At 44.3% G+C, this 72,089-nt stretch overlaps 1 protein-coding gene across 2 annotated transcripts; it reads left to right on the plus strand.

The window, feature by feature from the left end:
* The first annotated feature begins 16,767 nt into the window (after positions 1 to 16,767).
* On the plus strand, positions 16,768 to 33,517 carry ATF3 (activating transcription factor 3). Of its 2 annotated transcripts, none has more exons than XM_086927856.1 (4): positions 16,768 to 17,032; positions 26,683 to 26,926; positions 29,607 to 29,714; positions 31,202 to 33,517. In XM_086927856.1, the coding sequence occupies exons 1-4, from the start codon at positions 16,815 to 16,817 to the stop codon at positions 31,397 to 31,399; spliced, it is 768 nt and encodes a 255-aa protein (XP_086783982.1). In that variant the 5' UTR covers positions 16,768 to 16,814; the 3' UTR covers positions 31,400 to 33,517. The 2 variants fall into 2 exon arrangements, with proteins under 2 accessions (XP_086783982.1, XP_086783983.1); XM_086927857.1 differs by having other exon boundaries at positions 16,835 to 17,032; positions 26,683 to 26,806.
* Positions 33,518 to 72,089: the final 38,572 nt, after the last annotated feature.

The raw sequence follows: 72,089 nt of genomic DNA on the forward strand, positions 1-72,089 counted from the left end.
AATGTGCTTTTTTAGCATTGCGGCGGCCAGGTGCATCCTAATGGCCCCCACGGGACCGCCGCCCTTATGGCAGGCGGTCCCGTTTTATGTTGGGTGGCGGGCGGACAAAGTCCGCCCACCATTCTAATGGGCCCCTAAGGCCCTGATTATGACCTTGGCGGTCGACCGCCAGGCGTTAACTTACTCGGCCGGGAAAATGTCACCAACCCAGTGCCGTCCCAACTGCCACATTTGGTGTTGACCGTCGGGCACCAGCTGGAGTTTTGGGGCAGTGGCATATTTCGGCTCACAGCGAGAGCCTGAAGGCAATGCCACCGCACTGCAGCACCAGCACTGTCGTGCACGCACTGTTGTCATGCACCATATCATGTAAGGCACACAGTGCTCTCACGACAGTGCAGGCATGGGGGGCACAACATGTGTCCCCAGCCACAATGCCCAATGGGCTAAAATACCCTGTTTGGGACCCCTTCCTTGCCTTTCTGCCGACCTTTAAATGGTGGGGTCCCCACCATAAAATGGTTGGCAGACAGGCAGGTCGTAATCAGCACTGGGGTGCCGGCATCGGCACCAACTCCATGGCCCGCCGCTTTCACCACTGCCAGTCTCGTGGCGGTCCAGAACCGCCATACTCCTTAACAGGCCTTAAGTATCCCCCCGAAGACATTTTGTTCTGAAAATAAATACAATTAATCTAGATGTCAGTAGAAAAGACTTTACAGCATAGAGGCAAACCCCTGAAACTGAGACATTTGCTAGTTATGGTGAGCAACACGACCATAGCTCCCCGATTTCATTGCTCATAACTAGGGCTCCCAGTTTTATGGTATTTATTTTTTTAACATTTCCGTCTGTATTTATCTGTATTTCTTTTTGGGCCATTTAATCTGTATTTATCCATATTTATTTTGGAGTTTGTGGATAAATGAAGTTGTAAAACTGTACATTTCCATATTCATTTAACTGATAGAAACGCAGTCATACTTTGATGTCTGTCGTGTTGTAACTATTTAAGCTGCCAAATATTACATAACAGTACATCCACTGTTAAATGTTAGCATTATACTACAAATGTATGTTGACATATGCCGTTATTCAAAGAAATGTCATCATGTTTTTTAACTTCCCATGCTCAGCTATTGAGCTATAATTCATGAAAGACAGCACGGAGACTCACTTAAAAGAAGCCCTGTTTTTTGTATTGATCCACTTTTAAAAATAAATGTAGACAGAAACCATATTGCTTTCTGTCTGTATTTATCTGTAAAAATCAGTAAAAACTGAAAACCTGGAGCCTTACTCATAACTAGGTCTCCCGGTTTTCCGTTTTTACGGATTTATACATATAAATACAGACGGAAAACTATATTTCCTCTGTCTGTATTTATATTTAGAAACGGCAAACTACTAGAAAATTTTGTGGTGCTGCCGTGCTTCAGTGCACAAGACCGTGTACATTTTGTGTGATGCCAGACACAGGAAATGCGAGCAATGCTGTGATGACGAAATTTAACAGAATCATCCTGGAGCATGCTGCGAAGGAAAGTTTGAGGGCAGTGGAGATGCAGGAGCTCTAAGAAAGGGTGGAAAAAAAGAACAAAGCCTTGTTAAAAAGTGAATGGTCTTTTTAAAGACCTGTGAAGTACTTGGGTGTGGCTGATAACTCAAACACTGTCTGTGTGTGTGTGCCCGGAAAGCTGTCTCAGCCCTGGCTGACACACAACACAGGGGGCAGGCCTATTAGTTATCTAGTACATGTCTGTAATGGCTGTCTTGTCACCTTAAGTTCGGACGTGGATGAGGGAGCATGTTTTTAACCTGCATTAGGGCCCAAGGTACCGCTGCTATACTACTGGCTGTGTGATCTTGCGCCAATTATTCAATAGTCATGTCCTTGCTTTCATTGTGATTCTACTAGGCAGTGCAACTTTATTATCCACTCAGAACAGATTCCAGATTTTTAATCATATCAATTATCTCTGACTTCAGTTGCATATTATTACTTTCAGCGTCTCACAGCTTTTGAATACTTTCAGGGCTATTGTTAAGAAAATAGCTACCATTAAGTGAGTAGTAGTTAGCAGAATCATCCCAGAGCGTGCTGTGGCCAAGGGGCTGTGAAGGAAAGTTTGAGGGCAGTGGAGATGCAGGAGCTCTGAGAAGGGGTGAAAAAAACAACAAAGCCTTGTTAACAAGTGAATGGTCTTTTTAAAGACCTGTGAAGTACTACGGTGTGGCTGCAAGAAGATGGATGCCAGCCCGGGCTGACACACGAGTGGGGAAGGGGGTGGGGGGTTGGGGGTTGGAGCCCTTTGAGCCAAATTGGTGTTGAGCACCCGGTGGGAGGGAAGGCCCCACTGTGCAATCCGGGAACCTGTACAATCCATGCTAATGTGGTCTGGTTTGTGAAACAATGCAGGGGAGACCGCTACCTACAGATCTGTACATTCATCCTTACAGTTCGACCAAATAGAACATTAATCCCCTCCAGCAGAGCCCTAGCCAAGTAATTGATTGAAATTCCTCAAAATGGATTCCCTCATCCATGCAAGCAGCTGTTGCCCTCCAAGGTCTCTCGTCTCGTACATTGACAGTGGCAGTGCCCACACATAACAACTGAACGCATGTGTGCATTGTCAATTTAAATTAATGAGGAAAAATACTAGCTGTAGCGCCGTCTTTTGCTTGTAGCAAAAATATATGTGGATAAATACAGAAAAAATACCCAAAAAATAAATATGGATAAATGCAGACGGAAATGGCAAAAAAATAAATACCATAAAACCGGGAGCCCTACTCATAACCTCACACATTTCACAGAATCTCAACACATTGTATCATCATTGAATCATCCTCAATATTTCAGCTGTTATCCGTGCACTTCCAGTGGGATTGAGCTGTAACGGCCCTTCGTTATTATTATCTCCCAGGATATACTCTTAATAAATGTTCAAGGATAGCATTACCCCCTTTATGGATTAGTGGTGAAGAAAAGCTTTGAAAGTATATTACTAAGATCTAATGCTGAGATAGATGCATGGCTGTCAAAAACGCTTTGAAAAAACATGGGGTGTATTCCACACATATCTAGTGCAACTGAATAGGAGGAGTTATGTTTATTTGCCACTTGTAAAGGGTAGGAGAATACTTTAGCCTGATGTGCCTGTATAAAGTAAGTCAGATGCTGATGACTGTATTGTAACTAAACATACCCTCCTTATTGGTATAATGATGAACCAATCTAAAATAAAGATTACAAAAATACTTTCTCAGTGTTTCAGCACCTTGGTTTTTCAGAGGCAAGTGAGGCTGGACTTTAGTAACCTGTATGAGTTTTCAAGATTTACCATTACTAGCAGGACAATTTCTGAGATGTGCTTCGAACTTCATAGAGCTCAGAAGTGGTATATGGCCAGGAAAGCATTTTTTAGGAAACATGGCCCTGTTTTTATAGTTTTACAATTAATGCTCTTTTATTAACGATATCTCTTTAAAGCATGTTTTATAATTTGTTATGTATTTCATTAATATATGTAAGTGTGTTGTTTGAAGTGAGTTATTATATCCGTTTTTAGATGTTATATTACAATATTGATTTATGTGGGTGTGGAATTTTGTGTATCTAGTTTAAAACACGTCCATCACCATCCCCTTTTGTACCGCTTTTGGCCGCCATAAGTGTGGCAGGGTATGCTCAGACGTGAGTCCCTTGCTCACTTTGCGACTGGATTCAAGCAAGCCGGGCTGAAGACGGCTGGAATGCCAGAAACCGGTCCTCGGAAGCTTGTTTCCGGTCCAGGGAAGACATGGCTTGGCAGTTCGGGCTGGACTGTTCCCATGAGGCACAGGGTCAGACTGATTTGCATGTAGCCATGTCTGAACTGAGTTGGCAGAGTGGGCTAAAGAACTGTGATGGATTAAACCCAGATCTTTTGACTGGGTGTGAGTGTTTGTTTGATTCAGATGCTTCGTCCATCACCACCCCCTTTTGTACCGCTTTTGGCCGCCATAAGTGTGGCAGGGTATGCTCAGACGTGAGTCCCTTGCTCACTTTGCCACTGGATTCAAGCAAGCCGGGCTAAAGAACTGTGATGGATTAAACCCAGATATTTTGACTGGGTATGAGTGTTTGATTGATTCAAATGCTCCGTCCATCACCACCCCCTTTTGTACCGCTAGTTAAAAACACACACACACATATAATATATATATATATATCATGTCATGTGATCAAGGCAGGGATCTGCCGAAACGCGTCGTGATGGCTGGTGGTGTTTCTGAATAAAGAATTTGCACTGAATCTGGGTCTACCTCGTTTACTTCACAAGTCCTACGAGGAAGTTGTGCTTGGAGCGGGCTTTGCAGCATAAAAATATATATATACGTCATGTGATCAAGGTCCGAGAGGGACCGAAACGCGTCATGGCGGTGGTGTTGGGGGCGAGTAACAGAAAAATAAAGAAATATTCAGCACGATTTGGGTCTGCATCGTCTCTTGGGATTCGATTCCTGTGTGCTTGAGGCGAAAATCAGGATATATATATATATATATATATATATATATATATATATATATATATATATATATATATATATATGTATGTATATATATATATATATATATATATATATATATTCACTGAAAAAACCATAGGTTTCACACCAGTTATAGTTAGCTGGAAATTTTACTCGCATAAAACCATTGAAATTCCCACGTTATAGTTAGTTGGACTCACTATAACTTGCGCATGCAATGCACTGCTGATGACGTCACATATTACATCACTCATGACATGGTCAGTGACATCACTCATGACATCACTGATGACACCATCCAGTGAATGTGTGTCTTTCTGAAAAATAAATATTAGTGAGTAATGTTTAAATATTTAAATATATGTATTAGTGTTTCACTTTGTGTATAAGTGGCTGCATGGGTTGGTGAGTAGCTACATGTGTATGTATATGGGTTATTAGATATTTTTCTTAGTATCAGTATGAGTGTCTATATGGTTTGGTGGGGGTATTACTTAGCACATAGATGCATGAGTGACTGACTCTCTGTTTGTATGTGTTTTGAAGACAGCATATGTGCAGGACTGTATGGATGGATGAGTGTGTATATGTGTATGTTACTGAGTGAATGACTGTCTCACTAGTGTCTTTATCAGTAACTACATATGTTTTAATCTAGTATATGTGAATATTGATGTATATAAGTGAGTATATGTGAGAGTAAGAGATTGTAAGAGTTCCTGTTTAAATAAGTATGTGTTTCTATAAGTGATTGTTTAAGAGAATAAATATGTGTAAATGTCAATAGAAGTAAGGTGGTAGTGTGTGTATAGCTCTATATGCAAATAAATGGATGTTCAATAATTTATTTGCATGTGTGAGTATGTGTGTGAGTAACTTTTGGATGACTGTCGGTGTGTAACAGGATGTATAGTTGTATCACTTCATCTGATGAGTGAGTATATGTATGTGTGACTATATAGAACTGTTTGTGAATGAGTAGATGTGTATATAGATGGTGGAATTACTGAATTGGTTGTTGTAACTGATATGGGTATCTCCATTTAAAAAAAAATGTTAGTTCTATTTTTGAATATGTGTTTCAAGGGTTACATTACAGTGAAAGGAGGTCTGTCACTCTGTCACAAGGAAGGTGTCATCAGTGATGTCATGAGTGATGTCACTGACCATGTCATGAGTGATGTAATATGTGACGTCATCAGCAGTGCATTGCATGCGCAAGTTATAGTGAGTCCAACTAACTATAACGTGGGAATTTCAATGGTTTTATGCGAGTAAAATTTCCAGCTAACTATAACTGGTGTGAAACCTATGGTTTTTTCAGTGAATTTAATAGGTTTTTTAAATGCTAATTCCTAACTATAACTGGTGTGAAACCTATGGTTTTTTCAGTGAATTTCATAGGTTTTTTAAATGCTAATTCCTAACTATAACTGGTGTGAAACCTAAGTTTTTTTCAGTGAATTTCATAGGTTTTTTTAAATGCTAATTCCTAACTATATATAGGGCCTCAAACCTCTGAAATGTAATATTTTTTATAATGAATCCTATATTGTATATTTATATAATACTATTTTTTTTTTTGCCCTGGAGCGCTCCCGGTGCGCGCCCCGGTGTGCGCACCGGAAAGCGCAGTTTTTTGGCGCGCAACGGTTAGCGTCCCATTAGCGCTATTGCCGCGAACGAAAACATCATCGTGACGTATCGCTTTGCCGCGTCCGCGTGATACGCACGGCGTAAGGGCACCCAGAAGCACTCGAGTGAATACGATCGCGCAACATAAACATCCGACGCGCTCACGCGACGCGCGCGTAAGCGCGTCGGGTCATGTGACCTTAAAATAACACTTTTTATTGGTGCAGAACAGTTTTGGTTTCCAAATGATGAAAGCCCGGGTCATGTGACCGGAAAATAACACTTTTCATTGGTTCAGGACAGTTTTTTTTCTCCAAATGATGAAAGACCCCACCTTTTTTCCTTATTCTGACTTTGTCCCTTGACTGTGGAAGACCTGTTTCAACATCTTTGAGAAATATTTTGTACTTTAAAATGGCTACAGTAGCAGCAGCAGCTGGAGCATCTGCACCACCACCACCACCAAGAGGACCACCACAACATTACATTGGTGGTCAAGAAGAGGAGGAGGAGGAAGAGGAGGAGGAGGAGGGGAGAAGGTGGCTGCAAGAAGACAATACCCCATACAAGCCAAGGCCGCACATTGTATGGGAGTTTTTTTCTATCCCAGAGGGCAAGAAGAAAGTCATGGCGGCCAAGGTGACTTGCCTAATCTGTGGCATGGAACTTTCAAGGGGGATCCCGAACAAAAAATATTCTTTTGGTAACAATACCATGATTAGACACATGCAGCGCAAGCATCCAAACAACTATTCTGCTGCAGAGATGAGAGAACTGGCCAGTAACCCTCCCCAATCTTCAACCACCACCTCCAAAAGAAAGCAACCCACTCCATCGGGACCAGAGACAAGGGAGACGATCCCTTGCATACAACCACGGTTTGGGGAATTCAGAATTACATGTATTTTTTGTGGTAAGACCATCTCCTATGGTGAACAGAGCATAAAGCTCATCCTCCTTGCTGGTGAACACCACAATTGCCCCAAAAAACCCTAATTTTTTCCTTTTTTTGTTGCTCCTTTTGAGCCATTCTCAATTCCCTGTTTTTTGTTTCTCCCCATAAAAATAACAAAAAATAAATAAAATAGTTCATAAAAGCCAAAAAAGTACAAAATGTTCAAAAAACATTAAAAAAATATAAAACAACAAAAAGAAGAAAAAAAAACAGTTTTTTATAACTACCTCCAATTTATGAAAAAAAGGCTAAATTTTTTTAAAACTCTGTCATTCTTTTTTCCCCATGGTACGCTCCCCGGTCCGCTCCCCGGTGCGCGTACCTGGCGCTCCCCCCGCGGGGCCCTTTTATAGCCCCAACATCAAACCTAGGGGGTCAGGGGGGTCTACTCTGCCCCCTTATGGTCATTTCCCCCTTTGTTTTTGCCACCTCTTGTGTCTCGATCCTACCGTGACACAAGATGGCGGCCACTCTGGACTGTTTGGAATGTTGAAAGACACCCGAGAGCCAATCAGCTTTCCGCGCGCGAACTCGCGTAGCGCGCTGGTTAGCGCCCCGGTGCGCGTACCGGGGCGCGGCCATGGATATATATATTTTTTTGAACCTAAATTACTCAAAATCCACTGGAGCACATATCTTGAGACATAGCAAAGGCACTTCGGGCTACCAGTCCCTACAATTTTGCCAAGTTTTGTGGAAATCCATCCAGCCGTTCGGGCTAAAAGTGAGGTCGACCGCCCTATGGAAATTAACATGGGGAAAACACGTTTTGGGCAAATTTGAGGAAATTTTCAGGCAGATTCCTCAACCGGCGCCAAAGTTATTCACAATAGAATGTTTAGATTTTGCATTGAAAATAATCCTAACTATAACTACCTACTGGCGACCGCCAGTAGGTAATACATATATATATATATATATATACACACACACACATATATGTGTGTGTCTATATATATATTCGCAACAAATCAAAGGTTACAGGGTCGTTATAGTTAGGTTCAGAATTTACACACACAAAACCATAGAAATTCAGCAGGTATAGTTAGAGTTATCTCAAGAAACTATAACTTGTGCCTTAAGGTTACTAACTATAACTCACAATCCCCACCATGCACAGTTTTCTCATCAATAATTGTACTGCAAAAGTTGCAGTGGTATTATTAATTATTTTGTAGAGGATGTCATAAATTATATAATATTCGGGGTAATTGGGAATGCATGGCTTGAAGAGGGGGGCTGCTCTGCCCCCCTCCAATTTTTATGCACTGCCGGGGGTTAGGGTCCCAGGGAGGCGAAAATGGTACAGGGAGAGGGGCCGCACAACCCGCCCCCTTAATTATTACAGCTAGGCCCCAGGGGTGGTAGCCCATAGGGATGAATTTGGCATGGGAGGGGGGCTGCACGCCCCTTCCCAGTATTTTATTAGGGTGGAACCTGGGGGATTGGGTTTCTTTTGCAGAAAACAGCCTGAGGAGGAGGGCCACACGTTCCCCCTCCCCCTTTATTTTTAAGGTTCCCAGTGCCAAAAGCAGGCCAGGGAGGTGGTCATGTGCGCCCCATCTCCAATATGTAACTAATTCCACCTCCCATCGGAACCTGTCCCACCCGGAGGTCTTTACAAAAAACAAGCACGAGAGACCGTGCTTGGGTTTTGTTTTTAATTTTTGCTGCAGATTTGGTGCTCCACTGCAAATTAGTGGCAAAAAAAATGTTGTAAATGATTTTGGCCCCTGCCAGTGTACCTGTGGGACCCCACCACCAGGTTTAGGGGGTCAGGGTATTACAACCCTGCCCCCTTTTGTTATTTTTTGTGTTTTTGCGGGGGCAAGGGCTCAGTTCAAGGTGGCTGCCAACACTTTCTGGTTGAAGTGTTGGCAGCCAATCAGATCTCCCCAAGAGATCGGATGGATCCGCGGAGGATTTGTATCCCTCGATTTATATACTCATTTTTCCTTTAATAACTCTAAAACTACTGAATGGATTTGCAGTACATTACAAAAACCACTCTTTCTGGAGCAAGAACTAGCTTTCTCCCAAATTTGATACAATTCCATTCAGCAGTTAGGCCAGTATGGGAAATTGCATGGGGAAAATGAGTTTTGGGGCCCCCCTTTTCCTCGTCCCCCGCTTGAAGAATCAACCTGAAACTTTCAAGACAGCAGCTAAAGTGAATGGCAGACTAGTTTTGAAAATTTCTATAACATTTGTTAAACAATGCCAAGCTTATTCGCTAAACAAAAGCACTTCATCTATGAAAACTTGGGGGCTCATTACAATGGCGGCCAGGCCGCTACTGTCAGCCTGCCGGTGGTGGTCCCACCGCCATCAGAGCCAGCATTACCGTCTGCCACATTAAGATGGAGGGGAGATGCTTGCTGATCGGAGAGACGACAGCCACGGATCCGACGGGCTCAAGGAGTTCATTGAACAGTCGGAGGGAATTGTATCCCTACAACGATGGTGGTGCCTGCTCAGGCATCGCCGTAGCGGTTCTGACCCCGCAACCGTAGGGATTACAATGTCCGTTTCCGCCAGCCATTTCATGGTGGTTAACCACCCATTAAAAGGCAGGTAGAAAGGGACTCTGGGGGGCCCTAGCAGGTCCCCCTTCCCCTATTACCCTCATCCTTGTATACAGGGGTACCTATGGTGCCCCCCAACATATGGAAAAACCAAAAATGTCCCCTGGTTCAAGATACATAGAAGAGTGCTGGGATGTCCCTTTCTAAGGACGGTTCCCCTAACCCACCCGTAGGTGGCATGCTTCATCATCAGGCATCCTCCTCTCACTACGAACCTAGTCATAGTGGGCTACAACCCGCTCACTGAGAGGGAGGAGCTCAGGGATGTTTTATTTGTGAAGAAGAGAGGTATCCCTAACATCTAGATGAGCAGGGTGTGGTAAAAGATAAAGTAAAAAAGTGTGAGTGAACTAAAACTAACTCTATGGTATGACAAACAATTTTTTATAGGGCAGCCAAAGGTCAGGATTAAAAGGTGTGGCTATGACAGAGGGAGATTCAATCTGACACAGAACTCTAAAGGTCGACATGTTTCAGCCTATCACTCTCCATAGAGATGTATCTCATTTCTTCAGGACCAATATGTGAAAAATGAACTATCCACTCATTCCAAATTAAGTTAGTGGCAGCTATATACAACCAGTAGTTGGAGTGGATGACCACTCGAGCGTTATTTGTACTGGTCAACATGCTCCCGGGAAAGAGACAAAAGGGCCTATTAGGAAGGCGGGCGGATCGCCCCGCCAGGCTGGCAGTAGCCACCGCTGGCCCGGCGGGGAAAATCTGCCCGCCATCCATACCTAAAAGACCCCCCGCCATATTAGTATGGCTGGGGGTCTGCGGTGGACGGAAAGACCGTCCGTCGCTTTTCTGCCGGTTGACTCGTCGACCGGGCGGAAAGGGGGCATGATATGATGGCAGTGTCTGCAAGACAGCGCCATCCATATCACGATGCAGATGGAAAGCAGCCTTACCATGGAAAGGCATGCAGGTTTTGCTGTTGGGGGCCCGTTGCGGGCCCCCATGGTGTTGGGGCTTGGGGGGTGCACATGGGGTATACTTATGGAACCCCCCTGCATTTGCATGCACAAGGTGTTATAGAGATAACTATAACTGTCGAAACAAAAAAACCCAGCTTGCGAGCGGAATTCCGCTAGCGCGCATGCGGTTAAAATGACACCTACGTATCATGTTACTTTAACCTTTGTTTTTTTTTCAGTGACTAGGATAGATAGATAGATAGTAGCACATTAAGGGTCACATTGTAATACTCAAGAGGTTTTGGTGACATCATAAACTGTGGAAAAAGGTAGGGCTAGGACCTTTCTTCAAGATTTGCCCGGCGCTAACCGCCCTTGTACCATTCAAGTTTACCAAGCAATGAGGCAGGCGCCGGAGACCAGAAGGCAGGAAACAGAAGTTTATTCCGACGGAGCAGAACACATCAGATCAGACAACAAGGTATCGTCTCGAGGTGCTCTAACAGCCTCTCGGAGGCCTGGCCTCTTATACACAGGTTTATGGCATGTGACCTTTCTTTATTACAATCAGAACATTGTGACATAAAGGAAAAGAAATCCCTGTAATCCTCGTGTCAATCCCACCCCCCATATATCCCCACCATAGAGGTCCTCAACCTGCTGATAAGAGGAGGGGGTCATCACGCAGCTGAGTGTTCCGTCGAGTCTTAGGATGTGTGCGCCTGATCATATCACAGGGGGTGGGGAGGCCTGGATCAATAGAGGGTCCTTTGAAGGAGGGCGACCTCATACAATAAGGGGCAGTAAATGATATCTTCCGGCTTAGGCGATGGCCTCGGACCTGTGTGGACAGCTGGACACGGGGGAAGGGGTCATCAAAGGAGTGGTATTCATGCCGCGTGGACAATCGAGCTGAGGGAAGGTTTATCAACAGAGGGGCATTCATAGGAAGAGAGGAGGTGCTGGTCAGGCGCTGGTGTGACTCCCAAGGACAGGGTCATGCAGAAGGGTTATGCTCATAAGGAGGAGGGAGGGGGAGCCAGGGTGCGCGGAGGATGCTTGCTGGGTCAGAGGGGCGCGCTGGCGATCGATCGTGGACAGGGAGACCATGATACCTAAAATGGCTGCCGTGCACGTCGTACGTGGATGACAAGCTGGCACAGATGATGTTTAGATTGCAAACTAAAATTCCACAAAACCATGAGGCCCAAAGCCGGGTGGATTTTAAATGTCACTAGAACCCTGAAATGATAATATCTGACTATGTTACACAGTTTACTCGTTATGCGCTACATGTTTATTAGCTGAAAGGGGTGTTTTTTTCCAAACAGGAAAATGCATTTAAAATAGCAAGTGAATTACATATCTGTACAGTTTGAATGTTGTTTGTAAAAAGAAGAAACAAATACTTACACAGTTAAGCATATAGACTCTTAGCTAACATATTCTTAGCACATTATGTCTGTAAAAGTGATTGTTGAAGCTGTTCTTTGTAAGGTGCCGATAAAATTGGGCACTGATTGGACTTAGAACTTTTAGGTTGTGTTTACCTTTTAAGAATAGAAAGTATATTAAAAATGCACAATGAAAAACCTCTGCAGACTAATTAGGTGCAGGGAAGCAAATCAGGCTGGGTCTAGGCGTCCCATTAGATTAAATCTGTAGTTCACAGGAATTATTTATTTCACGGATAATTAAAATTTTTCATGGGTATGAAATCATCATTTTGAAATATAGGTTTTATACCAATTTGTTATGTACAATAAGAGCAACCAAACAAAGAAGATATAAAGTTTAACTAATAGGTCACCATGCGATATGTTCCTATATTGCCATTGAGAGGTTCTGGTGACATCATACACCACATGGCTGAATGCCAAGTGGTATGCATATGTCACCAGGACCCCAATATGATAATGCATGACCTTATTACACATATTACCCATTATGTATTTTTATATTACATGTTTATGTTGTGCCACCTAGAAGGGAAAGTAAAAAAAAAGTTACATGTTGATTGAAAATAGTTTGTAAAATATTAGGTGTTTAGACAGAATATCGGAAACAAAAATATTGTGGGTTAAAATATTATGTCAAGAATATTGTGGACAAAAATATTATGAAGGTAATTTTCAATAGGTGAGCAAAGTTTTACTACATATAACTCCAAATATATGTACCTTTACGATATATATATCTTCATGTGGAGTTAAGAATAGTAAATCTACACTTACCTTCTCAGTATTTTGGTCCTTAATATTTTTAACGCGATAATCCGTCCACATGATATATTCGTCTTTCTGATATTCTGTCAGCGATCCGAAATATTAGACTATATCTACCTGGATGTCCATATTAACAAGAAGAGCATATGTACTTATGTAGTTAAGAATGTAGATTTTTAGAAACATCTCACTAAACGCATTGTCTATAAAAGTAAGAAATTGTACACGTTTTTCACTGTAAGGTGCTGATAACAATGGACACTGATTGGAATTAGAATGTTCAGTTTTTGTTTACCTTTCATCAATGCAAAGTTGATTATAACTTAACAAAATGTAAAGCTCTGAACTGTGTTTTGGGGTCTGCCATTATCTAAATGCATGGTTTTGTGTAAAATCTAATTAACTGCAGGGAAGGAAATCAGAGTAAGACTAGACCTCCTATCCGAAAAAATCTATATTTCACAGGAAACATGTCATTTGGGGGACATATGAAAATAGTTCACAGGTATGACATCATCTGTGAGAAATACTAAGTTGTATACCACTGCATTTTGTGCAATAAAAGCAAGTTTTGGGCTGATGAATCTAATGATGACATCCATACTTCAGACGGACCTGAGACATCAGCAGCACAAACCTAAATATTACTTCACTTTGACTATAGTTTTTCACAGTATATATATATATATATATATATATATATATATATATATATATACACGCACAATGGCAGTAAAAAATAAAATGTGGCCCACTAACTCCTTTTTTAGAGCAACTGCAGTAATACAAACACATACATACATTTATCGTTACAGTGCAAAAATCTAGTTTCAATTTCTTTATAGTACAGCAAACTGATCATCCTTATCCAAGATGGCACCTCCCAGAGAAACTCCCAGCTCTGTAGGCCCTTCTCCCTTTCAACGTTCCTTATCCAAAATGGCGACTACACTCGCACGGATAAAACCACGACAGTCCCGCTACCCGATGTTCTTGCCATTGTGCCTTGGACCGGAGACGCACATCGCTGCAATCTCCCCATGAGACTCCTTAGAGGTAAGCCTATCGTCACCGCACTGAGCATACCCCTGTGCTCTCACCCCTTCCTCTTTTTTACAGGTAGAGGAAAACACCGCTTCTGAGCAAACCACTCACGAGCTACACCTTTTCTCTCCCCCCTCCCCAGAGCTCCTTCAGCAAGGAACCGTCAACCAACGCGGTCACGCTGAACATCCCCTTGGCCCTAAAGGCACACTGCTACACGCAACAACGGACCATGGAATAACTTCCAAGGGCCGCACTCAAAGAAGAAAAGGTAATTGTTATCCTTGGCTTAGCCCCCTTCCTTCTGACTCCACGTGTCCGCCAGCAAGCCCTGACACTAATCCTTTTTCTTTCAGAAGGATTGACCCCCTGCTTGGACCTTTTAATTTTACGGATTCATGAAACACCTCCCATGAATCATGGTAAGGCTGCTTAACCATCTGGCCTTGCTCATCCCCTCACCCCAACCCGTTGCCGTGCAATTACCACGTTTGTATTCACCTTATCATTCAGACCGTCTTCATCCTTTCGCCACCGTTAACTCGACCCCTTCATTACGTACTCACTCGGTCACCCCGAAATTCCCTTACCACCGGTATCACTCTCTCGAACACATGCAAAACCTGTTCTCTTAAGTAATCACTGTACATATCGCATATAAACACCACGCCTCACAAAGCACAACGATAGAACCTTCTAGGCACGTACCAGTCGGGTCTAGGAGCGCACACCTCACTTGGTGCACTAGTACCCCACTCAAACGTTGTTCTATTTATGTTCGTTCACATTCATGGTGGCACTTGATTCTTGCACGAGTTGTTGACATGCTGAAACCAAACCATTACAGTGATTCTGATGGGTCGCTGTCTTCTGTTTTTCCCTCTCTCCCTGTTCTTTATTCCAACAGGCTTCAATGATACACACCAGGCAATTGTATTAATATTAGTCCTGATGATGATCCCTCTAAATTAGGAGCTTGGGATCGACACGTCGACTGTCCTAAACAGTGCCACAAATTGACCATTGTGTGTAATTATTGTGGATATTGTTTAGCAGAGCTTGCTTTACTATAGATTTTGAGTGCAAGCCATCATCGCTCCAAAGTTATTGCCTGATAATTTGTTTGTTTTACACTACTAATTCGTTTTCTTCCCTCACTTCCTTCCTAATGTTGGGTACAGGATTTTGTCCTATTGTAATTGTTTGTGCGTCCATTCTTGCTTCTATTTAAACATTGACTTAAATAAAATTCCTTGTCCGGCTGGGCATTGGATATATATATAGTACTCATCAAAGTCTATATGAATTCTTCCTAAAATCCCTTATTTGCTCAGGACCATTGTTCTCTGGAATAATAATCCATACTTCACACAGACCTGAGACATCAGCAGCACAAACCTAAATATTATTTCACTTTAACCCCTTGCATGCTGATGACGGCCCCCATCCGTCATGCAGAACGGCGCTCGTGTACTGATGACGGCTGGGGGCCATCATACACCCGCCCACTCACGATTTTGCCGCACAGGCACAGAATCGCGGCAGCATGCAAGGGGTTAGCTATAGTTTTTCACAGTATATATATATATATATATATATATATATATATATATATATATATATATATATACGCACAATGGCAGTAAAAAATAAAATGTGGCCCACTAACTCTTTTTTAGAGCAACTGCAGTAATACAAACACATACATACATTTATTGCTACGGTGCAAAAATCTAGTTAGAATGTCTTTATAATACAGCAAACTGAACATGAGAAAAACACTTTTACTGATTCAACGATTGCATATAAAAATTACTTTACGCAAGGAAACAAATTACAAGATTTCTTCCGTGTGATTTTACAATACTGGGATGTACCCCTTGCATCCTAGTTTTGGTTATAGACAGTTTGTTAAAAACAAGTACACATGAAAAATACCACAGAAAATCCATGTGCTGCAGATGAGCAGAATATGAAACGTTATTCCTTACCATTTTTGAGCGAGGGGAAGGACATAATGACTCACTTTGGTGAATCATGGCCCTTCGCACACTGAACAATTATAGTACTTAATGGCTTTATTTTAGCTTTCTCTCACCTGAAATTGCCTCTCTTTCAATAGTAGTCAATGGGGAAAAATATTCCCCCGATTTCTTTTTCAAAATCTCCCACTTTCCTGTTCTAAAATGTTGCCACGTATGATTTTTGCAGGTCACCATTATAGCAAAAATATATATTAATGATTAAAACGAGTTGATATTCGCGATCAGTGGCTTCAGGTGGTATTCTTAGAATGTGGTTTTAAATTTCCTTGGTTTTTCCAGAGAACATTTTACATTGTTCGATGTGCAATGCCCGGCATGCTGCAACTGCAGCCGGTAGAGCCTGTTTGAAACTTCCACTTCATTACAAGTAACAGATATTCAGTGGTAGTGTTTATTGCTTGCCTGCTAGGTATTAAGTGGAACAATGGATTTTGTGAGGGAAAGTTGTTTCAGACTCGGGCAGTAGGGGTTGTGGTGGACCAGGATATATTTTTAAGAGGATGAGTTATAGAGGAAGACTCGGGGGCTGCATCAGCCCGTCTGGTGCCCCAGCAGTCCATGCAGCGCGCGCTCCCCAGCGGTCAGCGGGCGCCCCGGCAGCCTCTCGTGCCAGCGCTAATACGGTCATAGTCCCGACCGTCAGCGCTGCTGCCTCAGAGCGTGGCCACGCAGGCCCCGCCCCCTCAGCCGTGCCCTCGTGCTCCTGTTATGGGGCGGGAGGCGGCGCGCGGCGGGGCGGGGCGGCCTTGCATCATCACCAGCAGCGGCCCCGCCCACGCCAGCTATTAATAGAATTACGTCAATGTTGAAAGCCTCATAGCGATCATTCCAGCAGTGGCCGCTCGCCTCCGCCCGGTATAAAAGGGGTGATGCAACCCGGGCAGGAAGCAAGTACGGCACAGACAGCCGGGGCAGCGCAGGGCACGGAGCACAGAGCCGGCAGCACAGAGCCCGCCGACAGCCGGGGAGGGAGAGCAGGGCACAGGCGGCAGAGCCCGGACGGCACACAGACGTCCCCCGCTTCCCAAGAGTTACTTCTCACTTTCACGTCGGTTTCAGCCCGGAGTCCGCATTCCAGCGGCAGGAGGTGAGTGTCACGCGGCGCTGTACATTATCAAAGGTGGAGGGTGATGATTAGGAGTGAGGATGCGCTGGTCTCAGGGACAGGGGGACTCGACACGTGAGCGAGGGGCAGGGAGGGATGGCTCTGCTGTCACAGGGAGTTGCGGTGCACACTGGCATGCTCCGAGGAAGCTCTGGCCATTCATTACTTTTTGAACGCCAGAGTATTCCCGCGCCCAGCGTCGCTGCGATGTCTATCATGCGAGCGCATCAGCAGTTCTCAGCAACAAACTCGTAGCAGTCGGACTTCGTGTGTACTAACACTTTCTCATCATATAGTGATGTGATCGGAGTTGACAGGACACACACCCTCCGATGTAGGGACATGTCCTTAAGGGAAGTAATGTACGAAGAGACGCTGACTATCTTGTAGGGTTTGGAAGGTCTGATGAGGCTTTGGGGTACTAATTGCTATTAACAAAGTCTGATCGTCTTAGGGGGCACCGCGCTGTAACTGCCAGGCTCTCTCGTATGGATGTGGGGTTTTTATTTTTTTATTTTTTATTTTATACGTTTTTATATAGCACGGACTTTACCCGAAAGTGTCAGAGCGCTCCACAATAGGAACAGTAACGTTACATGAGTAGAAAATTACAAGTGGGCATGTTACAAAAGCAAACAAAATACAATAAGAGGTTTACACACTGGTACTTCGCGCCGCGATGGGGGCTGTCAGCGGTCCTGTTTTGAAGGGTCCTGGAGATGGGTCGGGGGCGGGGCACCCCAGCATTTGTTAGCAGTAAGTACTCCGGGCAGACGAGCGATCCCCAACATCCTCCATCCCCCGGGACACCTCAGGAAGTCAGGGAGGGCTCGGAGGCCAGGGAGGGCTGGGAGACCCGTGGTGCTGCTGTCAGCCGCCCCCGCTCCAGCGCCGGTCTGTAGGCGGCGGGGGCGGCTGATGAAACTGCTTAGTAACACTTCCTTCGAACTATTCCTCCTTATCCCGGGTGGGGGCGCAGAGAGGAGTCCTGACCCCTCCCGGAGATGGGCTCCATCGGCGTACATGACAGCAGCTTGCCTTTTATTTACTTCTTTCTACTGCAGTTTTTGACACTTCGTAACTTTAGAAATAACACGTGCTACGCTCGCATGCCCAGCGTTGTGGTAGGCACATATCCGCCTTGGAAGGATGAAAAGCGGAGTCTCGCGACCCAGCAGCGAGCACCTAACTCACCGAGATAGCTTATGCCTCTTCCCTTTCCTACTTTTAACCGTTCTTATTTTTGTATTGGGGTATTTGGGGGAAGGGGCACTATTTATTGCGGAGATTGTATTGTTGGAACCCCCAGTCTAGAAGTAGTCTCCTCTGGTGACGCCACCGGCACCGCCTCATCATTTCCTTTATCCAACGAATGCCGCGTGCATCTCAGAGGGTGCACGGCATGTTTTGTTTTCAAAAGCTCTTAGCGCTGAGAGCCCAGGGGTAGGGTTCGACACTACTCCCAGCTCTCGGCCAGTGCTTCCCTCTCCTTATTGTCCCGTCACGCAGTTTTCCCTTCTGTGCCAAGCTCTGCGAGCGCTGTTGCTAAATCATTGCCCAACGGAGCTGCGAGCCGCTGACAGGAGCTGCGAGCCGCTGACGCCAGAGTTAGTTCGCCCGCTGCACTTCCTGGAGGGGTCCGGGGGACTCGTCCCAGAGAAGCAGGGCTCTGAACTCTCACCACGCAGGGATAGAGAGTCCATGTTTAACTGAAGCAGGGCTCTAAAACACGCTGCAGGTCATGAACTGAAACAGGGCTCTGTGACCTCTCACCCGAGGGTCATGAACCTACAAACCAGTGTCAGTTGGGCTTTGTCACCCCACACAAGCAGGTATGAAAGGGTGGAAGGAGGGCACTCTCCACCCAGGGCTTATGAAATCATTGACACTCCGGGGTCATGAATACACAATCCAGAGTGAGACGGACTTTGTGTCCTCTTACCTCTCCCCTCATGCACTTTTGCACCAATGTAAAGTAGGGCACTGTGACCTCTTCTCTGGGGTCCATGAACTTGTTGAGCAGTGTGAAGTGGGCAGGGCTTTAGGTGGGATGAAAAAACTGGGGGGGTCTCTCAAGGGGGCGTGGCTAATGTAATTAAGGGCGTGGCTTGAAAACACGTAAGCTAAAAGTTTGTGCTTAGCATAGTGTGCCGCCCCACTGGTATTTTGTTGTTTCTGTCATTGAATCCAGATATATGATACAACAAGACAGCAGACAATTCTGGGCTGTAATAAATCACCCTTATTTCTCAGATTCTCCAAATTTAGATACCGATTGTGTAATACCCGATGAGAAGTGGCTGGCCCACTTTAGCTCTGTGTATGGTGAGTCTGGTGCCTGCTCGCCTCCACAAAAGGGTGTAGGCTCTGTGGCCACTCCTATACAATTCAACAGCGGGGAAGTGGAAAAAGCAATCTGTGCCACATCAAAAAATAAAGCCCCCGGCCCTGACGGGGTTCCAGCTGATTTTTATTTACACTCTCCCAAACTCTGGGCTGGTATCCTGGCTAAAGTGTTTTCAGCCGCAAACACCGCCCCCCCCCCAAATACATGGGCTACGTCCACCATAGTGCCTATATTTAAAAAGGGTAGAAGGGATGACCCAGGGTGCTACCGGCCCATTTCTCTCCTGGACTCTGCTATTAAGATCCTGGGCAGAGTCCTTTTAGTGAGATTAAGAGATAGCTTGGAGGACTGCGGTGGCCTGGCTGACATACAGTATGGCTTCAGGGAAAAAAGGGGCACGCTAGAGCAGTGCTCAAACCTGCACCTTCTGATTTCCAAGTATACGGTGGCCAAGGAGGGGACCCTGTATTTAGCATTTATGGACCTCTCCTCGGCCTTCGACTTGGTCAACAGAACGAAACTCTGGGAAATCCTAATTAATATGGGAATTGACGCCGACTTGGTGGCTTTTATAGCTTCTTTGCATCAGGACTTATTCGCTGCTGTAAGAGTAACCAAAGAGGGAAGATGCACGTCGAGATTTAGATCACTACGGGGCGTTAGGCAGGGATGCATATTGGCCCCCCTGTTGTTTACCATCTATATAAATGACCTAGACAAGTATTTACTTGAGGCAGCATGTGACGTACCGCGTGTAGGAGAAGTCAAGATCCCTGCTCTCTTATACGCGGACGATGCTGTACTCATTGCACGCACAGGGGTATGTCTCCAAAAATTGTTGGATGCGTTTGGGTCCTTTATGGACCGACTGGATCTGAAGGTTAATGCATCCAAATCGCACACCATGGTTGTAGGGTTACAAGGGAAAAGCGGCAAGAGAGGAACTAAAACCTTCTTCTGTAGAGGGGAGATTGTGTCAGGAGTCCCCGTGTTTCCATACCTGGGCGTGCTTTTCGATAGCAGGGGTACCTGGGGCCCACAGATACGTGCAAAAAGCCTAGCGGTTACAAGAACATCCAGGGCCATCTTAAGTTTTGCCAAAAGGCTGGGACATAGACCCATGAAGGCAATCATCCAGGTTTACAACAGTAAATCCCTTCCCGTGGCTCTGTATGGCGCCTCCCTATGGGGCTACGCACGACTAGAAGAAATCCAGGTAGCCGAAAATAGCTTTTTACGTTCAGTCCTGTCCCTCCCCCAATCCTCCCCGGTTTTTTCCATTCACACAGAACTTGGTTTGGAATACATCCAGGACAAACTGAGATTGGCCCCATTAATATACTGGCTAAAGTCTTGGTCAAACCCTGAACTTCTGTTAAATCACATGATTATGAGGGATGTGATGAGTTTAGAGCACAGTCAAAAGATACCATGGATGGCGTATTTGTTCAAATCTTTTAATGAATTAGGACGACCAGATCTATTCACCTCTCCCTCGTGTATCACAAAGCAGGATGTGACCGCTATAAAAAAACAGTTTTTGTCTAGGGCATACATGTTGCGAGAAGAAGTCGAATTATCAAAACCATCTGTTCGAATGCATTATTTGTCACTCCAGTCACCTGCAATTGAACCCTATTTATGTTTTGTCACTAACCCGTTCCATAGATTTTTGTTAACAAAATTCAGATTCAACACTATTCATTTTTATTTAGGCCATTTTAATACTTGGATGAAACCTGAGTTAGCTCCCCCATGCACCTGTGACAATTTTTCTGTTCAGGACAGTTTACATTTTGTTATGTTTTGCGACTTCTTCTCCGACCAAAGGAAAAAATACCTGCTACCAGTCTTAAGAGATGCGGGCTTCTCCCAGGTGAGACCAGCCATGTTATATTTGAAATCAATGGGTAACATCTGTATCACTTTCGCCATGGCCAATTTCCTTGTGGCAGCAACCAGAGCTAGAAGGGGTATGATTTTGGAAATTTGACGTACATAACGTGTTTCTTAAAATATTTTAACGTACTGATTTTTCGTCTAATTAACTTGCTCATAAATGAAATTGTTTAATTCCTTTTTAAATTGTAAATAATACTGTTTTTATGTACTTTGTATGATTTTAACAAATCGAATAAAGTTAATTTGACTGACTGACTGACTGATACAACAAGTGACATCATACTTACAGCAAGTCAGGACTATTGGCTTTGTCAATGGTTGTTAGTTGCGTAAGAAAAATAAGCAGCAACTGTGGCATGTATATAATATTGAAACAGCTTCCACATAAAGCCCAGGTGACACTACGACAATGCTGCTGCTCCTTAGTTCTGAAAAGAGAAGAGAAATCCAGAGAGCAACTGACTCTCTTTAAAGGATTTCCCTTTCCCTATAACGCTAGAAAAAAACGCCCCCCATGCCACGGCACAAAACAGAGCCCGATAGAGACCCGTTTTGAGGCCTCCTTAAAAAAACTGCTGGTGCTCAGACCCAGTGAGACCCGGCCCACTTAAAGCCCTGGAAGTGGGACACTACCACTTCTTGCTCAGGGTCATGAACTAATTGACCCGAATAAAGCTCAGCTCCCTGTCCTCTTAACTCAGGATCATTAGTTCACAGACCCGGTTGAAGCTCAGTTCTTGTACCGCTGGCCCCAGGGTCCATGAACTCACTGCCAGAGTGAAGTAGTGTTCTGTGACTCTCGCCCGGGGGCCATGGACCCGTAAACCAGTGTGAGGAGGGCTCTGTGACCTTTCACCCTTAAAACCATGATCGATTGAACCAGAGTGAAGTAGGGCTCTGTGACCTCTGTCTAGGGCCCGCCAACTGGGTCACCACTGTGAAGTAGAGTGCAGTCACCTCTTAACTCAGGGTAACAAAATCATTGACCTGAAAGTAGCAGACCAGTGTCCGCTCAACTCGTTGTCATGAATTCATAAACCAGGTTGAAGCAGGGTCCCCATTCCTCTGCTTCATAGTCAATGGGGTCACTGGCTAGACCGAAACAGGGCTCTGTAATCTCTCGGCCTGGGGTCATTATGACCCTGGAGGTAATGTGTTCCGGCCCCCCCACCCTCCGGCACGAGACTAGTTAGGTGACAGACAACTTACAGGACTGCATGGTAGGAGTTGGCTTAGAGTTGAGGTGCATCACTTGCAGGGGTCTTTGTCGGCCAGAGCATCCTTCGGTACTCTGTATGGCCAAACACTGGGCATGTTGCTGTTTTTATGTCTTGTCCTAGCCACTCCCCCATTCTAACTGTTGACTGATGTTTCAGCTACACGGGCGGTCTCTGTCAAACCTGACCAGGAACTCCTCACTGACAAGTTCTGGCAAGAAACCCATCACTTCTCCATCCTCTAGTGCCGTCTGTCTAGACAAATAGCCTATCTCCATCTTTTGGTTCGGCCAGCTGTCCATCTCTGGCTTTCACTTGTTTGTATCAAACACAGACAAAAGGCGATGAGAGGAATGCTTGCAATACGTCTGACTACTGGCAATCACTTGGGGTAGCATTCAACCCCATCGTTCTTTTGCCCACTATGCCACCTTAGTGTGGGCCCAGCCATATTCGAATCAGTTCTTGACCCTGCTCCAATAGGGGCACTTCAGCTCGAAGTGTCAGGTCAGACATGTGTCCAATGCTCACTGTGCCACCGGTCCCAAGCTACACCCAACTGAAGAGCCCCAGTGAGGGTGAAACCGATTTTGGGGTGTGCTTGGTCTGACAGTTTAGGCTCGACCGTTCCTTTTGGAGCAAGGTCGAGGCTGTTTGCAAATGGCTGGATCCAAACTAAGGTGACTTGGTGGGCAAATGAATGATGTGGAAGAGTTTTACCTCAAGCTATTGCCAGTGATTAGACTTATCGCAAGCATTCTTCCCATTGCCTTTTGATGTATTGCTTCGTGGACTGAAACACATGCCATGGTCGGCCTTAAACACTGTAGAACCACTCTAAAGGTCTCCCCAGTTACAACATGCACAGTGTCCCAGAGTACTGCGCTTGAAAGTCGTCGGTGCAGCAGTGAGGTTGCAAACAGAAGCACGGTCGAGGTTGGGAGAAGGGATCAGTCTTTAGGTTTGAAGGTGGCTCAAATGGGCTTACGGGCATTCCTAAATGCTTGAGGGATGCACTGAGTCTGTGATGTAGAGAGTTGTTGGCCAGTCTTGGAAAAGGTTAGATTTCCTCTACTCTCTTCGTGATGCTTGGGAAGCCTGACCTAGAGGAGCTGCAAGTTGCACAGACACACACTGATAATACATAGTTGCTCTCTGAGATCCGGCTCTAAAGTCCCGTTGGTGGTTGCTCTTAAACTTGCTAAAGGGGGAAGAGCTTTCGGCGTAATTTTATCCCACTTGAGACCAGGGCGTCCCTCTACTGTTAAAGTTCAGTAAAGTGCTCACAATGTGGCTGTTCAAGGGATAAGTTAACCTGCACCTTGAACATTACCATGTCTCTACTGTAGCACCAAGAGGCTCCTTTGGAGTGATAGCTGCACTCTAGAAATGCCCTAGAAGAATGCAATTTTGTTGACGAGGTAATATAGCTTGTGTGAGGGTGGGTTCTTTTTCTGATATATGGACTACTAGACTCCTTGGCATGTGTTTTATTATTTAAATTGATCAGTGACCCTGTCGCCCTAAACTATAAGGCTTCCTAGCCCTGTGAAAAGGCATCAGTTAATAAGCGGGTAGAAGGAAATTGCTTTCTCTGTCCGCCTAGAACCTTGTTCACTCGCTAGGAAGTGCTTTATGATTCATTCATACACTCCACACCCATCCTTAACCAGCAGTAATCCTGTCAGACGGGGTACAAAAGAATATCATATGCTGTTAGTTTTGGACTAACATTACAAGACACTGCAATCAAATCATCCAGATTAGAGTCTTAACATGAGAAGGTTGGCTGTCCAAGCCCCAGAAAGAGTTAAAGAGGTCATGCTTACCTTGTGTGTGATTCATGTTGAATCCCTCACTGATACGACAGAAAGGTGGGGATTCTCTCACACCAGAGTCAATCTCTTTCCAGACTTGCACGGTGATGGGCAACGTTCCTCACACCACAGTGGAATTGGCCTATCTGCGACTTCTACACCTGAGTAACGTGAACTTTACTGTGTGGTTTAGTGTTATTGCAGAGAAAGTGGCATAGAAAACGTCCACCTGCCCCTAGCAATATTTGTAAGCCTTGGTGGAGTTCGCGGAGTTCCGCGTAAAAACCTCCGCCGCGCTACGAGGAGCCCCGCAAGCAGTGCAGTGCGTTAGATATATGCCGTTTGCAGTGATTTTCAGTAACTGGTGTTTGCCCGCACTGTCCAATCATCATGAACGGCACCATGCATAGCACAAGCAGGCGCTGCTTCCTTTCTGCTACTCAAGTAGATGGTTTACTCACGTGGCAGGTTTCTCAACGCGAACAGACGGTTTCTCAACACGAGTGGTTGCGACCACTTGCAATGAGAAATCTGACCACCTGCATTGAAAAATCTCGCCGTGAGGTGTATTTTCCTCGCTCGCTAACTTGACGATGACGACCGCGCGCAAGTTCAAAAACTCAGCTCCGTGTTGCTGAGTTTTCTGGAACACCGCGTAACACGGAGTGCATAAAACTCTGCAAACTCTGTGAGTGGAGTTCACAGCCCAGGCTTACATTTTTGGTTAGAGTCCATGGCAGCTAAACGTGTGCTGTTGAGTCCAGGAAGGTTTTTTGGTAGAAGCTAATGATTCCCTGGCGAGCTATTGTGCAAGCTTCCAACAAAGCCTGAATGGGAAGTTGTGCTTGTGATATTACACGCCTATGTTGGTTTTATTGATGTACACTGTTAAGGTGGCTTGCCTGTGGTTTTTATGTCATTGAACTTGTCAAATCTAATTTCGAACGGTAATGAATGATTCGCTGTGAATGCAACCTGTGTATGTGCACCTCAGTAACTACATGCCATGCTTCAGGGCCGCCCTTAGCTAGCACTCCCCCCCCCCCCCCCCCCTACTGTAAAGGTAGAGTCCAGAAAGGTAGAGTCCAGATTGAACTAGCACGCAACCAGCAACAAAGTACGGGTCATTCCTGGGGCAGAGTATACATCAGAAGTTCAGAGCAGCATTTCGACATGTAAAAGCATGTCCTGCCTGTGAGTGCGGCAAGTCATGATGAAACCGACCGTCAAGCTCCGGTGAGTCACCGCCACGTGCGCACCCTTTCTGCTGACTCACTCGCGGGGTAAACATGCAGAGTCACCGGCGCCGTCTCCTGCAGCTGACCGAGGCCCGCACCTTTCAGAGGGAAACTCCGCGCTGTCTGGGGCAGGGGAACGGGTGATTCCAGGGCTGGGTGAGTCACAGCACGGCTGCGAGGTGCCCACAGAAACACTACCTGTCTACAGGCATGGCAGGCTGTAGTGTGAGCTCTGCTTGCCCCTACGCTACCACAGTGGTTGTTATCTTTCCGTGGTGTTGCCCCGAGGCTCCGAGCTGCCTCACAGTGCGATGCCACCGCAGATAAAAGCTGAGCGCATCTTTCACGGCCCTACATTAACGATTAGCAGTACTCCTAACTCCAACCATAGCACCAAGCCAGACCCATTCCCTAAGTCATAACTATCTCTCACCTTACTCCTGCCTTTAGCCCCAGAACAAGCCCTTTGCAGCACCATGGACCTAATTATTTGTTTCTTTTTTTAAACTAATTTCGAAATAAAAACTTTGTGTAATGTGTTTTGGTTTTCGTTGCCGCTAACATTTATTTATTTGTAAATTGTAGCAAAATAAAAAACGTTTCTAGTTTAAATGGAGCAAAGGTTAACTGGTCCCCATTCAGCTACAGGTTGCTTTATTCAAGTGTTTAACTGGTACTATTTTTTTTAACAGAATAATATTGACGTCTGTTAAAATGACATAAGTGTGAAATTATACTGCCACAGATTGTGTTCCATTGTGAGGTGTATATATACCTTTTCTTTCCACATAATATGATCCTCCATTGCCACATAATTCCAATTTTACATTTCATTGTCTGGCATCAAGGGTCTTTACTGCCTGAGAGCGCGTTGCCATTTGGGCATTATATTTCGGGGGGCATACGGTATATTGGTACAATGTGCCCTTTTGTGTGGACAGGCATGTCTGTCTCTTTCTATCCCCTTGCTCAGTCCCCAGTGTAGTCTTTTCATTGGTTTCACTTCTCCACTGGAAGGAATGCCACTGACACTCCTCCTCAGAAATTGAACAGATTGCAAATAAATCTACATGGATGGCTTTCATTTACAGTGTGTTTTTTTGTCTTGCAGCAAAATGATGCTCCAGCATCCTGGCCAGAGTTCTGCAGCAGAAGTCAGTGCATCCGCCCTTGTGCCTTGTTTATCCCCCACCATGTCGTTTGGATTTGAGGATTTTACCAATCTAACACCCTTGGTAAGGGAAGAGCTGAGATTTGCAATCCAAAACCGGTGTCTGTCCACTAGAGTCGAGTCCGCCCTGGATACGGTGACGGTATCAGAAAGCTCGATGGACACGCCCTTTCTAAAAACAGAGGTACATCAACACTCCTCATTGTGTCTGAGTGATAAGAGATGTGGATTAGATTAGATGTATGTGATTTATCTGACTCTGATCACCTGTTTCTTCTAAGCTTACTTCTTTAATGACCTTGAATGTTTGTAGTGCACTGGATGGCACCTTTCACTATAAGATCATTAACCTTTTAAAAAAAAAAAAAAAAGAGATTCGAGTGCTGGTGGAATAATTGGCTCACATTTCCCAAAGACCAAGAATCTTTTTGGATTCTCAGTCCCTAATAGGATACATTCCCCGAAGCACATGCGCTGTTTTGAGGAAAGTAGCATCTTGGGCTACCATTTCCTATGAGATGAAGAAGAGCCAATGACTGCAAAGTCCTCTGAAGGGCTGTATGTTATTGGGCCAGGATGGCAAATCTTGGGATTTGCCCTCCTCTGAGATTCAGTAGAATCTTGAATTCAGATTCCCTTGGGGTTCATTAGAATATTGCGCTTGACGTGCCCAAGTTGTCTGGAATCTTCTCCTATGGTATGCTGTGAGATTCAGAAGAATCCTGGGTTGCCCATGGCATCCCCTTGACTAGAAGCTTCAGACACATCATCTCCTGAGGGTCAGTACAAATTTTACCCAGGATTTCCCAACAACCATTAGGATATTGGCTAAAAAGTCCCAGCAATACATTAAAACTTGGCACTACAAATTCCCCTGAGATGTAGTAACATATTGGGCTATAAAACCCCCTGGTGTACACCAGAGCCTTGCATTAGGATTTTTCCAGAAGGTTCTGAACGTTAGACAAGGTTTAAGATTAGGTAGAATCCTGGTCAAGGTTCTTATATAATAGTCAATTGAAAAAGAACGTTGGTAATTGTACTTTTCCAAGTAGTGATAATTGGTGCTACTGCAACCCAGAACTTTCAAAGTAAGACCACCATATATAAATTAATATTACAAATTGCTTATTTCTCCAGTGTATTTTGTGAAGCCTAATGCAAACTCAGGAAAGTCATTTTTAGAAGGCCGCATCACAGGGGCTACATTTTTAGAGACCTTCTCTCTACTTCTCAAATTGTGTATAAAGCACATCAGTTGACTTCCCCCCTCACTAAAACAACTGTTTATTTCCTTCTACAAGAGAAAACATAACTGGTTCCTGAGTTTCAATGCTTCCCACCACTTAGCCCTTGTAGTACAATTTTCTGTGGGTAAAATGGATGTCAAAGCACATAGTCAGCAAAGGGACATAGAGATGGTGTCATCTTAATGAAACCGGGGGTCTACATGAAATATCACATATCTCCAGAGTAAGGAAGGCGCTAGGAAATAAGAGGTCCGAAGGTTTGCATAATTAGGAACTACTGCTCTCATTACGATGGCAGACGGACGAGCATCTGACCGCCATTGCCGCTGACAGGTGTCCGTCCTACAATAAGTTGGCAGTTCCACATGCCCAATTATGATCGGACCACCCTGCACTCCTACTTTGGCTTGCGCTGCGGCCCAGGAAAAGGGACGTAGCACAAACTGTAGCAGGAAAAGTCATTTTGTTCATATCCACGCAATGTGTGCCAGGTATGTGGTGCTTGGCACACAGTGCATGGATATGTGTGGGGGCACTACATATAGCCCATGGTGGAAGGGGCTCCTGCTTGGGGCCCCTAAAGTCCCTTTCCGGCTGCCTTTCCATGGTGGTGGGACCGCCATGAAAAGGCAGTTGGAAAGGGACATCCTAATCCCTACGAACCTCATGTTAGGGATAGGAGTCCGACCGCCGCCCCGGCAGGATCCTTGATCCTGTCAGAGGAGGCGGTCCGTCCCCTAGACCTCTGCGGTCCAACTATCCATATCATTTTGCTGTGTTCGAAGCAATGGCCTGGATGTTGGTGGGACAGCCACCGGCCTGTCATTGGTGGTCCCATCAACATCCAAATGAGGACCTACATTTTACATCAACTCCACAAGTGTTTAAAGAGTGTAGCTTGTCTACTTGTTTACCAGCAAGAACTAAAGCTCTGTCCTAAGCAAAGTACAGGCTGCTTGAATTTAAACTACTTTCTTAGATTAGATGAACTGTGATCTAGGAGCTTACAGTAAATGAGTGAGCAAAAATTCCTATAGAGCATGAATGTCTTACATAGATTCGAGACATCTGTTTCCTTGCCAGAGGTTCAGGATATCCACATAAAATGTATTTATATAAGTTAATCTAAATAGAACTCATTTACATAGTGATTATTCTGAAGATGTATGTATGTGTGTTCTTATATAGCGCCCGACTTACCCTAGGGCAACCCGTCCTGGCTTTTCCCTGTAAGATAACCCATACTGGGCATCCCCAAGGTGAAAGCCAGGCATCCCGCTGCGGGGGGCCGTTGTGGAGATTAAGCAAGCTAATGCCCAGAGTTGCAGAGTGTGAACCCGTGATTAGAGTGGGCACCGAAGCGAGAATTATCGAGTCCGTGGACAATTGGGCTCAAGACCCTGCCGCGTCGGAAATTGAACCCTGGTCCCGGGTCTGACCTCTGACATTGCTCCAGCACTCCTAAACTAATGATGGACTTTGCTGTACCTCACAATAACCATAGCCATTGTGGAGATTGAACATACTTAAAAAAAGCATGAAAGTATATTTTAACACAAGACAACCTGCATTTTGAATTACACATATTAATATAATGTACATTCTTTCTGACAGTATGTGCCTGTAGAAGACGAAAGGAAGAGGAGAAGACGAGAGAGGAACAAGGTGGCAGCTGCAAAATGCAGAAACAAAAAGAAAGAAAAGACGGACTGTTTGCAGAAAGTAAGTATCTGCTGTGAAATGCTCCTTTCCTATACTGTTCCTAGAGTCAAGAGATCCCCGGCCATTGCTGGGTCATTTAGAACCGTGCACCGGGCTTAACATTGGTGCAAATCGTATTTGCACCTCTTTCAACACTAGCTACCATTTGAAGATGTTGGTCATTTTGCTCACTTTTTGTGTTTCCCTGGAAAATATCACCCAGGTTCCACCTTGTAGTAATGATCATGCTGGGGTAAATAAAAGTCCCTTTTTGTTAAGTGTTCTAGCCTTTACTTTGGACAGATTGATGCAGTACACCTTTTCTGTAATGCCCTTCAGAGTCAAGGCATTTGCATCTGTAGGGTCAGAGGGTGAGGTTTTTTCCATTGCTGTCAATAAAAGATCAGCATGGCCCAGAGGATGGTGGAATAATAAAATAAACCTCATGGTATCTGAGTATCGAATAATAAAATAAACCTCACACTATTCGAGAAGACCTGAGATGAGCAAGGCTGCTGTGCCTTGCCTCGGAGAGAGCATCTGCTGATGTTGACTTCCTGAGCTTTACGCTTGATGCCATGGATGGCGTTTTACTTCAGTTTACTTGTACATCCTCAGTGGTACAGCCCATGACGATGGACTGGGTGTGTAGTTAATCTATTGCAGTAACCCTAATTTCAAAAATATTAGTGAGAAGATAATGTTTGTCATCACGCTACATGTTTGTGTCTAACATTCCTGCTGGGGTATTGATTCAAAGTTTGCACGGTCATGTTGATGGTCCTTAGTGGCATGTTTGTGGGGCAGAGTAGGTTAGATCTCACCCTGGGAGGAAAACTTGAATACTCGTGGACTTGATGCAGGTACAGCCTGCTGTTCCACTCTTAAACATGTATCCAAACCCTGCTCAGTTTACAACAATTACATCTTGCTATCAATTTAAAGTAGATTAGGAAGTGTGGAATGTCTTGGCTTTGTTGTACTTTGGCGCCAAGAATATATGGGGTGGACTGGGTGTGTGTACAGACACCCAGTTGACCTCACATATTCTCGACGCCCTCACATAAATACCTCTCATCATACAGCAAACAAAAAGATCTCTGCTACTGCGACCCTTTGTGGGGCCCATATGGCATTGAAGTGCTGGCCCTACAAGGAGCAAGTCTGATAATGAAGCATCACATCCCCAGGGATGTGTGAGGGCACCGCGAAATAACCCTTGGGATTTCCATTTCTCCATCCTCCCTTTTCTCTCTGCTTTCTGAGAGGATCAGTACCTCCACTGCTTGTTTTACACAAAATTGTACCTAGATTAAAGGCCAATTTGCATGTGTTGGGGGTCATATATAGTAGAGGCACAAAAGAGGATTAAAAATGTATTGCACAAAAATTGTCATGTAACAGAAGGGGAAGGTGACCCGAGCTTTCAGACTAGGCATGAATTGAGTTGATTGGTGTAACATGCTAAACATGCCTCTGTACTAAAATTCACTCTTCTTTGCCAACAGGAGTCTGAAAAACTGGAATCCATCAACGCCGAATTGAAAGCCCAAATTGAAGATTTAAAGAATGAGAAACAACGTCTCATATACATGCTTAATCTCCACCGACCCACGTGCATTGTTCGTGCCCAGAACGGACGGACACCGGAGGATGAGCGGAATCTTTTCATCCAGCAGATTAAAGAAGGCACATTGCAGAGTTAATCTGAAGGCTACAAGAGTTTCTCAAAGTCCACTGTATGAAATGCACCAAAAAAGGGGCCTACAGTCCTTAGGGTTGTGACTTGTAAGTGCAGCCTCCACGCACTGCTTGTGGCGTAACTTAGGATAGAGGAGCATCCATCAGGCATTGAAGATTGCCCTTGCTTGGAATAGACTTTGGAGCCCAACTGTTTGAACATCAAGCAGAAGTCCTTTCCCACTAGCACATGGTGGCGTAGACGTGCTTCTCCTGGTATCCACTGCCCAGGCTTTGTTTTGGGTCTCTACTTGTTAACTTCTACTGGTTGTGCCGTCTGTAGAAACACTGAGACTTACTTATGTACAGTTGACAAATGAGTGTGCCACGAGGCTTGGTATCCTTCGTAGGAGGCGAAGGCACACGGATGAAGGTGTTTGATGCCACGTGTGTGGCAGAGAGGAGCGGCCTGGCAGAAACCTACTAATGTATTGCCAGGCATGTAGAGTACCACAAAACGCCTTTTCCTTAAAGTTATTCATTTTATGGGGTTTTAGAAATAGCCCACCTTGAGTCTTGAGTCCAGAACGTTTTTGTTGGAGTAACATAGGTGCACATACCTTGATTGGTATTGCTGAGGACACACTGTGCTAAGAAAGTGCCATTTACCACGATGGAAAACACCTCTGTCTCCGCGTCCCATTTATATACATGGACTACATGTAGTATAGACAATTGTGATTTGATGTAAACATTTATCACCAGTCTGTTTTTGAGCGGCTGTGGTGTCTGAGGTTCCCTTTAAGGTTTTTCCCTCTGTAGATGCATAGTCTGTAGGAGTTTCATAATGAAGGATGAAACATGCACTTAGCAAATGTGGGTCGTTTAAACCACCAGTTTATCCGCCAAACACATTTTGAACACAGGTGACATTTATATGGCAAGAACTTTGACTGTTTAAATATTGATGTTTCTGTGAAATCCTCAGATTGCCAAGACATATACAAAGGGTTTTTTTTAGTTTTTTTTTTACAGTTGTCTGTAAAAAAAAATGTTTCACTAAGATTCCAAAGAAGGTAGCACAATAACTAGTTGTGCAACCCAGAAAGCTGAAACGGTATTAATCGTACGTCCTAAGCTACATTTCTTATGTTCTATTTAAATCGTAGACTTTAAACCTGGCTGCATCAGGCTCTGGTTCTCAGCAGTGTCTATATTATTCACTCTCCATGAGCAGGGACTCAGAATGTGGATAGACGTTTGTAATTAAAATATTGCACCTGCAAAGCAGTGCTTTACAATGCAATGCAAAACTAAGGATTAAGCCAGAATTTACCTCAGAAAATGTATTATTTATTGTGCAAATACCAGAACAGTGTACCAACCAGGTATCTATGTAACCCAGTCCAATGTTTTAAATTTTTATATTCTGCAACAGAACATTCAAAATAGCCTTTTCACTGGGTCTGGATATGTGTGTGTGTTTTTTTTGTTGCCAGGCTAAATTAACATTTGCTTCATGTTCTGGGGCCAGTGGCTGCCTGAATATATGATGATGCCTCATGTTTTTTTTCTCTAGGGGCCATAGGAATGTATGGTAAAATGGCACCGAATGCTGGTTGGTCTTTGTTTCATTTTGTCATGTTCCTGATATCATGAAGTACAGCCAAATCCCAGTTTCCTGGAATTGAACGCTGTCCTCTAGAACAAATACACTAGACATTGTTGCTGAACGCTAAGGGCACTGAAATGCCGGTTTCTGTTTCAAGTTAAATATATACTTGCATGATTGCCAATTAAATGTGTTTCTGGTGACGCAGGCGTCATTCAGTATGTGCTTTATTTTTTAGTCCAGAGTTATATATATGTTATTCACTAGCAGGCAAATGTCCATTGCCGTACTGCTACGGCTGCTGTGTGGCGGGGACCTGCTGGTTGGGTTCCTGCGTGAGTGCATGTGTGGGGGAAGTGTTTGTGCCGTGAGCTTCTCTTCCAGACCTACAGAGAGACGACAGTACTGTGAGGAACGCAGCGAGCTGCGTTTATATTTTCAAAGAAAGTTCTGCGAGTCGGAGAAAAGCCTTTGTGTTTTTTTACCTGCAACTTTATTATGTTTTTGATACTTTAATAAACATGTAAACTTATACCTCAAGTTGTTTCATTTGTTCACTTAAAGCACTGACATAATCCTATGGTGATTCCAGGATGCAACACGTGTTCTAAAAAATCACGGCTCCCTGTGAACTTGGGGAATATGGGACCCGGCACAGACCACTGGCACCGAAATAGTGTGTAAAAGGCAGCTTTTATTGAAACAGGTGCACATCACAATTAAAAGGCCCTTGGCCTAATGCCTTACAAAATTACAACCTCACTATACAAGCTGTTACCTATGTTACGCTACCCGCACCCCTAAGGTTCCCCCACACAACATTTAAAACCTGCAATTCAGTACCACCTACTGTGACCTTTTAGCTTTTGAACTTTGACCTTGAACGTTACCCGTTTACCCTTGGTGTGACATTTTAACCTTTGCCTTTGAACTGTCAACCTTAACCTTTACGACTATTAACCTGTAACTAACCTAACCTCTTAAAGCACTTTAAAGATCCTACCTCGTGAACTTGTCTACCCGTTCCCTTTCAGCCTGGATTGCCTCTGTCAATAACAAATAAACTTGGCTAAAACATGCCAACTTGACTGCCAACAGCCACCCAGAAAAAGGGGGGGTGAACTACCCCTTTTTCTGCCCCCCAAAAACCTGGGAACCGACAGGGCCTCCGCAAAAGTAACCTGTACCTGACACCAACCGATCCATGATAAAAAAAACTAAAAAATACATACGAGTCATAGATAACGCCAGCCAAAAGAGCTTCGAGAAAAGAAGTCCGGGCACCATAGACCCCTTCCATGACTTCCTATTGCCTCCATGTGTAAAGTCCTCATACCACGCTCGCATGGCCAGCACTAAACCATCTAGCCGATGCTCGACCACTGGCGAAACTCACCTGTATATAAGTTCCTAACCCCTAACCCCCGCCCCCAACAGCCTATCTTAAGAGGCTAGCAGCCACCTCCCTTTAATTGCCAATTTACACAGTATAACTCAGCTACGGGCCCTTCCCATAGTGTAAGCCTATGGTCCCCAGCGCAGCACTTTCCTTCCTTCATACCTTAACCCCATGTTGAACTCTCATGCCAAAGCTCCTTCCTCAATTCCACCCGACACCCAAATTATGCTGCTGCACTTTTACCTTGTGCTAGAACCGGTGTCCATGGTGGAGCCCGCCCTGTGTCCCCTTTTTTTCACCTCCTGTCGGGTTCTCCACAGCTATGCTAATGCCACTGACCTTTCTGTCCGCTTGCCCGATGAATGATCCTGGAAAATGTCATGAACAAAGTGGTTAGATCCCCCCCCCAGTGCTTCCTGCAAATTATCTTCCACTAAATACTCCCTCATAGTCCAGATTGTGATATTCCATGTGTCTGCCCCCATGCGCTGCAGAATTTTCCGCCTACCCTCGTGCTCAACTGCACATCCTCATCATACTTTGACAGCATCGACAGAAACTGAAAACCTATCTTTTAACCTGTGACCCAGAACAGCACACCACTTACCATTTGTGCCATAGCTCCCTCCAAAAGCGCTCCACCTTTACCATATACCCTTGCGCCTACATTGAAAATGGTACCATAACCTTCCAGCCATACCATATCCTAAAAGTGCTTTCTGAGTCGCTTGCCGCCAGGGGGAGTACTATCCCCCTTTCCCTGGTGCACCGCCGAAGCCGTACGGGGCCTACGTGGGGCAGTGATCTTGTGGTCCAGGTGTACTGCCGAAGCCGTACGGGGCCTATGTGGGGCAGTGATCTTGTGGTCCAGGTGCACCGCAGAAGCCGTATGGGGCCTAAGTGGGGCAGTGATCTTGTGGTCCCCGACGCTCCAGCCAGGCCGTACTGGGCCCAGCCTTCTCTTCACCACGGGGTAATGAAGCCGTACAGTGCCCTCACGTGTCAGGAAAGCTGCAGAAGTGATCCTGCCGCAAATATTTGGTCCGGAGTGCTGGTCCCTGCCTGTATCCTAATCTGCCATCCCAATGTACCCTGGGCCTGCACCTACCTGACTAACCCTCCAGAAGTGGGGGAGGAAAAGCCACTCCACTTTGAGGAAAAAATACTGAGCTGACCCCTTTACATGATATGAAGTAATGCTCAGAATAATGAGATAAGCGTGACCTGCTGACCCATCATTGTGGCCGCAGCTCAGCGAGCCAAGAAGAAAAAAAAAAGGGGAGGGGCAGAGAACCTTCAGCCCCCCCATCCGAAAAGCCCCTGCCACTGCTTGCTGTACCTCACCAAGTTTCGATCGCAAAAGGTTGGGGGGAGAAGAATCAAGCGTGTAAACACCCGTTGGACTCTAAGGGGGTCCAGCCCCCCTTCTATTGCGTGTGCCAGCCCTGGCCGGCAGCTGCCCGGGACCACTCTCAGCTGCCCCCAAATACCGCCCGGTCCTAAGAAGACCATAACTTGTAATGAGGCATTGAGGTTTTTCACCCCCTCTAAACACCCCTGCCTAAAATCTCTGAAAGATGATGGCAGAATAAACACCCCCCATTTATTTATTTTTTGTAGCCCCTGCCCGAAATGTCAGCTAGAGATGTGCCTCTGGAAACCAAACTCAGGCTGCACTCCTTCTACCCCCGAACGGCAAATCATCTCTCCTCCCTGCATACCCTGAGGCCGAAAACGCAGCCATACTCTCCTAATGAGGGGCCTACGCCAACATACCCCGGTCAGGTTCGCTCTTCTGAGGCGGAACCCACCTGATTCTCACCTGCGGTCAAGTCCTGACGAGGTTACGTGCAAGCCGTCTCAGCACCTAGGCTCGACTTCCTATGGAGTTCTCGACTTCCTATGGAGTTCTCCCGCGTCGCAGGCAAGCCGCCACAGCGATGAGGCTCTCCTCCCTGTGGAGTTCCCCGTCTTCACTAACACCCGGCAAATGCCATGCCGCCCTACGGGACCCTAAGCATACTGATCCAGCACAGCCAACGAGAGGGATCCTGGACATGAAAGGGAAAGGAAAAAGGAGGGGAGGGGGCCCTCACGTGCCTAGATTTTAAAAATCTGAAAAGTCTACAACCAGCCACCGGTAATACTACAAAATGGTGGCTGGAAAAACAAAAGGGACAAATAAATATCCAGAGGTCTATAAATGTGTATTTATGTAAATGTATAGGCATTTATATAGCGCACTACTTACCCGGAGGGTCCCAAGGCGCTTCGACCGCTGCGAAACCCTTCCTGGCTTCCCTGAGAGATGGTCCCTTAATGGGTATCTCCAGGGGGAGACCAGGCATCCCCGGCGGTCTGGGGGGGCCGTTAGTGAAGATGAGGCAAGCTAATGCCCAGAGTTGCCGAGTGTGATCGCTGATCAGAGTGGGCACCGAGGCGAGAGAATTATCGAGTCCGCTGACCCTGGGCAAGAAACCTGCCGCGCCGGGATTCGAACCCTGGTCCCGGGCCGTCCTCTGCTCTCGGGTCTGCCGCCTCTAACCAGTGAGCCACACTACTATAAAGTAGCCCAAACAGCCCAACAAGCCCAAAAGGGGCCCGAGCAGAGGACCGCACCGCTCCCATTCCCCAAACATCCCGGGGGCAGACCTCCCTACGCTTGGCTGCCCCCCAAGACCTCCTTGGCCTACCTTGCAGGACATGGCAGGCACTGGATCTTATCTTGGTTCTGTGAGCTTCGCCTCCCCATGCTTATTTGCCTTCCTGCTGAAACGGTGAAAGTTACTGTAATGGATGCTTGTTAGTGCACGCCGCCAATAATTCTGGGACTGCAAAATTGTTTTTCCAAACAAAGTCGTAGAATTTTGAGTAAAAAAGGGCAGCGATTGTGGTATGGAAAATATTGCATCAAGACATTGGGATGTCGCATAAGAGCCACAGAACATGGATGACCCAACCATCCAATCAGGCTACTCCAGAGACGTGTTAAGGTGTCGGCAAAGTGGACAATTCCCCCGGCCAGATATTGTGGGGCCCACAACCTTCTAAGTGCCCTCCGTGGGAGAGGGAACTCTCTATCTCACCTTTGTATTTGAACCTTTCGACTCTCTATACCTCTGCTTCTATGTCCAATGTCTTTTTAAGGATTTTTTGAGCCCGAGCCTGGCTAGGCTTATTTTTGCAATTTTTTGATTCCCCACCCCAATTTCTGAAAGTTTTTTTGCACCATACAGGCTAGATTTAGCAGAAAATGAGTTATAAAATGCAAAGTAGTTTCAAACAAGGGTCTCCAAAATGTCTTGTCCAGAACTCCAAAAATGCTTAAGATTACATTGCCACTGCTGCTTTTTAGATTGCATTAAAGGCTGAGTGGGTGCCATTCACATTTTTCTTCAATCCACCACAGCATGGAGTAATTGGTTACCTTACTTATTAGCTGTCTTGCACTGCGAGTGATCAAATATTTTACATCACATGTGATGGTTATTTTTTATTTACAATTTATTATTTCAAGTTGCACCACATTCAGACAGCAATGGTTTCTTTTTTTGAGTTTTTGTTTTTCTAGCATATGCTTGTTATTAAAAAAAAAAGTACAATCAGCCATCACATTAGTTTGCAAAGGCGAGAGCTATGGCTTTGCTAGTGGGTAAGCAAAACCAGTGAGAATTTGAGAGATTGTGTGATGGTTTTACTGAGTTCCCCCTGTAATAAACATTGTAAACTGGACAATAACACAGAAAACCCCTATCTACACCCCCCCAATACACACCCGCCCAACACCATAAGAATGGCAAATTGAACAGAGTAAAGGAATTTTGGGGAATATAATCAATTAATTGCCTTTAATCCTGCTCATGATCTGCTATTTTTAAAGAGTTTGCCTGAGAAATGTTAAGTGATTGTTACTAAAGCAAGAAAGCAGTCAATAGGGCGACTGCATGGTCGTCACCAGGTTACAAGCGCAAGAGGGCTGAGTCAATAGGAAGGAAAGTATGCTCGACTCCGACGTCACATAAAATGAGAAAATTTAGAAAATGCCATAACGCATGACTGCTGAAGGAAATGCATTAAAGGCACCATCCAGCATTTATTCATATTTCTTGGTATTGAGTAAACTGTACCCATCTGAGCATGTTATATGCAACAGAAATATAGCAGTGGGACAGAAAAATAGCTTTGATCCATACAAAGTACCATATAGTGTAAGCGCTAAAATAGTCACATTCGATTGTTTAACACAAGGAGCATCACAGGCGCAGTGTAGGAAAATACCGGCTGGAATTTGACCGGTGTGTGGTTAGGCTAGAGGAATTACTTGAAGTTGTTGACTTAAGATGTGTTTCAGTCTGAGGAAAAAGCTTGATGTGAGCCAGGTCAGCTTTCCAAAATCAATGATCAGGGAGAGGTTGATAGTGCCTGCCTTTGTAAAGTGAGGGGTTTCCATACATATACTTGATTGGTTTTCTGTCGACTCTCACATGGACAGCTTTGTATCTGGCAGAATTGACCAGTGCAAATATTCAGCAATCGCCAGGCATCCCTTTTCCAAGTTCTCTTGACGTGCTCATGGTTCAAGAAGATTAGGCGCACAAGAGTGAAGATCGCTGGAATGTGAAATGCAATGCGAACAACCGCCAAGCTTCAAGCCGAACACAACTGGAAACAACAACCAAAGTGTGGTAAGTGAGCCAGTCCTCAGGTAAGTATCTTTCACGTCTATTCAGGCGTGATATCTGTAAGGTCATAGACGATGAAAGCTTTCTCGAGTCTCCTGTCGCTCTTCTTGCATCCTCACACAACGGACAGTTCTTCACCTCAATCCTAAATGGCCTGAAACATCAATGGGGTAGTAAGGGACAAACCAATGCATGGAGAACAGGGAGGGAGAGACCGGAAGCGGGGAAAGTGGGAGAATCCAAATACTATCCATGGCAATCTAACACAGCTGGGAATCTACAGATATTATACAGTCAGTCAAACCACTTTTATTTGATTATTTAAAATCACAATACACATTTAAAAATTAGCACAAATATATCAAATATATAAAACATAATAGGCGTAAGTAAATATTTCATTAAAGTTAAAAACAGTCAAGTACATATCAAATTCAATCTGTGGAAAAATAAATGATTTCAAACAGGATTTATCAGAGAAAGTCTCTTTTTTTACAGATATTATACATTGGATAAGTATTGTTCCAGACTGCAATGTACAGAATTTCTAAGAGAAATATGAAATACGATGGAAAAGAAATCTGAATTCAAGTCTGCTACACCTTAATGAGGAGGGGCAAGAGATTAACCAGTCCTGAGATAGAAGCAATAGTGCGGCTGAGCACACAAGACAACGGTAGTCTCATTACAAAGAGGCGGAAACATTAACACTGTGTACCTTCTTCAGACTGCCTTTTAGTATATAGACCGTCTGGCCCTGTTGGGCACTGGGCCACTAGCTTTCCTGAATTTATTACTCCTTTTTTACTCAATGCAGCTAATTTTACTATTTTGGGTGATCTCAATGTGCATTTTGATGACCCAACTTGCAAGATTGGCACCACTTTTATTTCCGATTTAGAAGCCATGAATATGTTTCTTTGTAACTCAGGTACCACCCATAAAGCAGGCCATTTGCTTGACCCGGTTTTCTCAAATGTATCTAATGTTCTGTGTCAAATAGCCCTTCCTTTACCCTGGCCGGATCATTTTTTAGTAAGGTTCAAGATATCACTTGATTTAGGGTCCAATAATCCTTTTATTCCTTTATCTAATCGCAAATGTAGAGATTGGAGGAAGTTGAATACTGACCTTTTTAATGATCTTTTACCTACATATACACCAGCCATTTCTTCTATTAAAGTATCAGATTCCAATATTATCCAGACTTGGATTACGGATTCGGTGGAAGCATGTCTACCGTTATCCTTCAAGAAATTTAATAAACAACGTCCTCTGGCCCCTTGATTTACTGAAAAACTAAAGGTTGAAAATTCAAGATGTAAAGCATTGGAAAGACATTGGAGAAAAGATTATGCTTCAGACTATAAACATAATTATAAACAGGCCAAGAGAAATTATAATTCTCTTTGACAAACTGCCCGTGCTGAATATGTAAATAGCACTATTCTATCAGCTCAGAATAATGCAAAAGTACTGTTTAAAGCAATTGGCGAGCTCTCTGGTGCATCTTGTCAACCAACGCCCACAGCACTCGATGAAGCACACTGTGAAGCAGTGGCAAATTTCTTTATTGAGAAGATTGACAAAATGTATACGGAACTTGAAACAATAACCACTGAAGCTGAGCAGCAAAACCATATTACATCTCAGGGCTTAGCTTGTAAAAATTCTGAGGAGACTCCTCCATCTGTATCCTCTCAAAAAATTACTAGCTGGCACCCATTGGACTCTCAGTCGTTTAATGGTATTTTAAAGAGCCTCAAATCAGGTTCCCCCAACGACCCAGTCCCAGTGCAGATTCTTCAAAAAATAAAACCTAATATATCACAGAGCATTATGGAGTTACTTATTGCCTCTTTAAAAGAATCCACCCTACCTGCAGAGTGGAGACACCCGTTAGTCCTTCCTCTCTCAAAGAAACCTAATGCAGACCCACCTGACCCCTCCAATTTTCGACCGATCTCTCTCATCCCTATTTTCTCAACAATATTAGAAAAACATGTGAACCAACAACTTACGCAGTTTGTGGAAACAAAATCTTGGACGTATCCCAATCAGGATTTAGAGCTGGATACTCCACAGAAACTACTCTTCTGGGAGTCACCGAAACACTTCGCCAGCTCCTTGATAAAGGGGAAACTGCGGCGCTTATTTTGTTAGACATAAGCGCCGCCTTTGATACGGTGTCTCACCCTACTCTCATGAAAGTTCTTCAGTCACAGGGAATTGAGGGCTCAGCCTTGGAGTGGATCAAAGATTTCCTTACGGGCAGAACCTTTCAGGTCTTTTCGTCTTTTGCAAACTCTAAAACCTATAAATCCCCCTATGGTGTACCACAGGGCTCGATCTTGAGCCCTATGTTGTTCAATCTTTATGTAAGCCCTTTAGCCACCATTGCAGAAAAGCTGGGTTGTCTATCTTTTCCTATGCGGATGACACCCAGCTTCTCTTTTCTCTATCTGCTAATGATGCTTCTAAACCATCATCCTTACAGACTAGGTGAACAAAATAGCCAGTTGGATGCATACCAACTGGCTAAAATTAAATGGTGAAAAAACTGAGGTTTTAATCTTGGTGTAGTAGTTTCACACTGTCCCTTAAGGGGATTACACCGGAATTATCAGATAGTCAAATGGTAGTATTTTAAGGTAGGCGTTTATTCACGCTTTAACAGACTTAAACAGTTAGTGTTTCTCCCATCAACATTTGTATGCCAACGTTCATAAGGCGTAGGACGTGGTCTCTTGTAGAAAGATGCCTTCAGTCTCCAGGTCTCTCTTCTTTTATTGTAGTCAGGACCGGTACCTCCCAGAAAGCAAACAGAAACAGAGGGACACTGTCGTTACTGGAAGTCTGTCAACTTATGACTCTATCAAGTGTATCCCGTCACCAATAACCTGGGGTCACCGAGATTAGTGTAAGATAGTTTAAGGTTTGAGGAAGGGCAGGGGAAGTGAGGGTTTCCTGGGGGAGGGGTATTTTAACACACATGCATAAAATACAGATTTACTTGTGCCACCAACCCCACAGTCCTTTTCCTCCCAACCTCCTCCTCCACCGTTCTCCCCATGTCACTTGCCTGGAGCTACGGTCCCGGGTGACCGTAGCAAGGGGTATCTTGGTGTCCTGTTGCTTGGAGGGACAGCCGGATACAAGCACAGTGGTTGTTGGGGAAACCTCCCTTAGGTCCGCTCCGTCGCTCCCTCGACGCTTCTCTTCAGAATTCTCCGTGTCTGGAGCCTCCTCTCTTGTCCTGTCTCCTCCGTTTTCCCCGCTGCTGCAGTCCTCCGCTGCCTCCTCTCCTCCGACTCTCCAATCACCCGAACTCCCGCACCTGAGTCAACGGCCGGTCTCTTCTTTCTTTCCCGACATCACCTCTCTCTCGCAGGAGACTAGACTGCTTAACCCCTCCTGATATGGCGGCCAGCCGGGCGCCATCTCAGAAATCTCGGTTTCCTTGAAGATAAAGCGCTCTCTATCACACTTGGGTAAAGATAAAAATCTCTGGGGCCCACGTCATTGGCCTCGAGAAATGGGTACACTTCCCCAGCCAGTCCAATCTGCTCGAAACTTAGGGATAGTGATCGATGATCAACTGTCCATGAATCAACAAGTAACCAAGACAGCTTCTATCTGCTTTACCATTCTGCGGTGGCTACGGAAGATACTATGGATGTTGCCAGGTCCTACTCAAATAACTGTTATCCAGGCCCTGATAATGTCTAGAGTGGATTACGGCAACATCCTGTATCTCAGAGCTAGTAAGGATGTGATACGCAGACTACAAGTAGTGCTAAATTCAGCAGCGAGATTGTTATGTCACGTACCCAAAACATACTCCATTTCAGGCTTTTTTGCGGGACTTACACTGGCTAAGAATTGAGAACTGGACTAAATTTAAGGCCTTATGCTACATGCATAAAACTAAATCAGGCACTGCTCCCCGTTACTTATGTTCTTTGGTCCAGGCATATCATCCAACTCGGTTGCTTAGATCCTCTTCCCAAGCCAAATTTTCAGTCCCAAGATTTAAATTAGCATGCACGGTAGAACGTTCTATTTCTTATCTGGCCCCTGTGCTATGGAATTCACTCCCATGAACGCTTCGGCATGAAACCAACCACAAAAGCTTTCATTAAAACCTTAAGACCTGGTTGTTTAATCAGTAAATCTTGTCTTTCTGTTGCATTTGTCCTCGGTGTCGGGAAACCTCTGGGTAGCTGCACGCCCTATAAATTTAATTTAATAATAATAATAATAATAACTAACACAATTATAACCCCCCTTGTTTTTTCACTCATTGTCCTAACTCTTTCTAGTTCTCCCTCTCTTACACTCAATGGTGAGCCAACACATGCAATTTATCCCATTTAAAAGGGTCACTATTGTCCCTTGTTTAATTTGATATCTACCCTCGCATGTATGTACATTGTAACAATACACTCCCTACTCTCACATGCCAATTTTACTATAAATATTTCTTACAAAAATGTTATTTCTTATAATAAATACATATAGAAAACCGTTTTTAAACCAAGTCACTAATTTTTATATATATATTTACATATATATATTGTCAACTGTAGTCATTATTCTAAACCATTCCTTGTCTAATAAGTCCTGCCTCTCATGTCTGTGTTAAGATTTAAACACACTCGTTATAATCAATGAAACTAACTGAACATCAGCTTAATGTAACAAAAATAGTTCCGGTTACACATGTATCACTCACAATAGATATAATGTCCAGGCAGTATTGTTTCTTTAAGTAACTTATGTAAGACTTTTATTATACAGTAACATGCTCAGTAACTTTAAGTAGTTTTAAGACATCATAATTCTCTTCTGTACATCACAAGTTACTTTAAAGCTCTTCTGGCCTCAGCAAGGGGAGTGCACCTATGACAAAAGGGATAAAGTTAGCATTCTTTCTAGGACTATAACCAAACAGAACAGCTTTTGTTTGAGCATTGGTCAGGTACAAAAAATGTATTTAAGTGAATGTCCGTCTCTTCATTAACGACTGTGAGTAATACAACAACTCTGCATCAGGTCAGTCCGAAGGTGGATGAGGCAGGGGTTGACTGCATAGTTTGGGAGCAGAAGAGCAAGTGTCTATGGAGTCAGGTGGCCTTCGCCAATGGTGTGGCTAGGGGAATAGCTAGGAAAATAAGTTTCCCCTCATTTTGACCCATATCGCAAAAAACACTGAGCAAGCAATTGATGTCAGTGTTGCCTGGCAATGGTTTGTGGAGTTGCTTCCCCTTAAGGACTTCTGAAAACAATGTCACCAAATTTTTCTTAAAAATGTATCATGTTTATGTTACAGCCTTGAAAAAGCCCTGGCGTTATTCACCACACAGGGCGAAACACGTGTCTGCTGTTATTTTTCCTTGTACAATAAAGTTAAGAAAATCTACAATGAGAATGGATTTTTTTTTTATAAAGTCGGATGAACGAAATATGGAAAGATTGACTTGGTCATCAAAAATACAAGAGACAAAAAAGGATTTATCCGCAATATATTAAAGATACTAGGAACATATGCTCACACTTAAACCTCAAAATCCCCCTTTTGAAGCTTCTATGGTCCAGAGCTTTGAGCAGAGTTCCTCTGATGATTGAATGCCTCAGAAAGAATAGATATCAACCTGGAATCCCTGGACCTTTCATCCCAGTTGCAAAATGTCACCAAATGGTGCTCTGCTCCCCAATTCTCAAATTTGATCAAAAAGGTAGAGCATGACATGATCTAGTGGGCGAAAGTCGTAAAGTTATGATTTTACCTCAGATTACTTTTGTGAATCGGGCCCTGTGAGTTTATCCCTCATACTATCACCCATCAATGTATAGTACTCTGTAGGTGAGCAACATGCAAACTCATTGCAGCGCACTTGTCAGGAGACTTGTGAAACAGGTCTCCTGTACAAGAAATCACACCCATTTTTCCAGATGATAAAATGAGCAGGTTCCCACGCGGACACAGCACCAGAGACTTTCAACTCCACTGACTCCCAAGACAAACTCTTTGGTAAGGTCTCACTCCCGAGGATCATCCCCCCCTGCCAGCTTGGTTTAGGAAGGTTCCCTCAACATGAAGCTTGTGTGTACATCCTGGAGCCCAAGGTATGGCCTCTATGTTTGGTTCAAAGTCTTGAAAACAACTTTCGGCAGTCAGCTATTTGCACTTTCTCAGCTGACTCTTTCCAGACACATGATCTAGTCTTCACTAGTTCTTCTACAGGGTTTCCCACCATCCTACGTGGATTATAGATTCCACCAGATCATTGGGTACTTCCATTGACTGCCTAGTAATGATCTTGATAGAACCATCTCATCCAAAGGACTCTTACCATGTGCGGCTTGCAGCAGGCTAGAAAATAATGAAGGGGTTCTGCCCAAGTCACCTTCCCATACCTGAGCAAGGGACATCAAAAGATGAAAAAGTAGAAACAATTGGTACTGAGGGATAAATTCAGCATTTAATTATACACAAGATATAATTAATTATCCTGTTTTTTACAAATATTTATAATCAAGTCACTATTCACAAATTATAAGGACATATATACGTGTCACAGGACAAAGTGGAGCACTGAAACAAAAATATATTAAATCATACCACAAAAACACATACAATATATATATTATTATTATTATTATTATGTTTGCACTTGTAAAGCGCGCTGCTACCCGGAGGTTTCCTGGCGCTGTGCAACGCTGGGGAACCCGTCCTGGCTTTCCCTGTGGGATGGTCCCTGCTGGGAGTCCCCAGGGTGGAGCCAGGCATCCCCGGCGTTGGGGGGGGGGGCCGTTGTGGAGATTAGGCAAGCTAATGCCCAGAGTTGCCGAGTGAGACCCCAGATTAGAGTAGGCACCGAAGCGAGAATTATCGAGTCCGCTGACCCAAGTCCACGACGATATCACATATACAATATATACACTACATATACAACAGTGTACCCAAAATATATATATATATACACTTCTCAAACTATTCACTCCGAATTTAGAGTGATACACATCTGAAAGGAAATCCTCACAGCGCCTGAGATATGAATTCTCTCAAACAAACTGTTTTTTACAAGGCGCATGAAATCAAAGAAACAAGTGCAAAATTATGGGGACTCCTTATCACAATGGTGTTGACGCAGTCGCGGTCGTGTTTCCGCCAGTTGTCTCTTATGGCTTCATCAGGACAAGGGTACTTAAAACTTATATCACAGGGGTTCAACCGATCGCACACAAGGGGTGGAAAAAACGGCTTCCTCGTCAGGTGCACACTTCACGTGCCCCTCGAGCAAAAATGCAAGCGCCCACTTTAAGGTCCGGAAGCAAACTCGTTAGGAAAGAATGAAACGGAGGGAGGGAGAGGGAATCACGCTCTTTCAATACTCCTTCATCTATGGTCAGAATCAATCAAAGATCCATCTACTGGCACCCACGGCAGCAAACATCCGCGTTATCGTGGCATGCTGCAATAAATAAATAAATAAAATAAGAGAGCGCGAGAGACAGACACATTCTGAAAACGAAGCCGGGTCTTGATTGGGTCGAGACAGCTCGAGAATCGTCAATCAAACGTTCCATCTATGTTATTCATCACGCAGCACGACAAGGAGAGGTTTTGACAAAAACTCTTCCCATCTCGCCTCTGGAAGCCTTTTCTGGAAGATCCATGCTGAGACTATTTTATTTGAATTTAAACGGCATTGAGCAGTCGGACAGAGTAGGATGTGGTCGGCACATGTTAAAAAGCACATTATTAATAGTCTATTAAAATGGCATCCGAGCACAAGGGGAAGCCTGATTTGCATTTCCGAGTACATTACACATCCGACGGGGCCACTGCTCCATATTCCAACATTGTTGTAGACTCAGTGGAGACAGATATTAAGGGGCAGATTTACGTTTCTTGGCGCATCCCTGGAAATCAGCAGTGATGCACCAGGAAAGATGCCTGACACAAGTTTACCCTTGCGCCACCACAGATGCACTGTATTTACAATGTGGCACATCATGGCAAAGGGATAAACAGATGCGTGTCGCATCTGCCGGTGTAAGGTTGGCACAGTGCTGGAGTTGCGTCATGGGCGCGATACAACTCCAGCACTGTTCCAACATGGCCTATCCACAAGGCCTATCCACAACATGGTGTGTCACGCCTTACGCCTGCTTCAAGCAGGCGCAAGGTTTTGACGCAGCAGCGTCAGAAAAGTGACTGAGTGAAAAATCTTGTAGATTTCACTCAGGCACTTTTGCGAGGCGTTCCTGCGATGGAACGCCCTGCGCCGGAACGCCCACATGAAACCTGACACAGTTTTCGTGTGGCGCAGGGCTTTACAAAAGTGGACGCATCTCCCTAGATGCGTCACGTTGTAAATAGGGCGCAACGTGGCGCATGGTATATGCCACTGCTGCGTCACAGAAGTGACGCAACGGCGGCACAAATGGGGCGCAAGGGCCTTGTAAATCTGCCCTAAGTTCCCTTCTGGTACGTTTCAGTAGCTTGGTTCTCTTTAAGTAAACATTTGACTATTCCTGATGAGCCTACACCGAAGTAGAAAGGATGTCCAGGAGAAGGCTGCGAATCCAGGGGAGCTCACAGAAACATGGTCTGAAAATCTGAACCTTCGTTTAGGGACCAGACTCAAGCTTTTCGATCTCAGAACTCCTATGAATGTCAGGCTCCTAATCCAGCGCGTGGGAGCAGCGCCACCTTCTGGCCATGGCAGAAAATCCGTCCCTGAAGCTGCTTTGAAAAGAAGGGAGATGACATTTCTTATCTATTTTGCTCATGCGTTTGTTTTATAGTTCTCTCCCTCGCCGTCTCTCGGGGCTCCCTCCTAGTTTTTCGAAATATTGAGAAATCGAACATTTGTTGTAGCCGTGTGTGTTGCTGCCTCGCAACGCCATGAGTCGGCATCTGTTTTCTCCCAGTATGTTGGGGTTTCCTTTGATTTAGTGTTTTCGTTTTTTCAAATTTCCTCTTCAAAAGAAAACATATTTTATTGAGACTTTTGTGAGGAAAGGAAATGGCCAATATGAAAGAAAACCCAGTAGGAATTTCTGGAAACCTGAAGGAAAGAAGGGTCCAGGTGTAAACTCGTCTGTAACTACCAGCCTGAGGTGCCAGGAGTTGGGCGGAAACAGTGTGGAAATTAAAAAAAATATTCTCGAAAATGATAAATTGAGGGTGATTGTGTGGTAATGGAATAGGGGTGGAATCACAAGGAGCAGATTTATGATTAGCAGAGTTTGATAGTCAAACTCTACATTTAGGGGCACATTTATTCAAAAATCAAGCAGCGTATCAAGCCACCTTGCTGTGCTGCGTGATTGGGTAAAGGCAGGAATGTGCATTACTTAACATTATACAGTGCATGCCTGTCATTTCCCAGCAATGGCGCGCAGTGTGCTGGCCAGCATGTGGAGAGGTGTGGTGCAGCGGGAACTCCCTCCCGACCCACATCCGCCTGACCCAGGACCACCTCGCCTTCAAGAAGCAGCTCAAGACCTGGCTGTTCGAGCAGTAGCGGACCCCCCCCCCCCCTCCCCTAGCGCCTTGAGAAGCCCCGGGTGAGTAGTGCGCTATACAAATGCTTTGATTGATTGATTGATTGATTGCAGCTGACTTCGGAGCACAGGGCTCACGGCTCGATCCCTGGATCCGGCGGTAGCTCAGCACCATGTGACCATGGGCAATAGCTCACTTAATTTCCACAATGGCCCCCAGTGCCTGCAGTCCCATAAGGGTGAGTAGTTTATGCTATACAAATATGGATTTACATTTTTAGCACCGATATAGGCACTCTGGCACTAGGGCGCAAGGGTGCCTGCATTGTAAGCAGGATTGTTTTTTTCGAGGAAGGGGCACTTTCTTGCACAAAAGCCTGAGGCATTTTCGTCTTTCTATGTCTATAGAAAAAGAAAAAAACAAGGAGCAATGAAGATATTTCTGCTCGTTATGCCTCTCCTGAGGAAGCAAAGCATTTTGACAGACTCCAAGATCTACCAGTGATGGTAATTTGGTACTGCACCAAAATCCATGGGTGGTGCATGGGAACATCAACGCTCCAACCTTGGAACACCTCCCTGGCGCACAGTAACGCAATGCAATGAGTTGTACTGTGCTGCGTTACTCTTGATTTATCAAGGCACTCTAGGCCACGAAAGGTGGCCCTATATGGCTTGATAAATGTAACTAAGAGTTTTGCACCTCTTGCGCCCCGTTGCATAGCACAAGGGAGGTGCAACTCTTTAATAAATATTCCCAGTGTTTTAGAAAATGTGCTGCAAAGAAACTGACAACAAGACACTAAATCTGACAGTAAATCTGTTTTGGCGTCCTTAACTGGCCGCAAACAGGCTGCATTTTTAAAAAATGCACATGGTTAATGTACCTACTTAAGAGATCTTTGTGTGACCAGCTACTTTCAGGGTAAGATCAGTGCAATTCCTGGAAAGATCTGTGTTTTGTCTAATCACAGTTTTGATTTATAGCATAGAGGATTAATGAGCCTGCTGCCAAGCACATTTTGCAACATGTGTATCACAGACTTGTATATTATGTAGATAGGTAAGTGGGTTGATGCTTTTGACAACAGTGATCCCAACCACTTCAATCCTGACTCTGTACCAAGCACCCTTAACTTATAATGCCTACCATATGATATGTCTGGTACTCTTACAGCTTTTAACCCTAATTGTCTTATGTAATGTTTCCTGCACATTGATTACATACACGTATGTATAATTTGTGTGTATTATATAAAGGGCATTGACACCTTGAATTGGGATGAGTAGCACTATAAAAGAATTAAATAAGAAAATTAATTGGGAAGTGTTATTTAAATCGTTATTTGTGTAATTACTCCTACAGACTAATACAACTGGCATTCTAACAGTGTGTGCATATCTCTTAAATACAAGACTTGAACAAAAAGTAAAAAACCTGCCTCCAAATCAAAGTTTCTCATATGTTCTTGTGAAGGGATAACAACATGTGTGGCTTTGTTTCCATGTTTTGCATTGGCATCTAGATGAACAGAAATCAGGCAACATGTGGGCACCGCTGAATGTGTCCTGGGGTCGGCAAATTACGCCAGGAGAAATTCAGCATATTTCACTATGTCTAGCCCAGATCCAGCTTAATCATGGCTGCCAGATCTGGGATCAGGTTGGATCCCTCTCATTTCCTTTACTGGGTGGAAATGAAACACGATTTGCTTTGTGTTAAGGGAGCAGTAAATCATTCTCCGTTGCTGAAATGCTGTTTGCTCCTGTTGGCTCAGAACTAACAGTTTACACGAGTTTACTCAGCCCTGCAACTGCTATCTCCGGCCTCACCAGGCAAAGGTCCTTCTGCATTTTCATCAGTTTCTCCTTTTCCTATACCATAGCAGTGGAGATGCTGCGTAGTGGCCGGTCATCCTCAGCTTGAGAGACTATACACAGCAACATTTTGGGAACACATAAGGTGGGGGGATTTTAATTCCCAATTAACCTGCATTAAAATGGGGGAAGTCTGAAGCAGAGAAAGCTAAAATGATGGTATTCTTAGCTTAAAAATCCAGTCTCCCACCTATATCAGGAATGTTGACATGCATGACAGATCCATCAGATGGAAGCCCCTGCTTGAATGTACTTGGAGGTCCCAAAACATTACAGAGCAAGTTAAAATACCCCATACTTGAACCATACCTCTACAAGGAGCAGGCACAGTGAACAAACCTGACCTTATATATGGGGGTTCCCTTTACCCTGTTATCCTCCTTCCATCTGTCCATTCATCAATCCTTTAACCCTCTGTCTATCACACATTCATCTGTGAATTCCTTCCCCTTTCATCCATCCAACCATTCAAATATCCTCTCACACTTAACCATCTGTCCATTCTCCATCTGTCCATTCATTCATCCGTTTATCTTAAAGTCCTTTCACTCTTTCATCCATCCTTTTTTCCTTCCACCTCTCCATTGTTCACTTGTTGCGTTGGCTGCTTTCCTGTGTTTTATGCCACTCATCAGAAAACAGCCACAAATCAATTCTAAGGATTCCGGGACTTCCTGTGTTCTTGGACTGAAGAGACTTTATTACTGTTTTTGTTGCCCCTGCATTTTGTATGACATCTTGATAAATATCTTTGATATTTTAAAAGCGAAACCATACAATCATATAACAGATGGCACAACTTTTACCTAAGCCCTGCCAAGTGTCACTCATCAAGGGTTAGACTAACCAGTTTGGGCACCTGTCCCCCGTATCACCGCACTGGAATAAAATTACACCCAGATTCCAAGCGGTCGCTTATTATGTGCCGGCCCAATAAATTGCCAGAGTCTGAGGGCCTCATTTAAAGTTTGGAAGACAGAGTATTCTGTCATAAATCACGGAGTACTCTGTCTGCCAAACCCTCTGTCTTCCAGCTCCATTCAGGGTTAGGCGGACCATCAGTTTTCCACAGGTCTTTCCCCTGCTGGCTCTGCCTTATGAAAACTTACTCCGAGAGCCTGTCGGAGCAGGGGACATCGGAGCAATGACTTCAGACTGCCCATCCTATTTACGGTGGACCATCGGATGTCTTTTTTTTTTGTCTGTGACTGCTAGGAAAAAAATGTTAGTCTAGGACGGAAAAAAATAATGACCGCCCACACCCTGGAGGACAACTCCCAGGGTGTGACGTTTTTTTATTTATTTATTTTTCAGAAAAAAACTCTTTGGAAGTTTATTTCTAAAAAAAAAAAAAAGTTTGTGAACAGCTGCCTAACAGACTGAAGCCGTCCACCAAACTTGTAGCGCCTTTAGAGGATCAACCATAGCAATGGTTCCTCTGAAGGCACAGGGATCACCGTTAGGCCAGTAGTGATCTGCAAATTTGGGGATTGGTAGTCCATCAGGGTCGCGCACATACTGTCCTCCACCTCCCTGATGAACAGGCGACCCGCTCGCCAAACTCTAAATCAGCCTCTGGGTCTCCATGCTGTGACAGCCGCTGTATCTTTCTTGGGTTCCAGGAAGGTTACTGTAGGGGGTTACTAGCTACGTGCCTGATGCTCCCTCCCTTTCTGCACTGTGGTACCCATTGGGCCAGACCCTTCAGTTGCAAATTGAGTTAGGAGCTGATACCAGCTTGGAATACTGGGGAGTGGCCATAGGCCTCACTACACAATTGTTGGTGTACTGGAGTTGAGAGTCAAGAAGATAAGGAGACTGATGGAAAGGAGCTGTGCAGTGCTGTAGAAAGAACCATGTGCAGAGCTCCTGTCGTGCTAAATCCATGGATTGAAGTTTTGGTTTGCATAAGGTGGGATGAAGTTTTTTAGTCTTGAGTCAGACTTTGAGTTGTATCTAGTTGTTTTAGTTTTCAAGGTGTCACCTCCACCAAATATCAACTCAAGAATATTGTTTAACCATAATATCATAGTCAAAATATTGTAACTACAAAAATATATTGGACACAAATATTGGATGTAAGTATATAATTGTTTTTCTTTTTTTTCAGCAATATCGAAGTTTAAATAAAGTTTGCTATAAAATAATCTTTTTATATTGTTGTTTGATTGTATTGTATTTTTTCATCATTTATGTTATTGTGAATGTTATTTCTAACTATTTTGAAATAAAATGGTAATGTACATTTCTTCAGGCTTATGGATTTATTGAGGCATGACTGGGTAAAGTTTCATTTACATTATTTATTAACTGATGTTCATTATTTCTAATAGCTATTTATGGGATTACTTACATTATTTAAAACATTTCAATTTTGGTGAAGGGTTTTATTGGGGCTTTGGGTGGGAAAAGGTTAAGTAAAATACATTTAAATAGCTAATTATTGATTCATAAATGTATAATTTTTTTTATTTTTTCGCATTTTTTATCTATAAGTTTGAATTGTTTTAATATATAGGAATGTATTTATGTTTTTATAAACTGTTATGTTATGTATTTTTATTAACAGTGTTGTGTATTTGGATTTGAGTTTGTATTGTTATTGGTAAAATGCTCATTAATTAGTTTTAATTGTTTAATATTGTAAAATATTATTATTTGCTTTTTTAGTTTATATTTCTTAGATTTGTGAAGTATATTGAAGGACTGAGTGGGTGGTTTTGTCATTTAATTAAAAAAAAATTATAATGAAATACAAAATAAAAAAATTCTCTTATGATATGAGATTTTATTACTATAATTGTATGACCGTGTGCTACGCTTCAGTGGTTGAGAGATACGGTTTCGTTTAAATATTATTTATGTATTTAAAGAAAAAAATGTGCAATTCTGATATGTTTGTTAATTTGAACATTTATTCTAATTCCCTTTAAAATTGGACTACAATTAGGATTTTAAAATTATTTACTTTTCTGGAATAATTTTGAGTTTTTTTTAATTTGTTTGTGTTTTATTTATAACTCCCCTAATGTATGCACGTTCCCCATTGTCTAATAGAATGGAATTAGAATAGTAAATCTGAACCCAATCCTGCTATTTATGCCTCTTCTCAAGTGATGGATATACAGGAGTTCGAATAGTAAATTGAATTCACTCTTCCCTTCATGTATGCCTTTTACCTAATGTTTGTTAAAGTGGAGTTAGAGTGTTAGAATTGTAAATATCCAATGAATGCACCTCTCTCCAATGAATGCACCTTCCCCAAAGTTTGCTAGACAGGAGTTAGAATAGCAAATCTCAACACCTGAGCCCCAATGTATGCACTTTCTCCAATATTTCTTAGATTGGCGTTACGATCGAAGATCTGACCCCTCAGTGTGTGCATATAGCCCAATGTTTGTTCGACTGGAGTTAGAATAGTAAATCTGACCCCCTCCCTAATGTATGGACTTTCCCCAGTGTTTCTCATATTGGTACTGATACTCTACAGTTCACTCTCTCTCTCCCAATGTATGGACTTTCCCCAAAATGTTTGTTACTGTGGAGATAGAAGAGTAAATCTGCCCTCCATGGTATGAGAACAGTACAGTTATTCTCCCTAATATATGTGTTCCCCCCAATTTTGTAGAATTTTAGCCAGAATATTGTATTTTTGCTTTTTTTAATTTTTTATAATTTTGTATTGGAGTTAAGTTAGTACCTATTACTTTATCCTGGAATTATTTTAAGATATTTTGAGCTTTTAGATTTTAGTGATATTACATTTTAATAATATTAGATTATTTTATTCACTTTGTGTTTTATTTTTATTTTTTTCGTATTTTGATCAATCAATCAAGTTTATTTCAGGGATAATCCACATAAAACTTACTATAAAAATGTAAACTATCACCAATAAAATCTATTTACACATGGGAGGTAAAACGCAAAGTACCATTTTTGCACAATAGAAATAGCTATCATGATTAATGTGTTAGAACACATCACTATGCTAAAAAGGCTGTACAGGACAAGTCTATGGTCAAATTAATTTTAATAGCTAGTCACTAAGGTCTAGATATTATATAATTTCTAATATTATCCAATACAAAGTGATATTTTGTCTTTTAGTTGGTAACGATAGACTTGAAGCGCCCTACCGAGTATAAAAATGTAGTCAAGCCAAATACAATGACATCTCTAGTATCTACTGTGGAACACTGTCGAACTCCCAGTAATCAACAAATTAGGAGGATCCATTTCTTTCTGACATTGGTGTTTGCATTACAAACTAAAGGAAATGTGTGTCTAATTCGGAAACTTGTTGGCACACTAGGTATAATTTGATTTTATTTCTGCTTGATGGACATCTTGAGCAAAAACTGTTAAAGGGAATATGAAATATCCTAAGCCGCAGATTCACATAAAGCGATTTTGCTGTTAAAGGTGCAATATTATCTAAGTAGGCCTCAAACCTTGGGACGCTCTTATGTGTGAGAAATATATCTGTATGGGTACCCTTGTTTAACGGTTGTGCACCAATTGTCCAAAACATGGAACCAGAACCTTTCTTGTAACAATCTTACGGCAGCTTCAATGGAGGAAGTGGGTAAAATAGAAGACGGGTCATCCTACAGTGTTCTCAAGCTTAGAGAGTGCACCCAGTCCTTCACAGACTTAAATCAAACAACAATGACATTTTTGTCCAGGGCCCACAGCTCTGGAAATGTGTCCTTATAAGCTGTAAGTTCAGGTGTTGACCAAATTCTTACCTAGTAAATTAAAGGTCTAAGATTGACTACATGGGGAACTTTCCTAAAGCCTGTACCAAAAAGCAATGAAAGTATTGGAGTACTTTGAGGTAATTTAATCAGTGACCTCACTAATAAAATATCTATGTTCCTATTCCCTCAAATTTCGATCCGTAAAGTGCAGCTCTTTGAGCCTTTGCTCGATAGATATGTAGAACTGGTGACGCAGAAAAAGGGATGCATCTAGGCAGATGGGTCACTTTGAAAACCCCTGCGCCACATTATACCTGCGCCAGGTACAATGTATGCAGGGTGGGCGTTTTGACGCAAGTAACCCTCGTACAAAGTGACGCAGTGAAATCTATGAGATTTCACTGAGTCACTTTTAGGATGCAAATGCATCAATATCTTACGCCTGCCTCATGGCAGGCGTATGACTGACGCAGGATTATTTAACTTGGGACTTGCCCATGTGTAATGACCCATTGCTGGAGTTGCATCATTTTTACACCTACAGATACGTCAGAAATACTGACGTATTTGTTCCTCCTTACGACATGATGCGTCATACCGTAAATATGACGCATCATTGGTATCGCAAGGAGGGGGCAATGAAAATTAACGCATCGCTGTTTTCTCGCAGCGATGCGTCACTTTTCATAAATGAGGCCCTATGTTTTTAGGTCTCGCCTAGCATTGTAGCACGAATGCGCTACTCGCTCTGCGAGTCATATTGTCTTAGGGTATGTTTTAGAAGTGGAGTCGAAGCCCCCCCCATCTTTTTCATTGGCTGGCGTCATCATACATGGTAAGCGCTGGCTTCCAATTGAAAACGAGGCTTCTTAGACCCTCCTTGTTACTGCCCTGTCTCCTTTTGGGGCGGCCCATCCGGACTGAATCTTTTACTTGTGGCGTCACACGGTCTCCTTTATAAGTCTGTAAGCACTCCTTTATTTTAATTTTCAGCGCGGTCCGCTTCGGCTATGCTTGTTTATTATTTAATTATTTTGCTACGCGGGCCCAAAGGGAGAGTTTCTCCTCACATCTGGTGATTGAGGGGAGTGAATCTCCTATCCCCCTCCACCTCCCACAGTTCCTACGCCCATGTTTATTTAGGTACCGAACGCGTCAGGAGCTGTAAGCTCTCGTGTCCTAAGTATTTATTCTCTCACATGGACCACATCGAAGTGCTTACTAATTATCACCCGCTAGAGGGGCACTGGACGGAAGGAATCCTGCTTGTTCTGGTGAAAGTATTTGCAGAATCGTGTGTTGCATATGGTGCTTTCGACTTTTAGCATCCCAGCTTTTGTTGAGAACAAAGGCATAACGATGGACCCTACCTACTAACAGCACCTGACTTCCTTTCTCCCCAACAAAATATATTCCCCTCAAATTGCAAATAGGGGGTTGTGTGATGTTATCTTGTATGTAATTCATGTCCATTTATTAAAAATTTATTGTAAATATGTTTGTATTACCAGCCCTGAAGAAGTCCCTCTTTGGGACAAAACGCGTCGGCTGTATGGTGCTTAACAATTGAAAATAAAGATTCTTTGAAGAAAAAACATCATCTCTCTGCAAATTTTTAATAATAATGTCAATTTAAATATTTTTTTCTTTGTGTGGTGCACCTTTGCGGTTGTTCATCCATCCCAGCTTTTGTGTTTTAAGGGACTTGTGCACATGACCTTTGCCGTCTCTTTCCACCATTCTCAGCATTCATAATGTTCCCATTGTAAGCACTTCTTTTTGCAGAACCGTCCCTGAGAAGCTTCCCCCGCCTCCGCTCCCATTACAAATGCCCCGTGGCTGAAGTTCTGGTGTCTGTGTGTTCTTGGGCCCAGCCTTCAGTCAGAAGCGGGTCCATGTTTGTGGTGAAGGTACCCGCCTGCAGTGAAGCTCCTCGGCATCCTTTGGCAAAGGAAAGTTCTTTGTCAAAGCAGTGTTGTCACGTTCTGTGCCCATGGCTTTTATTAAATGTATGTTGAGAACATTCCCTTAATATCGAGGTTCTCGCCGCCTCCTCTCTGCAGACTTTATTTCTGCCCCTTCTAAGCAGCAGTTCCTATTGTGAGCGCTTGTTCTCTTCAGGAAATTGTCTAGCCGCTCTCTGTCTTCCCTTTTGGAAGGAAGTGAGAACATACCTCTACCTCTTCCTTCTGGAATTTCGGTTTCTGTTGTGCGAGGATTCTTCTCTTAGGGGGTCTGCACTCCGTTCCCGCTTAAAGAACTTTCCCCTAAGATTTCTTCACATCCCCAGTTTGGCCCTCTCTCCTGCTAGAGGGAATTCCATGTGACACCGTGTTCGCCTTGTGAGAGTGCCTTGCGGTAGATGGCTTCTATAACTCCTCTGCCTCACAAAGATTTTTACGTAGCGTGAACTCGACGCAAGGACATTGGAACGCTTTACATCAACACTAGATTACATCACACATCGCCAGGTTAGTTTTTTTTAGGCACGTGGAGATTAAAATATTTTGTCCAGAAGCACAGGATGTTTAGCTAACGTCGGCTACCCAGCCTGGTTCCCCAGTCGACAGCTCTGGCCATTAGGGCACATCTCCTCCTGCATATTACCTCTTTTTCACTAGGGCTCGGCTCCTGAAGCTAATGGGCCTTTCCTCACTCCTCTGATTTGGATGTGCCGTGTAGCACAGCTAATCCTCATTTGCCTGGTGGGGGTACAGATGTTTACATAGCCACAAGAGCAATACCTCATCTGCTTGTTGCGTAGCACGGCCCGGCCGGAGATGTGGGGTAGGAGGGCGACACCGGGGCAGCGCCTGTTGCTAGCATGGCCTGTCGCTAGCATGGCATAGATAAGGCAGCCCTCCTTCTCGCCCCCTCATGGAGGGTGTTTGGATTTCTTGCAGGCTCTGCCATCGGTGACAGCAGGGCATGTGACTCACTGCTCTGGGAAGGAGGCTTTGAGTGCAGCTGCCATGGTGGCCTTGTCAGAGGGAAGGGGGTAGGGTGCTGTTGTAAATAGGATGGTAATTGATGACAGGATACTTCTAGATGATTACAGGGAGGTCGGTCGCAGATTCAGATCTGTTCCTGTGAGACTCCATGATTATGTTTTGAATTAGTGTTTTTTTTTTATGTTAGCGTATTCATCTGTACTGTTTTTTATCTGTAATTTAGGTTTATTTATTAGGGGAAGGATGTGTAGTATGTATTGCATTTATTATACTTGCTCTTTAAGGAATGTTATATGCGAGTTCTTATTGTGTGTTCTTAGAATGCCATGTTTACTATGTCACGACCATTACGAGCCTGTTACTCATCTTTGCTGGTCGTGGGTTGATTTACTCTTGACATTAAACCACTTATGGTAAATCCACAACTTGGATCTCATCTCTTATTTCCTCAACAAGCATACAACATTTATTGGCGACGATTTGAAGCTTGTTAAGATCAAACCCACCGACGTGAGCAGATCGACTTTTGAACTCTAAAGCCACCGTGTCTCAACTGTTTCAGGCAATTCGGATTTTGCCTTTGAAACATCGTCTTAATTTTACGGGACTACAACAAAAACTGTGAGTTATTTCCTCTTTGTCAAATACCTGAAAGCGATCTTCAAAAACTTTGGCCTTGCAACACCGTTTATTCAAAAGCGAGAAACATTCTGGTCTCGCGAACCAAGCCGACTTATTGTCTGTTCACGCGCCGCTTGCACACGCGCAGCACGTCGATTAATAGGACGTCACTATTGAATGCGCTCTATGGCAACCTGAATGCGCTCCATAGCAACCTGCGTTGTTTACGCTTTCAGCGCGCAGCGTCACCAGTACAAGCACGTCGACGGCCATTTTCTAATATTAACGGTGAATTCTTTGTCATATCTACGCGACTATTGAGATTATAGTCAGTTCTTGTCTAGACAAAAAGATCGTGTGAGCTGACAATTCATATAAAGACTGACAAGTAAGAATTTTCTTAAAATCGTTGTTTAATTTTATTTTATTATGGCAACTTCAGGAAATAACAACAATGGAATTGTGGCACCTCCTTCATTTTTAATTACACCTGGCAAGCCTCCAACACCATGGCACAAATGGTTACGAGTATTCACAAACTATTTGGAAGCTATAGATGCTTTAGATTATCCTGCATCGAGAAAAAGAGCTATTCTCTTCAACCATTTAGGAGACGCTGGCCAACAATTATTTGACAATTTAGCAATTGTTCAAGCTCCAACTGATGATGACTCCTGGAATGTTTATACTGAGGCATTAACGCGTCTTGGCAAACAGTTTAAAGATGATCCATCAGTCATGGTTGAGAGACACATGTTCTTCAAAAGGAAACAGTTACAAGAAGAGTCTATAGAAGACTATGTGGCAACCCTACGTGTTCTTGCATCAAAATGCGAGTTTGGTACCTATTTAGAAACTGCTCTGCGTGATCAGTTAGTTTTTAATTGTTTCAACAAAAAGATCCAGGAGCGGATTTTGACATGTAAAAATCCAACATTGGATGAAGTTATTGTGATTGCGAAAAGCATTGAGTGTTCCGTTGTTTCCTCAAAAATTTTAGCTGAACATGCTTCTTCTTCAAGTGTTTGCAATGTTTCACAGACATCTGGTGATAATTGTAATGTTAATGTTGTTTCTAACCGCAATACTGGCAAAAAAGTTTATGAACCAAAATCTAATGTATTTTGTTACAGGTGCGGTTCAAAATTTCATGTGGGAAACAACCCTAAGTGTCCAGCACAAGGTAAAAGGTGTTCAAATTGTAAACGTATAGGTCATTTTGCTGCATCATGTCGTTTACCCAGAGATAAGACTAAAGTTAATATGGTTTATTCTGAAGAAGAAATTTGCGATGCGTTAAATGTTTCCTCCATATCCTTCATTCAGATTAATGCTCTATGTGACTTCAGTATTAAGGGTCCTATTTGTAAAATTTCAATTGGTATACAAACAATACAAGTTATGGCTGATTCAGGATCTCCCATTACCATTTTAGATGAAAGTACTTTTCAGTGTTCTTGGAATAACAAAGAATTACTCGCTACTGATGTTAATCCCAAAGCCTTTGGGGGTTTTGATATAACCATGCGTGGTTATTTTCCTGATAACATAGATTTTAAAGGGCGAGTGATTTATACTAAAATTTATGTTGCACTGAATGGCAGGGATATTTTGGGCTGGCAAGATCAAGCCAGGCTTGGTATTATTTTAAAGCCTGGTCATCCCGAACCTGTTGCCTTGGGTGATCTGCCTATTCTATCCATCTTCGATTATTGTAATGATCCCATTCTCTGCAATGTTTTAGAAAAATACAAAGTTGTATTTGAAGACAGAATTGGTTTGGTAAAACATTTTGAGCATATTATTAAATTAAAAGACAACGCTTGTCCTGTTGTCCAGAAGGTACGTCCAGTTCCTCTATCTGTTAGAGAAGATTTAAGAAAGCACATTGAATCTCTTATTGCTCAAGACATCATTTGTCCAATTGAATCTTCAGAATGGGTTTCTGCTGCCGTCGTAGCACGAAAACCTTCTGGGGAAATTCGTTTATGTGCAGACCTTCGGGTGCTCAATCGCAACATTGTCATTGATGTGCATCCTTTGCCAAAAATCCATGATATGCTGGCCAATATCGGTAGTAGCAAATATTTTTCCACTATTGATTTGCGCTCAGCGTACCATCAAATTCCATTATCTAAAGAATCTCAACCTCTTACAACATTTGTTACACCTTTTGGTGTGTATATGTATAAAAGGTTACCATTTGGGCTTGCTTCTGCAGCCAGTATATTTCAAAGATTAATGGATTCCATTTTTAATAATTGTCCGGGAATTCAAGCGTTCCAAGATGACATTTTGGTTCATTCTGAATCTCTGGATCAACATTACATATTAATGGAATATGTTTTAAAGTCATTACAAAGTCATGGTCTTACCATCAACAAGAAGAAATGTAAATTCTTAGCAAATGAAGTTGATTATTTAGGCCACAACCTCTCAAAAGATGGGATTAGACCCAAATCTTCCTTATTGGAAGCTATTAAAAATGCGCCCTCTCCTTTAGATAAAGACTAATTGGGAGCATTCTTGGGATTAAGTGAATATTACGCTCGTTTTGTCAGGAGCTACGCACTAGTGGGCCAACCGCTTAGAGATCTGTTAAAAAAACATGCCAAATATGTATGGTCCACTGAATCTCAAGCTGCTTTTGACTCCATCAAAAATATGATTCTCTCTGCTCCTGCCATCAAGCCTTTTTCCCATGGTGTTCAAAGCATCATTACAGTGGATGCTAGTTCCCGTGGTCTAGGTGCTGTCCTTAGTCAAATGATTAATGGTGAAGAATGCACCATTGCATTTGCTTCACGCTCTTTGACTTCGGCCGAAGTCAATTACAGTACTATAGAGCGAGAAGCTTTAGCATGTTCATGGTCAGTCGAAAAATTTCGAATGTATATTTGGGGAACTAGGTTTCTTTTGTACACAGACCACAAGCCTTTAATTTATATGCTTGGTGAAAGTTCCTCCAATAGAGCTTCTTCTCGTTTAGTTAGATTATTGGCACGACTCCAAGAATTCAATTTTGAGATAAAATATTTACCTGGTGGTAAAAACATCCGTGCGGATTGTTTATCACGCATTCCTTTGTCCACATGTAAGTCAGTTAATTCTGACTTAGAGTGTGTTTTTGCTGTTGATGATGCTCTTCAAGGAAGTAAGATCACTAAACAAGATTGGTTAAATGGCATGGATAACGATTCTTGCCTACTGAATGTTAAGAGATTTTTGATTAAAGGTTGGCCCAGGGACAGAAGTATGTCAATGGAGGAGAACAGGGCATGGGAAGAACAGAAGACAGAGTATGCTGTTTTAGGACTCTGTAATACCTGTGCCATTTCCAGTATGACTAAAATGACACGGGCAATGAATGCGTGTTATGAAAATTCCGTTACTGGCTGAATTAAGAAGCTGTAGGCAACAATCTATACTTGCATAAAGCACAAAACTGTATAGGGAGAAGTGAGTGTAAAAAGGTGTGCGCATCACCCACACTGAAGCATAAAACAAGTGTAAGACCAGCTCCCAAACATAACTACCCTAAAAACAGTCAAAGCTTAGAGCATTGATAATAAATAGATTGGCCAAAACCATAACATATAAATGCATTCCCTGAAAAGAAAACACTTGACTAATGTATGAGTTATGAATAGCATATCCTACAGCCTATAAATAAAACTGTAGCACCTATGCCATTTTCTTTTTAACTAAATAAGCTACCAAGCTTGGTGTTGCTGTAAGCACAACACAGGCAAATTAATGACATCTTTTAAAATAAAGAAGCTAAAAGCTTGGTGTTGCTGAAAGCGTAACTGCGCAACACAGGCAAATTCATTACATATTTTTTTAAACAAATAAGCTAAAAGCTTGGTGTTGCTGAATGCGAAACTGCGCAACACAGGCAAATTCATTACCTTTTTTTAAACAAATAAGCTAAAAGCTTTGTGCTGCTGTAAGCGTAACTGAGCAACACAGGCAAATTCATTACATTTTTTTTTTAAATAAAGTAGCTAAAGGCTTGGTGTTGCTAAAAGCAAAACTGCGCAACACAGGCAAATTCATTATATTTATAAATAAGCCAAAAGCATGGAGTTGCTAAAGGTGCAACACAGGCAAATTAACTTTAAGATTTTTTTTTTTTTTTTAAACGAAAATTATTACCAACTCTCGAATAATTTTAAACTAAAAAACACAGTAAAGCGAATAGGATAGCCGCCGGTGAGCGAACTCTCTCACCCGAGAATGGTGTTGCACATGTCCCACACCAATCAGCAACTGGTTTAAGTTGAACATGTCCCACGCCGATCAGAAAATCCTTTAGGTACTTCGAGTGGAGAGAGAAAAACTTGCACCCTGTGGCCAATGAGGCCAATGACAACAACGGTGTTGATAGTTTCACACAGACGATTCATTTTCATTTTTCATTTTCCAATCTTTATTTCGACCATTTTGTCATAAAAGATGCACATACAATAAAATCACATGAATTCTGTCAGATTTGATAAAACATCAATACATGATTTTAAGATCAACACAGACAATAAAACCAGTTATTAAGACTTGAAGCGATTCTAAAGTCTACCCAGCATTTTTTAAAAGACGATTACGCGTATACCAAACGTTCGTTAAGAATTTGGAAAGTGCAAAAACGGTTGGGCCAGAAACATCGGATTTTAAAATCCTGTACATAGGTGTATATTCCCTGCCACCCAAATTCTTAATCAAAGGAAGCAGCCAATGCTTTCTGGCTGCCTTGTAGGCTGGGCAGAAAAAGATCACATGCAAATCATTTTCCTCTTTATCAACGCAAAGAGGACAGTATTTGGTGGAAGGGACTTGTGACCAGGTGCTTGTAAAAGACCGAAAAGGCAATGTTCCGTATCTCCACTGGAGAAATAACTTTCTGGTAAGTATGGGATATATGGGATCGAAAGCCTTCTCAAATCTGTAGAGATCCTTAGTTTGCAAGAATATGGAAGAAAGGGACCCCTCTGTCTGGGTAGCTAAGGCCCTTGCCCTTTTGTGTTCGTGGTACAGATTCGCCAGGGATCTCTTGGAGATTCTTGGTGCTGCATTTGCTGGTTCGGTCCACAATTCAGGGAGCCCCAGATCGGTGCAAATTGACTGGATATTTTGGACCCAGGGAATACTGAGCGCCTTGGGGTGCTTTAATAGTTCGACCAGTTCCGCCCTATAGTCGGCGAGGTCATCGCCGCTCCATAGCCTGCGCCAGAAGGCAATGGGTCTTAGACTTATCTCGTCGGCAAGTGGCCGTAGCCCTAGATCAAGCCTCAGAGGAAGGAGTGGGGTACTAGGGGGAAGTGCGGTTATTTGTCTTATAAACCTATTTTCCGTGGAAGACAGGTTCCGACATGGAATGTGGCCCCACAATTCAGCCCCGTACAAGATCGCCCCCCTGGCCTGGGCTTTATATATCTGAATTAAGGCCCCCAGTGGGCGGTAGGTCGAACCAGTCATCATCCGGGATATACCCCCGGTGATTTGTACTAATTTAAGGTTAGCCCTGCTCTGATGGGTCCCCCAGGTCATATTTTCGTTGAGCGTCACGCCGAGATATTCAAACGTGGCTACTCTTTCCAGCCGCACTGCTCCCAGTTGGGGATTCGGGCGCTGTTTGGGGCTCGGATTCAATACCATGTATTTGGTTTTTGTGGCGTTGATTTCCAGCCCTCTATCCTGGCAGAAGGCCACAAAGGCATCGAGTATCCTTTGGATGCCCATGGGTGTTTTAGATATTAGCAGTGTGTCGTCCGCGAACATTATTGCGGGCACACTGTTGCCGTTTAATTTGGGGGCATCTGTGTAGTCGGTGGCGTTAAGATGGGCGATTACCCCGTTGACGAAGAGGCAAAACAGGGTCGGCGCCAGCACACAGCCCTGTCTTACCCCTCTGCCAACGGGGAATCTATCAGTCAGTTCCCCCGACCTCCCACACCTCACCTGGGCATAATTATTTTGATGCAGCCTCTGCAAGGTCAATAAAATATCTGGTGGTACGCCCATCCCTGCCAAGATGATCCAAAGTTTTCCCCTGGGCACGAGGTCGAAGGCGGCCCGTAGGTCCACGAAAATCGTGTACAAACTACCGCCCTCGAACCTCACTGTCCTCCAATAGACCAGATTCAATCTAAAGACCTGGTCCACAGTCGATACCCCCTTCCTAAATCCTGCCTGATAGGGACTGAGGGCGCCCACCTCCTCTATCCATTCCTGAAGCCTATTCAGGAGAACCCTGCCGAACAGCTTCTGTGCTACATCTATCAGGCTAATCGGTCTGTAGTTGGCTGGGAGGAGGGGGGATCCCTTTTTGAAAATCGGGACCACCTCAGCCCCCAGCCAAGTACTAGGGATTTCCATCCCACCGAGGATACCGTTAAAAAGAGCAGCGAGGTAAGGCGCCCAGACGGTGGGCTCCTGCTTGAACAGGTCTCCCGGTAGCCCATCCAGTCCAGGCGCCTTCCCCGAAGCCAGGCCTGAAATAGCAGCAGTGACCTCACACAGTGTTATTAAATCCGCCTGAGGGCCCAGCCTCTCCGGTTCGATTGGCGCAGGAAGTTCTCCAGACTCCGCGCTATATAGGGACTGGAAGTGAGCCTGCCACACTCCAGGAGCTATGTTAGGCTCCACTGCCGAATGTAGACTCCCTGATCCCCCATTCACAATCCTCCAGAACAGGCGTTGATCTTGAATTGCTAGGGCCTTTGTGAGTTCTTCCCACTGATTTTCCTCCCATTCTAATTTGGCCTGGGCAAGAAGCTTCTTGTAGGCTTGCCTGCATTGCTTAAGGCGTTCCCCTCCTGTGCCCTCCTTAATTGCTCCAAGGAGTTCTGTTTTGGCCCGTCTACAGGCTGCATTATACCATTGTGTTTTACCTTGGCACCTCTCCCTTGGCTTTCGTTTGTTACGAGTGAAGTGGGGTGCCGCAGCTTTTATGAGTTCCTCGTGGGCAACAAACAGTTTGCTCCTTATATCTGTTTTATTTGCCACACTGTCAAGATCCCCAACAGTTTCCAGGATGGGAGTAATCTCTGCATAAAGCAGTGGGAGTTTATCCTTGTTTGTGACCATATGCTCCCACCTAATTCTCCTCCTACTGTTATCTAGGAGGAGCGTGGGGTGATTCCCTTCCTCATGGGTCACTGGGGCCTGAGGTGCTGGATGGGCAAGATCTAACTCGAGGGCATTGTGGTCACTGTCCAACCTGTCTATTACCCTGAAGTCCTGTATTGTTGACCACCTCGCCAATTGGACCAGGACATAGTCCAAATGAGACTCTCTTCCCCGACGATTGTAAGTGTTTTTGCCTGGTATATCGGATTTAATTCTCCCATTACACGCTCTCAGTCCAAACCTTAAGGTAAGGGCAGTAATTTGCAGTGCCAGTGGGGTCCAGACTTTCGGAGATGGCACATCGACCCATGGTACTGCCCACCTAACTTCTTCTTCTGATAAGAACCCGTCCTGGAGGCCGGGGAGTGGCTCAAAGTGAGAGTTAAAGTCCCCACCCACCACATAATATGAATCAGGCGACAGTTCAGATAAGAAGTTCGAGAGTTCATCAAAGGTCGGTGATTCTTTTGCCATTCCCATCGGCCTGGAATAGATGTTGACCAGCAGGAGGTTAGCTTTGTTTGGCCATGTTAATAAGACCGCAAGGATGTCGTCAGAGTTGAATGGGAGCCGTGTGGCCACACAGCCCAGGTGCGCAGCAACCCACGTCGTAAGGCCCCCTGATGGGCGGCCTTTGCCTTCCCACCTTGCTGGAATGAAAAATGACGAATAGCCTTGATGTCCATAGTCCTCTCTGGCCCAGGTTTCCTGGAACATGCATATGTCACCAGTTTCTATGTACTTTGCCCAAGCCGGCTCTTCCAGTTTGTTAGCTAATCCCGCGATGTTCCAGGAGATTATCTTCAAATGTTCGGAAGTGGCAGATGCCGTACCATGAGGGTTGGAGGAGGTGAGTCCAGGCTCCACTTCAATTGCGGGACCTGTAGTGGGGGCAGCAAAAGATGCATGTGGCACCGGTGGTCTTGGCGCACCATTGCCCACAAGGAAAGGAACCGTAGTTATCCCCTCAGCCATAACTACCCCATCAGTGGCTAGGTGAGAAGATTCGGTTCTACCGTGGTCTGAAGCAGCTGGGTCATTCAGTGGGCCAGAAATTGAACCGGAGGACACAGTGGGAGGTTCCAGGAGGCCACAGGAGCCCAAGACCCCTGGCACTGTCTTACAGACGGTAAGTCAGTCGACCCCATCCAAACCGTTCAGGCAATTAAAGCGATTGAAATCGCAAAAAGGTGTGTCTGGCGGTTGAAAGTACGGGCGTTGTAGAAAGCCTTTGTGTTTACGTCTGTATTCCACCCTTGTCCATTCATCGTGTATTGGGACCTGGTGCCTGGGAATCGGGGGAAGAAAAAAGATACTGGGAGGGTCTGTATGGTGGAATCAAGGGATCGGTTCATTCCTCCACAAATGTGTCGAACCGTGCCCGGATCCTTAAAGGTTACCATAATACAGTCCCCCACTATGGTTTTCCTGGTCTTCCCTAGCCATGGGACCCTTCTCACCATGATGATTTCGTTATTAAAATGGGAAGGCAAGGGTCGGTTCCAGTTAAGCCATTTGATTACCTTTTTCTTAAGGGATAGGTAGTCCTCATTTTCCCCTGATCTTAAGTGGGGGGCACCAGCTAAGACCACCATTAATCTATTAGCTTCAGGCGGGAGGTCTGGCCTTCGCGGTCTGGGAGTTGGACGAACGGGCGTGGGTGGGGGGGCGTTAACCTGATCTTGATGTATTGCAGAGGACTCTGGTTGAGAGCTATGGGAGGCTAAATCCACTGGGTGAGTAGGTCTGTTGCTTTGGTTATTGTGCCGTGCCTGGAGTTGGATGGCCATAAGGGGTTGCAGAGGGGGGGCAGGTGGCGGGTTTCTGGGGGGGGCTTTATTGGCATTAGTTGCAGCTTCTGCTTTGGAAAAATCCCCAGCAGAGGAATGGGTTCCCACTAACTTTGTCTGCTTACTTACTAGAGTGTTCAGAGTGGTAAGAGAAGTTTCTAGTAAGGTAAGCCTGATCTCGACTTTTTTTAAGCTGTCGGTAATGGGCTGCAAAAGGGAGCGGAGTAGGAATTCGATGCTCCCCTTGGCAGATAGTGGGAGGTTTAAGTTCGATGAAATTACCTCTGGTTCTTTAGTGGTGGCAGTTATACTGGGGTTTGGGAGCTTAGGCGGTGGAACGGTAGGCACTATCTCCGTAGGCTTCCCCGATAGAGCGGTGTTAGTGCGTTTCTTGCCAAAGTCAAGATGTGATATTTTGGATTTCCCCCGCCCCCCCACTGTTTTCCGAGCACGTTTACTAGGTGGGGGCCTATGTAACTCCGCCACTACATTTAATTTAGACTTACTCTTATTAGCCAATTGCGTAGGTGGGGTTTGGGTTACCAGGTTAACAGGGGTATGGGAGAACTCAAGAGGGGCTGGCTCTATGTTTTTTCCAAGCGCTATCCCTGGAGTAGAGGGAATTTCCCTTAGTAAGACGGGAAAGTCCTCGAGTGTCGAATTAATTAAACTGCTGGGTGGAGTGCCTTCCTCTTGGGTGGTGGGGTAAGGAATGATGTCGATCAGGGGCCTGGTTTTCATAGATTCAATGGAGCGCCTGCGCTCCACCCTACGTTTCTCAAGCGAGCTTTCCTTGTCCGCTTCTCCTTTGGTGGGTTTAAAGTAATTATCCAAAGTCCCAGAGCTAGAGGCGCCATCCCTTGAGGGGGTTTCCCGTGGTGAAGGCGAAGGCATTGCCTTAATTGTGACACAAAGGGGGATCAAGAGAGTGGGCCCAGCCCAGCCTCCTTCGGCCACTGACGGCCAAAGACGGTCCCGCCCTTGCCCCGGGCTTCTCCCGGCGCCCTCCCGCGCGCTCCCGCGCAGCTGGACACTTGGCTCAAAATGTACTGACTGGAGGTAAGGGGGAGGAGCCGTTGAAAGTCAGGTGGGGCTGGGCGGGGCGGTCAGGGAGAGCGGGCCAGCTGGAAACGGCCTGGGCAACCCGGGACTCCTGGGATACTGAGTCCGGGTTGCTGCTCGCAGCCCTGTCGCACACTCACCGCCCAGCAGCAGAAGAGAGCACAGCCTCGGGTTACCCCCTCCAGCGACGTGGGACCCGCGAAGCGGGTTCCACTAGGTGTAATGGAAAGTCCGTGGGCAGGCAGCAGAGAAACGGCAGCAGCAAGAAAACGGCGTCCGTGTGAGTCCCAAGACAGAAGGGAATCACTGCCTCTTTTAAGTCAGGTGGGGCTGGGCGGGGCGGTCAGGGAGAGCGGGCCAGCTGGAAACGGCCTGGGCAACCCAGGACTCCTGGGATACTGAGTCCGGGTTGCTGCTCGCAGCCCTGTCGCACACTCACCGCCCAGCAGCAGAAGAGAGCACAGCCTCGGGTTACCCCCTCCAGCGACGTGGGACCCGCGAAGCGGGTTCCACTAGGTGTAATGGAAAGTCCGTGGGCAGGCAGCAGAGAAACGGCAGCAGCAAGAAAACGGCGTCCGTGTGAGTCCCAAGACAGAAGGGAATCACTGCCTCTTTTAAGTCAGGTGGGGCTGGGCGGGGCGGTCAGGGAGAGCGGGCCAGCTGGAAACGGCCTGGGCAACCCGGGACTCCTGGGATACTGAGTCCGGGTTGCTGCTCGCAGCCCTGTCGCACACTCACCGCCCAGCAGCAGAAGAGAGCACAGCCTCGGGTTACCCCCTCCAGCGACGTGGGACCCGCGAAGCGGGTTCCACTAGGTGTAATGGAAAGTCCGTGGGCAGGCAGCAGAGAAACGGCAGCAGCAAGAAAACGGCGTCCGTGTGAGTCCCAACATATTGCCAGGCACAGATGAGCCAAGATGATTGGCAGAAGCGGAAGATTGCGTGACTAAATGTAGAGCTCCGGTGAAAACACAAAATGGCGGCACGTTTTTCGACGTAGACGTAGACCCAGGTGGTTCACGGTACGTCAGTAAACACAGACGTCCAGGAGGAACTCTGATGTCATGAAGATAGAATTGTCTCGTGAAAAGATGCAGGTGAGCGTGGCTCGAGCTAAATTCAAACTGACTGCGGCTTAACTGACATAGGGAGCTCCAAGAAATGTATAGGGCCAAAACCAAGTAAATAACCATTGCCCACAGACGAACTGCTCACCCAGGTGCCAATCAATATGAAACGAAATTGTGCAGACTCCCAGAGGAAACGAAATTGAATAGTCTTACTCCTCGAATTAATTTAAAGCCCAAATAAAAGTTCCTTTTCCATCCAGAAGATGGCAGCAACCATTCATTCTCTCCCGCTCAATGGATAAATTACACAACTCTGACCTGACATTGAAATCGATGTCGAGCGAGCCAGATCACTTTACCGATCTCTCTTTAACTTGTCATTAGAGCTCCGCAGTGCCTCGGATTAGTCGGATTCCCCTCAGATGGGGCTCATACTGATCCAAGATTGTTGGGAGAGTGATAGATAAATCTTAAATTGGTAGAAACAGGTCCGGTATATTTACGGATACAAAAACAGCAAACAGACAACTGTCGCATGAAGAGCTTCGAGTCCTGACACATTTCAGCGGGCGCCGGTGACAGTCACTGGTGGGGTCCCCAGGTGTCAAGCTCCCAAAAACAGCTGCTTTACCTTTTTTAAAGTTCCGTTTTCAATTTCGTTTTAGCTGTTTCACCTTTGTTAAATTCCGTTTTAAGTTCAACATCCTTCAATACAGCACATGCGGGTTTTTCCTGATCGTCGCCATATGTAATAAGATGGATAAATGATGAGTAGACAAGGTGTAGCATTAGAAGGATGCTTTATTCTTCAGATAGTAAGTATCATGGGGGGACCCCACCAGGAGCAGCTCACTTGCTGCTCAGCCCGACTCCAACTCCTCTAACTGAATCCTCACGCTCACACAAGCATTCCAACACTCCACTCACGCTCGCACCAACATTCCACTATCATTCATACTACTAATGGCTGAGCAGCAAGAACTAGACCACTACATCGGCATTTATTATACTTGCTCTTTAAGGAATGTTATATGCGAGTTCTTATTGTGTGTTCTTAGAATGCCATGTTTACTATGTCACGACCATTACGAGCCTGTTACTCATCTTTGCTGGTCGTGGGTTGATTTACTCTTGACATTAAACCACTTATGGTAAATCCACAACTTGGATCTCATCTCTTATTTCCTCAACAAGCATACAACATTTATTGGCGACGATTTGAAGCTTGTTAAGATCAAACCCACCGACGTGAGCAGATCGACTTTTGAACTCTAAAGCCACCGTGTCTCAACTGTTTCAGGCAATTCGGATTTTGCCTTTGAAACATCGTCTTAATTTTACGGGACTACAACAAAAACTGTGAGTTATTTCCTCTTTGTCAAATACCTGAAAGCGATCTTCAAAAACTTTGGCCTTGCAACACCGTTTATTCAAACGCGAGAAACATTCTGGTCTCGCGAACCAAGCCGAATTATTGTCTGTTCACGCGCCGCTTGCACACGCGCAGCACGTCGATTAATAGGACGTCACTATTGAATGCGCTCTATGGCAACCTGAATGCGCTCCATAGCAACCTGCGTTGTTTACGCTTTCAGCGCGCAGCGTCACCAGTACAAGCACGTCGACGGCCATTTTCTAATATTAACGGTGAATTCTTTGTCATATCTACGCGACTATTGAGATTATAGTCGGTTCTTGTCTAGACAAAAAGATCGTGTGAGCTGACAATTCATATAAAGACTGACAAGTAAGAATTTTCTTAAAATCGTTGTTTAATTTTATTTTATTATGGCAACTTCAGGAAATAACAACAATGGAATTGTGGCACCTCCTTCATTTTTAATTACACCTGGCAAGCCTCCAACACCATGGCACAAATGGTTACGAGTATTCACAAACTATTTGGAAGCTATAGATGCTTTAGATTATCCTGCATCGAGAAAAAGAGCTATTCTCTTCAACCATTTAGGAGACGCTGGCCAACAATTATTTGACAATTTAGCAATTGTTCAAGCTCCAACTGATGATGACTCCTGGAATGTTTATACTGAGGCATTAACGCGTCTTGGCAAACAGTTTAAAGATGATCCATCAGTCATGGTTGAGAGACACATGTTCTTCAAAAGGAAACAGTTACAAGAAGAGTCTATAGAAGACTATGTGGCAACCCTACGTGTTCTTGCATCAAAATGCGAGTTTGGTACCTATTTAGAAACTGCTCTGCGTGATCAGTTAGTTTTTAATTGTTTCAACAAAAAGATCCAGGAGCGGATTTTGACATGTAAAAATCCAACATTGGATG

This window comes from Lissotriton vulgaris, chromosome 6 (assembly GCF_964263255.1).
Source record: "Lissotriton vulgaris chromosome 6, aLisVul1.2, whole genome shotgun sequence".
Classification (NCBI taxonomy): Eukaryota; Metazoa; Chordata; class Amphibia; order Caudata; family Salamandridae; genus Lissotriton; species Lissotriton vulgaris.

What these genes read in the sequence shown, in the direction of transcription:
- ATF3 (XM_086927856.1), top strand. Translation starts at nt 16,815, where the DNA reads ATGCAACCCGGGCAGGAAGCAAGTACGGCACAGACAGCCGGGGCAGCG. An exon ending in CCGCATTCCAGCGGCAGGAG is followed by an intron (nt 17,033 to 26,682) that starts GTGAGTGTCACG and finishes TTTGTCTTGCAG; the next exon opens with CAAAATGATGCTCCAGCATC. An exon ending in AGACGGACTGTTTGCAGAAA is followed by an intron (nt 29,715 to 31,201) that starts GTAAGTATCTGC and finishes CTTTGCCAACAG; the next exon opens with GAGTCTGAAAAACTGGAATC.